This window comes from Drosophila kikkawai, chromosome 2R (assembly GCF_030179895.1).
Source record: "Drosophila kikkawai strain 14028-0561.14 chromosome 2R, DkikHiC1v2, whole genome shotgun sequence".
Classification (NCBI taxonomy): Eukaryota; Metazoa; Arthropoda; class Insecta; order Diptera; family Drosophilidae; genus Drosophila; species Drosophila kikkawai.
This window is the reverse complement of record NC_091729.1, coordinates 6,631,889-6,698,738: the sequence shown is the minus strand read 5'-3', so window position 1 is coordinate 6,698,738 and position 66,850 is coordinate 6,631,889. Positions and strand designations below refer to the sequence as shown.

General features: G+C 36.4%; 4 protein-coding genes and 1 pseudogene across 6 annotated transcripts; 3 read left to right on the top strand and 2 right to left on the bottom strand.

Moving 5' to 3' along the window:
• The first annotated feature begins 25,586 nt into the window (after nt 1-25,586).
• Nucleotides 25,587-26,836, top strand: LOC108081522 (uncharacterized). Its single transcript, XM_017176740.3, has 2 exons — nt 25,587-25,835; nt 26,054-26,836. Exons 1-2 carry the CDS (start codon nt 25,706-25,708, stop codon nt 26,773-26,775), a joined length of 852 nt encoding a protein of 283 aa, XP_017032229.1. The 5' UTR covers nt 25,587-25,705; the 3' UTR covers nt 26,776-26,836.
• Nucleotides 26,837-30,592: 3,756 nt separating this feature from the next.
• LOC138928042 (uncharacterized) lies at nt 30,593-31,980 on the top strand. The gene is made up of 2 exons (XM_070284200.1): nt 30,593-31,808; nt 31,869-31,980. The coding sequence occupies exon 1, from the start codon at nt 30,615-30,617 to the stop codon at nt 31,731-31,733; it is 1,119 nt and encodes a 372-aa protein (XP_070140301.1). The 5' UTR covers nt 30,593-30,614; the 3' UTR covers nt 31,734-31,808; nt 31,869-31,980.
• Nucleotides 31,981-42,344: 10,364 nt separating this feature from the next.
• LOC108081521 (uncharacterized) lies at nt 42,345-47,112 on the top strand (annotated as a pseudogene).
• Nucleotides 47,113-47,447: 335 nt separating this feature from the next.
• Nucleotides 47,448-49,623, bottom strand: LOC108081535 (exosome complex component RRP4-like). Of its 3 annotated transcripts, none has more exons than XM_017176753.2 (3): nt 49,487-49,623; nt 47,838-47,974; nt 47,448-47,775 (listed from the first exon to the last, which is right to left on the bottom strand). In XM_017176753.2, the coding sequence occupies exons 2-3, from the start codon at nt 47,907-47,909 to the stop codon at nt 47,572-47,574; spliced, it is 276 nt and encodes a 91-aa protein (XP_017032242.1). In that variant the 5' UTR covers nt 47,910-47,974; nt 49,487-49,623; the 3' UTR covers nt 47,448-47,571. The 3 variants fall into 3 exon arrangements, with proteins under 3 accessions (XP_017032242.1, XP_017032241.1, XP_070140107.1); XM_017176752.2 differs by having other exon boundaries at nt 49,474-49,614; XM_070284006.1 differs by lacking the exon at nt 49,487-49,623 and adding an exon at nt 49,314-49,445.
• Nucleotides 49,556-54,442, bottom strand: Lamp1 (lysosome-associated membrane glycoprotein 1). The gene is made up of 4 exons (XM_017176751.2): nt 54,301-54,442; nt 50,997-51,302; nt 50,640-50,861; nt 49,556-50,574 (listed from the first exon to the last, which is right to left on the bottom strand). Exons 1-4 carry the CDS (start codon nt 54,353-54,355, stop codon nt 50,234-50,236), a joined length of 924 nt encoding a protein of 307 aa, XP_017032240.1. The 5' UTR covers nt 54,356-54,442; the 3' UTR covers nt 49,556-50,233.
• Nucleotides 54,443-66,850: the final 12,408 nt, after the last annotated feature.

Below are 66,850 nucleotides of genomic sequence, written 5' to 3'. Positions count from 1 at the left end.
ACGTTCTGCGGCAGCTAGTGATTTCAGCTAAACAAAAGAACCAAAATGACCGGAAGTTCACGTAGTGACGATGTGTACCAAGAGTGTACTATTAAACATAATAAACTAAAAAATCGCTTAAAAATAATACAATGTACACCTTAGGAAAACGTTTTCAATAATTATGAAAAATCAGTCTTCGATAGAAGTGGGGTGAACGAACAAAAAAAAAAAAATATTTTGAAAACGGTAGCTGTATGCTCTGTGTCTTTTGTCTCTGAAAAAGATTCTAAAGACACCTAAAGTCTACTTTTTGTTCAGATATTTAACTTAGAATAGTTATATTATTATAGTTGAGTAATTCGCAACTACCTGAAAAAAGCTAAAATTATAAAAAAATGTATACAGCAGCATTATTTGAGATATTTTTGATGCAAATGGCGCAATCGTCACTTTTATTTGACCTCGTTAAGAGGTGTTTTTGTTTGATATAGGGATAAGCTTACATGTGTTTAGGGATGGGGGTCAGACCTTTAAGGAATACCCCTCCGCATTTTTGACATTTTTACGATGCTTCTGCGTAACTATGTAATACAGCCTGAGGTGAATCAAATTATAATACGTTACTCGGGAGATATGAAACACAATTCACAGTCGCAACTTAGCTGTGGGCACTACGAGAAAAAATTCCGTGTCCACATAGTTAATGTTTTAGTTTCTTAACTTTCTCATTTTTTGGCTATTGCTGGCAAAAATGCACCTGGAGCCCAAAAAGGAAAAGGTAACAGCTTGCTCCAGCTCCGAGCGACTTGTAATCTGATTGACAGCACCACAAAGTGAATGAGGTGACTTACAAAGGTAGTCGTAGAGGATGAGGATAAGATGTTCCGTTGTCTGCCAACAGCGAGCCTCCTAATCAAACGCCGCTCCTTGTGTCAGCGCCATTGTCACGCGGCCGGTTTTCTAGTGACTATTCCTTTGCTCACGCCAGGTGGCACTCATTCAGTCAGCAAGTCATTTCGCCAGGCAATTGTGGAGATTTATCATGCCTGTTTCTGCCCGATGTGAATCCGAACTGTGTAGTACAAAGTTTGTACTCTTGCCGTTAAGTATCTTTTAAAGTACACTCAATTAATTCAGACAGTTTTTTTATATATTTTTTTAATAAGATAATCTAAAAGTGAATATAAAGATCCGATCAAATATAGATGCATTTGGTGCTTGAAATTTAGCTTTGTGAATTATGATAGATCAGACTTATTTGAAGTGCACGAGGTAAAACACGCAGACACGGCAATATTCACTACGCTCTCTTTAATAAGCAGCAGTCCAGCTTTTCGAAATTATAAAATAATTAAACATGACCATATTATAGTGTTAATTAACGAAGTTCCATTAATTTGAGGACAGTTCCTATGGCAGCTGTATATTACAGTCACTTCATCTGACTCTTTCAAGCCTATCTCCAAATTCTCATACAGATAGCTTCAAAATTGAGATAATTATTCGCATAAATGTCTATATCGACTCGACTCTTAATTAAATAAAAGTAGTGTATAAAATAAATTTTAAAATGTTGGTCTGATCACAATTAATTCTGTTTAAATATAATATTATTTTTTGGTACTATAAAATTAAACTTCTTTAATGATATTTACACAACAACAATTGAGAAATTTATAGCTTCGTTTACTTTCTCGGTTATCTTACTGTGTTCAAATGTTATTAATGAAAAATAATAATAAACAGTGTGCAAAATGACACACTAATATTTTTAAACTTTTTTCTTTAAGAATTTTAAAGTAGTTAAGGGCAATTAATTAATAAGGCATACTATCTGACAGATAGTCAGGTACTTGGTATTTAGTTGTTATTACTTGTTTTTTTATTTGGGGTATATATAAATTCATTCGCACATTTTTCGTGCATTATCGTAATAAGACTGACCGTCTAGCTAACGAAATGACTTGGAATCGTTGGCTGAAACTTACTTAAGAGCAAGTTGAAGTTTTCTTGCTCGACGGGGACCACCACTGAAACTTTTCTCAGATGCTTCCCAATATTGCTTGCTCTCATGTGGGCGTGGGCGTGATTGCACTCAATATTGTACTTTGCCTTGTACTTTACGCGTCACCGTACAATCATTAAAGTTGGAATGAAATCGGCACTACTCTCCGGTCACCAGTCGCTCGTGTTGGCTGTGTTCAGCTCGGAAACTTTTCGATGGCTTGTCATTGTTCCCTTCCAACGGGGCCAATGAAGGGGCGGTATATGGGGGTCGTCGGAGAAGTAAATTACCAAGGCAGCCGCCTTATGCGAGATCATTCTAAATAAATATTCTGTGCTGAAAAAAAAGTATTGAGAATTTCAATATTGAACGTCCGTTTGGGTAAAGAACAATTATAAGAGCTGTTTAAGTTGTTGTACAATTTTCAAAATTCGTTGTAACAGAAGCAGCAGCCTAGATTAGCATAAAACTTCTGCGGACTAAACTGCAAAGGTCACATGTCCCAGAGTTGTCCTTTGGTTGCGCTGATTTCATCTTTGTAATCATAAATGATAAATTGTAAAGTTCCCCTGGCAATATTTTTTTGATATCCCTTTTTTATACTTTATACTTTAACCAGAAGGAAAAAGGCTACGAAATAAACGAAAGCAAAAGAAAGTTTTCTTTCGAGCAACGGGGAACCGAATGAAGGGGGAAACACACAACAATCATATTTTAATGACGAATGCAAAGTGCCAGACAGCAGGCTCTCCCATCGCCCAAGAGGAGATTCGCCAATCCCAATGTAATTTTAACCCATTCCCATCGACCAACGGACGCCCAAGGAAAGGGGAAAAAGCCAAACCAAGGTTATAGCAGTTCAGCAAACAGTTGAACACCCTTTATTTATATGTGTTCATTTTCATAGAAACCCCCCCCCCCCATTCCTCTCAAGTCCGGCTTTTCGACTAGAAGGCCCTCTGTTTTACAAAACATACATTTTCGAAAGTAATTCATGCTACGCCGTCGGATAGAGTATACAGGAAATCAGAGTATACAGCAATCGAGTTTCTGAAGGTGCCAACAATGCGAGGTCCTCGGCTCCTGTGTGACCGATAAAATGATTTGCGTGCAAATTGGTTCGGAGGAAATTCGATTGAGCTGTGGGAATATTCAGTGCTCTTTTGTTAACCCGGTTGACGCGCCAGGGGGAACAAAAGAGTGTTGGGAAAAGGGAGAAAAGAGCAGCAGCATCAGGAATAAAGGATTGGGCGGCAACCAGACAAGTAAGTTGGCAAAGAGCTAAAACCGATTTGGTTAGTGGGAGCAAAGAAAAAACTTTGGCCGAAAGAAGTGTAAGGAGCACAAAACTCCAAAAAGATTCTGTGGCTGTTGCATTTTCTCAACCACTTCTTTCGTTTACTTTTATTTCACTCCCTTTGTGCCTTGGATCACTGATGCTGCCAAATATGCTGGAAATTTTTAATGATTTCCGCTTGCAATAGCAGTCCGTCCAGACCTGGCCTCAGTCAGCAAAAGTCGCAATAACAGGCATTCATTACGTTTTCTTCCGTATCTCTCCAAAAATTTTACGCACACCATAAAGCAGATTTGCGGATAAAGCAATCGATAGGTCATCATTGGTTCTATAGCTCCTGCCATCCGCCGCCTGCCCATTCCAATGCGCCGAGTCCTTTCGGTGATGGCAAATTTAGGCAGGCTCAGAGGATATTTTTATTAGGAAATCCCAATGTAATTTAATATGACTCTCAAATGTGCATAGTGAATGACGTATTCTATGTTTAATATCCTTGTACACAGGTAAACATTAAACCAATATTTTGTACCGAAAAATTTGAATAAACCTTGAATTTCAAACGTTTATCCAACATTTATTAATTTTTTGATTATTTATTTTAATGCTTGTAATATTAAATTACTACGAAATACTGATTGTAAAAATAGGTTTGGGTTAACCAAGACTAACAAATAATGAAAATAGTACCCATATGTACAAACAGATTACAAAAATAATTTAGTCCTTTATATTACTTTAAAGAAAGTATTGCATAGTTAATATTGTTCAAATCACAGAATAGAAACCGGCAGAATATTAGGAAAATCACCACCTCCGCTTGAAAAGTACGGAAGCTGACACTTAAGTTTTTAAATCCAATAAAAGTCACATTAGCCCGGAGGCGGATGTTCGTAAGCGAATTGCCACTGGAAACGAAAACGAGGAAAGGCCACAGCGGGAAAACCGCTCAACACATTTAGCTAATCCACTTGAGGCAACATCTTCGCAACTTATTTTGCCCCGCTAAGAAATGCTAATGATCGCCCGGCTCTGCTGTGGCCAAAGTCCGGAAGTCGAAAACGACGGGCAGGTCAACGGGAACGCCAGAAGAGATGTGACCAAAAAATGCTTTCAGAGAAGTAAGTTGCTGAGGGCTCTCAATAGCCTCAACCCTGGAGCACCGTGAAGAGGATAAGCTTCAAGTTCTGGTTATAATCAATAGCACTGTGCACTTGAAAAAGTTTCCAAGTAAGAGAGTGGATTTTAAAATGAGGTAAGTAATTTGGCCAAGGTAATTTTGTAAATATGGCAAATACAATGAACATATATTTTAGTATGAAAGGTCAATGTAAGCCACTATACAAAATTAAATTCTTACAAGCATCAGGCTTGGTTACCACACAATAAGCATTAGCTTAAAACTTAATGTACCCTACAAATCAGAAAATCTTTAAAAATACAATTTATACGTTGGCAAGTGGGTTGGTCTCTGGGTAGTCGTGAAAAGATATATAAAGCCGATAGCTGCCAGTAAGTGCTTTTGTGTGTCAGAGTGATTGGAGCCCCAGACCAATTATGCGCACATTTCATGCATAAGAAAATTCAATTCCACGTCCATTTGCACATGCAAATCAAATTATTTGCGGCAGACACACTCTCTGGCACTTATGCAATCGGAAAGACCTTAGGACCAGACGCCATCGAACTGCAGTCTCTCTGAACTCAAAAATCCAAAAATCCTGAAATTTGTAATATTTAAAATAACTTAATTCATTGTCCTTTCAACGTCTATAGTTCAGCCTGTTTCCCCTGGACTTAATAAGTAGTTGTAAAAATATTGTTTTGAATAGTGCCCCTGCGATTTCACCCTCTTTAAAGCATGATGGGACTTTATGGAGATGTCATAAAAAGACTATGATAAAATTATCCTTTATCTATTGAAGAGCTTGTTTCAGTTCAGTCGCATCCTGTGTATGACATTTAATATCAACCACTCAAAAGTTGACCAGCTTAAGGACCCTACATTAAACGTATTTTATTGTCTATTTGGATGGAACTTAATGCCAAGAGAAGCAAGCCACTTCATAACTTAACCAGCAAAGGTAGACACAATCTGTTTTTAAGTGCTTATATATTTTTGTAAGGAATTAGAAAAACTAACTACGGGAAGACAAAGCTTGTATCAAGTCGATAAGACGCCGGAGCTGAGTTCAATCATAACAAACCAAATTCAAAACTACATTTTTCTTTTAATATTTTAATGTATATAGAACTATATATATACTAATATTGTAGCTAGTTAGTTTTACACAGTGACGAGGACTCCCGACTATAAAAAGCACATACATACATTCTTTACCATTATCAACAGCCGAATTGATTTCGCCCTTTACGTTTGCCGTCTGCCCGTAGGTACGCAAATTTTTCTCTCAGTTTTCAATAATATGAATTAAACTTTGCAGATGACCTTTCAAACGCTAAATCAAATATGTATTGTGAATGCAATAGAAAGGGTGGGGAAATTGAGAGAAAGATTATAGTTTATAAATATAAATTATAAAAATTTTAGTATATATATATTAGTGGAAAACATCACCAGACGAGTCGATTTAGCAATGTCCGCCTGTAGTAACGGAAAGATAGACGGACGGACATGCTTCTTTCTTGACATCGTCCTTTAAAATCGTATAAATCCATAAGATATAATCTAATAAATTTCGGTTTAATGTACACTTTTATCCAATTTTGACACCTGTGTTGAACTTCGTTACATTTGGGAGTTATTATTTATTATTTTATTTTCACGTTACGGAACATTATTTTAAGCTTCCGAATCTTGGGAAGATGTGAAAAAATGTGGCATAAAAAAATAAAATCTTGTTTTTGCTTTTATTTTATTATGGTTTTATCTGATTTGATCCTAAAAAAAAAACTTGTGGATTGGAGAGATACTCCAATAAAACGATAAAAATCGGATCATTTTGAAAAAGAACTGAATAGTTGGGGAGCTAAGTTCTCCATAAATTATGCCATAATAATGACTCAATGCTAAGGAGCTACGGATCTTATAATTCCATGATATATAATATGTTATTTAAGCTTTACTATTGCATATATAATCAATCGTATGTACATATGTATGTAGGGTAAGGTTGGATAAAGCCGACCTAGTAAATGGTTTTGGCTATAAAATGCTTATTTTACATCGGATCAAGTCTTTATATATACCAAATTAAAGGTTAGACCTTTGCGCAACTTTCTATGCATAGCATTTTATTCATACCTTTGAAAAGATTTGAGATACAAGCGTTTTACGAAAAAGTTCATTTTTGCTATGTTCAAAAATGATGGGGTAAACCCGACCGCCTATGTTTTTGGTTGATTTAGTACAGATATAACCTAAATATAGGTTTTGCAATGATATATCAATCAAAGTTATGTTATACTAGCGGACCCGGCGAACTTTATCTCGCCCCAACTTCGACTGATTAAAACGAATGAAATTGAGACGTTCCGTTTTTACATTGACGTACATGTCGACACAGTACTGTTGAAACAAACGGTGGTATCTTAACAGATGATTGTCAACATCTAGTCGAATCATCAATCGATACGCATCAAAATTCATAGAGTTGACCTTCTTATTCGTTTCTTCTCCTAGAATTTGAATTCAAACTTAGTTGTAGAATCAAAGAGAAGTAATGACTTGTAAACAAACCTGATGTTGGATTGACCATCTTTATGTTGAAGTGATACCCATCTTTTCCACGACAGAACATCAACGGGTATTGAAGAGCATTATATGACCGATGAGTCTCATAAACTCGCTGCAATTGGCCATTATCCCGACGCTTCAAAACAATATCGCGTCATTCCACATTCTCGCCAAAAATCACTACTGCGACTTTATTGATGGTGGGAGCATTAAATTGTCTTGCATGGCTACCAGTGGGTCTTTTGTCAGCGCTGATAATGATTTTATGTTCGTCATAATGCATTATATCCAATGAAGTTTTGAACAATCTGACCAATTCATTATGCACATAGAGAAGATTTTGCAATTGTTCGATAATTTCACGTTAAGTTTCAGTAAAAATTGCACAGCGGTGATTTAGTTCAACTGCCGAATCACCAATGAAATAGATCTGAAGGAATTTATGATCTTTGTTTTGTGGTGATAACAAAGCGCCCGCTCGGTGGTGAATTTGCCCTTGAATCTGAATGTTGGGATGCAATTTCGAAAAAATGTGAGTTGTTCATTTTGATAATAAAGAGACGCCATTAGCTTATAACTTGGATTGTAGCCTGATTGATGAAAAACCTCGACTCCAAATGACGTAATTGGAAAGCATCCGTTATATTTTTGTGCAAGCTTCAGGAAACTGTTTGATTGGGCTGAATTTCTATATAGTAGCGAATACAATGGCCCTGGTGGATGAAACAAAACGGGCAATTTAATTTTGCCACCTGCACAGCATAAGCCGGGGGTTTCCAACCGAAACTTCAATGCATTACAATGCTGACATACAACAGATAATGAACCAATAACAACGCACGTAAGATCCTTGTAGGATGTTTCAGGATTGTATGCGAATGCAGCGCGATTCAAGTTTTCATTTGCGGCTCGTCTTTCTCTATTATTATGTCGGGCTTGAGGTGATCTTTGTGGAGCGAGAAGCTGTGCCATTTGGGCACGTATCGATGCATTTATTTCTGTACGTTCCTCTTGCGTCCGACTATTACGGGAATTCTGAATACTTATTGCATTGCGTGAACGCCGTCCAAGTCTTGATCGTCTAACAGCAGGCATTACTTCCAATTGGTAATGCTTCGTTAGCTCGATTTTTTTGTTTAAATATTTTTTTATCGAGTTCATTGATACACAATTTCAACGCAGCTATGATCTTTGTAGGGTGTTTCAGAATTTTACATACAACAGTGTGTCCATCTGTTGAGCCGCTAGCGACTTTTCCGGAAGGACTTCCCAAAATTTTCTTACCTTCTTACCTTCTTCTGACAATTACAAACAACTGAAAAAAATTTGAGCCAAATCGGCCCAGCCGTTCTCTTGTGATGCCATTAGTAACATTTTTTGTCTCCATTTTTATATATATAGATAATGGTAATAAAAGATAATAGAATTAAAAAAATGAAAATAGCAAAATAATTAATCAGTATCATCTGATTCGCTGCTCAAATAGCTTGCTGGCGTTTTTTGGTTCGAGTTAAACGTCTGGTTGGCTGCGATGTTGATGGTTTTTGGTGTGATAGTTGTTTTTTTGGCTTTTTTTGCGGCAGGATTTACCCCACTATTTAGAGGTCGGATTTGCCCCACCACGTAATTTTTCATAAAAACGCAATTAAAAAAGAAATTATGAAAAAAAATGAACCAAACTTATATGCACTTTGTAGGACTTTATTCAAAGAATCTAAATCCACTTATTTTTTCATGCGATAACTTTGACAAAAAGAAATATCCTGCAGGTAATTATGCACAAAAATGAAAGTCAAAATTGTGAAAACAAACTTGTTGTCGTTTGACCATCTCAATGTTGACTAATAAAATGGTGTCATACCACCATTTTCATTGTTTTCGATGCTCTACACGACAACACTAATATTAGTTTGCGTAGTGCTTCCGATTTTCGAAAACAGAGGGAGGTCGGGTTTACCCACACTGTCGGCTTTACCCCACCTTACCCTATAGATATACACTTCATATGTCGTTTTATTGGACGGGTATATCGAATGTTTTCCAGTTGTTAAAGGCTTAATACGTTTGTGAAATTTGTACTTAATTATTTATGTTGTTTTCGTTTATCATGTAAGCTTCTAGTATCGAAATGCTAATCTTTAAACATAATTTTTTCTTCCAGGGAAATCCCAGCCTAACGCAGAGCCGAGCCAGAAGGAGCACCCCCATCCATTGAATTACATGGACCTGAGGCATTGGCTCTAGACTCCACCGTCGAACTGGAGACCTCCGATATAAAGACGCCCCTACTAAAGATCAAAGCCCATAAGCGGTCAGCGGAGACTGAAGGAATTGTTGCTCAGGAGCCAGAGATCTTGAGAAATGGAAACGCTGGGCAAATGGGTGGCGAATCGCAGTCTTTGCTTTAATAGTTTGCCAAGTTTAATTTTTATTTTATCCCCTTGAGTCTGTTTAACTGTGTTATTCTGTGTTTTGTGGTTTTTGTTTCAGCATTAGTATTCGCGTGACACTCAATTCCAAGTTCAGCAACATTAATTATAATTATTTAGTTTCAAAAAGTTTAAAAACGTCCTACCTAAGGAAAATAAATGTATTTTACTTTTAAGTCGGTACATTGGACATACACAAAGAATGTTGATGATGGCCAAGAATATATATACTTTATAGGGTTCTTCAAACTAATACCAGATTGAGATTTGATTTTACGCTCTAGAATACATTTTTCTAATAAGCATTTCTTCACTTTTTTTTGCCAAATCTGAAAAGTATTATGAAAATTAAAACTAGATGAGCCCCATAACTTGCACTAAGCATAGAGGAAACGGAATGCTATTTAAAAATATAAATTTTCTTTTAAAGTGTTTTAACGCTTTTCTCCTATATCAAATCAAACAATACCTCTAATATGCTAATTTTAAATCGAATATAATTATCGTATCGACGCGAATGGGACCATTTCACCTCTGTGGCGAGTCTAGAATATTTACCGTGTCTTCCATCCATGTATATATCAGTATATTTTGAGTAATTATCATTTATCCTTAAAGACCATGTATGTATTTGTGCTACATAAATTTGTCATGTCAATAGGCTTGTGTGTGCGAGTCTGTACCGCAAAAGTATCTGTGATTTTTGGCAATGGGAACTCCTGTAAACGTCTTTTTCCTCACTTTTTCTTGTGCTGCCCACCCAGTTACTGCTTTATTTATTGTTTGTGCCTATTTGAGTCAATTACAAATGGATATTGTTAATTGTTTTGCTTCTACTGTCTTTCCTGCCGCTCGCGCCTCAGCAGCAGTCCTAATGCACCATGGGGAGGATGACTAATAAATGTATAATATAAATTAAGTTAATATTTTATTTTTATTTTTAAAGTATTATAAATCAATTATTTTTATTATTCTACGTACCACAAATGTTAACTAGTACTAGATTACACCTTTAAAAAATATTCTTTTCAGATTTTGTGCATTCTTAAAATAAAATCTTAATATAAGACCAAAAATTCTATATAGATTTGTAGAGATTTTTCAGGATTTATTTAATAACAAAAACCCTATGTAGATTAAAAAACTTAAATGAATACCAAATATTATAAAGAGAATACGAATAATCATAAAGCAATACCAAAAACTATTAATATAAAGAATTAAAAATCTTAAATAAAGGTTTTTGTTATTCTTATTTATATTACTCTTGTCTCTTTTTTTCCTACACAACAATGGAAATTATAATGCTGTCTCGTTTGTGAAAAAAAACTATTTTTAGCTCAGAAAGAGAAAATTTGGACTCTTTTGAATATTTAATAAGGGATACCAAAATTCTTCAATAAATAACAAAAATAGTCACGATTTTATGACAAAAATTCGTTTTTTTTTATCAGGTTACCAATTCTAAAGTAACCTATTGCAAGGTCACACCTTATGTTTTTATTTAGCTTTATTTTATCGCTCATATTCAAATCAATAACTTTTAATTCACTTAGAATATCCTGTTGGTCCTTGTTGAAGTATCTATCAATTTGCTGCATGATTTTTATATTTCAGATTTTTATGATCATTAATAATGATTAAAATTGAGTATTTAAATGATAATCATTATTTTTGAGCAAAAAATTAAAATTAAGGTTATATATTTCAAGTTTCACCCAATCTTTCTATAATATTTGTGGTCTGACCCGTATAATTTTGATTCAAAGTATGCCAAGAAATATAAAATTTCGATGGGTAAGGTTTCTGTTCACATCTATTAAACTAAGTTACTAATTTATACCAAAAAAAGGACACCGTCACCATAGTGTAATGGCAGCTCAAGTCCAAGACAAACAAGCCGCAGCCTCAGTGTTCATCTCCAGTTTGGTTCATATTGTTTATTCGCTCTGTGTTGGCTCTTTGTTTTTTCTGTCTGTCCCTTTTTCTGTTTTTCCCTGTCGCATTTGGCATTTGCGCTCCGTTGTTGACCTCTGTTTGCTTTTGGCCAATAAACGGGCCGTTACAGTGCCGTCTCCTAGCCCTCTTGGGTTGCGTTTAATGGCCCGTTTAACATTTCATTCTGCCGTCAGTGTCCCCCCGGCCCATGCAATCTTCTGTGCGGAGCACTCTCATCCAAGTTCTCTTCTGCCCCTTTAGATGTTGACTTGTTGTCGTGCCTCTTGCGTAAACTTTAATTGTGTGTCAGTTCATTGAGGTAAGTTTTAATTAATTTTTCGCCAATGCTCGGTAAGAGTGCCTTTGTTTGGCATCTTTGTCTACGACAAGAGCAGTAACTGTCTTGGAGGGCGCATTGTCATACAAAATGGTTAGGAAGGTGGACTTACGTCCTGCTACTTTGTCTAACAATCTGATGTTCGCTGGCAGAAATTCTAACTTTCCTTCACGATGTATTTTCTTGATTTATATTCGTTCTTACTTATTAAATGGTTTATCAATAATATTTACAGTTATTTAATAATTTTAGACCACGTTACTGTTAGTCACGCAGTTACTGTGCCTTTCAATTACTTTGGGTCGGTTTCTACTGTGACTGGTAAAGGAAAAGATAGTCACTAGATAACCATAAACATAATCATAATGCTTTATTTTAGTAATTTGAAGTATTTTCACCTTGTCAACTGCAACTGCTTTAAAACCGCATCCTAATCAAAAACATCCTATTTGATCTCTGGATACGCTTCATTAACAGGGGTTAATTAGGTACTTTTCAAAACGTTTGGACCATCGAAACCTTTTCTGTAATACTTCAAACTGGTCTTAAACATTCATTCCATCGTCGAAGAGACTGAGTTCTGGACGTGCTCTCTCTCTCGGGTCCTTGTTATTTTCCGTTTAGAAAAATTGGTCACGCATTCGTTTGTCCTTTAAGAGAGACGCGGGGGCTGAGGCTGGTAGATCTTAAGTGCTGGACCTGGACCGTCGATGTGGTTTGCTTTGGTTTTGATTTTGTTTACCGTGTGGCATTTACCATTCAGCGTTCGTGTATCCTTCGTCGCCTAAGCGCATTAAAAGTTTTTTCTGTCTTACTTCCAGCCTTATTTTGTGTTTTTTTTAATGTATACTTTATCGAAAGCACATCACGTTTTGCACCTGATTTACTGACAATTCTTGGACAACCTTAACAGAACCCATACAAACGGAGCTTAAATGTACAATATAAAAAAAAAAAATACGGAAAGGAAAGATAGGAATATATAAAGGGAAAGGAAATTTCTCACCAGAGTGGAATACAAAATGATGTCATAATAATTGAGATTAATTATTTTGGGTGCCTGACGATTTTATTAGGAAATTTTTAAAAGTTTATTCTCACTCGACTGAGCAAAGTTGCTCAACATGTCCATACCAACATTTGCTTTATTAGGTTGTTGCCCAGCATCCTTTAGCAACATTTCTCTTCAGTCAGCTTTTCTTTTTAATATTACCTACATTGCTTTGGATACCGGGTATCTCATAGTCGGTCTCACTCGACGGTAGCTTTCCTTCTTGTTTTTAACTCTCTTGCAGTAAAGACTTAAGCAAAAACATACATATCAAATATATTTATGCCTCATTCTGCTAGGGTGCCCTTCGAATTGTTTGGAAATTTGTTTGCTATTTGCAGTTGTAGTTTCTATACTTTTTGGTATATTCTGGTATATTTTACCCAGAGTTTGCTTTGCATTTACAGAGACGCAGCTGAAGGGAGCCGATGAAAACTTATTCTGGTTCAGGAAAGATACATGCATTGCGTAGTCATAGGGAAGTAGCCGGCTCTGTCCAGCTTCTAATTTTATAAACTACTTAATCCAGAAAAATGTAAAATAATGGACACCAATTTACCTGAACAAGCCCAAACAAAACTACCTTTTATTAATTTTGATTAGAGTTTGTAAATGTCACCTGTCATTTAAAGCAAAAAATCATGACCAATGTATTGGTTATATTGTTATTGTGTAATATTACGTGAATATTACCTTAACATTACTAAATTATCAATATTGTACAAAAATAATTTAATAATCAAATAAGTCGAATCAGACCACTTTGGATTTCCGAAGTTGGCTTTCTGTTTTAAAAAGAATCGAACTATTTTCTATAGATTTTTTTTTCCAGCGTCCACCTGACGCAGTGTTGCCGTTTTAGGGTTTTTCCCCCCAGATTTGGAGTTTTTTGAACTGCGTTTGCGGGAAAAAATGTAGAACAGCGGGAAGACGCTAATTTAGCTTTATTTCAGATCGAGTTAGGGTTTTTTAGCGTTTTTTATGCATCAAATTATATTTTCATACATTTGCGTTTTTTCAAGCTTTTACAGCACTTAATATATCGACATGATATCGATATGAATTCTTACAACTCTTGTCTCGTGGTGTGTGAACTATAAAGCGAGAAATAGTGGTTTAAAGTGCTTTACAAGTATTGTCGTAGCCGTGGTCTAGTGCCGAGGTTGAGCGAGTGTTTAGCCAGGTCAATTTGGTTAAATGCAAACAGAGAGATCGGTTGAATATTGACACATTAAACTCAATTTTAAGCATCAGGTAAAATGACTTAAATATCTTAAAAATATAAACTACATTTAGTCACCATTCCAGATCAGGTTTGCAGCGTCATGGCAAGTGTTGCCACAACTATACCATAAATTACCACAAAATGTTCTAAAGATGATCGGAACATCTAAAAATAAGTATGTTGACGAAGAGGTAGTCGATATAGACGAAATTATTAAAAACTTTGAATAAAATGACTTTAAACAAGAAAGGAAGCTAACTTCGGCACGCCGAAGTTTGTATACCCTTGCAGTTTGGTTTTATTATAGATTTAAATGCAGAAAACACTCACAAAATAGAGTTTCATTACATTCTACCTATACTTATAATGTTTACAGTTTGACACTTACAGTTTTACATTCCCAGCTTTACATATTTTATACATTTACCGATCGCTTCTATGACAGCTATATGATATAGTTGTCCGATTTTTATGAAATTTATACCAAAATTCTAGAATAATAAAAAAAGATGAAAATATGTTGTAAAACAACGAAGTTATAATTTTTTTCCTATTCATTTTCCGATCGTTCCTATGGCAGCTATAAGATATAGTCGTCCGATTTTCATAAAATTTTTACCAAAATTCTGGAATAATATAAAATGGCTATATCTTAAAAATTATGGAATAATATTGAAAAACAGCCAAGTTATAATTTTTTTTCTAAAAATTTTCCGACATATAAAGCAGTGAGAGGACGGACGGACAGACGGACATGGCTAGATCGACTCGGCTGTTGATGCTGATCAAGAATATATATACTTTATAGGGTCGGAAACGTCTCCTTCACTGCGTTGCAAACTTCTGACTGAAATTATAATACCCTGCAAGGGTATAAAAATGTAGGGTTTTTTTTTAACTTTTTTAAAAGGATTTTTGGGGTTTTTGAGTTTTTTTGTTTGCTAATCTAGCGTTTTTTTCGGGAAAAATTATGGCAACACTGACCTGACGCCTCTCGGCTTGGCTGTTTCGTTTGGCGTTATCTGAATTTTTAAAATGCGTACTAAAAGGACCAGACTGTCAGGCTGCCAAGCAGCAAATGAGGGATATCCCAAACATACATTGAAATCTCAACTCAATGCAATGTCAAATTCAAGAACAACGTTTGTTGCAAACGGAATGTCTTTTCATTTTTACACCCAAAGCTGCTCTATGCGGCAGAAGTAAATTGGAAAAGAAAGCACAAACATACAATCCATGCTCATCTTCGCTTTTCTCTTAATTCACTCAGCACACATCTCTTTCAAGTCACTTTAGTAATGGAATTATTTTCATTTTGGCACCAACCACTCAGCTCATACAACATTTTTAGGTATTTCATTATTATCATTAAATTTTCCCGTGGCACAGTCATCCGCGGACAACAACCCCAAACACCAAAAAAAGAATTACACGAAATATTTGAATATTGTATGAATAAAACTCTCATCATATTTTTATAACCACGTAGACATAAAGATTCCTATCGCCACACATTTGCGGACGAGGTCCGAAACGAATTTTTGGCTTTGCGCTTCCCATTTCGTTCACTTTTCGTGGCCTGTAATCTTTTGTTATGTGACCAATAAAGTAGGAGGCAGTTGGCCCTCAAGCGATGGCTGGCCGAATAAAATCGCAGCCACATCGGATCTCATTGCTCCTGATAGGGGAGTGGCTAAGAGAGGGATAGAGTGGGGCGTACAAAATTGGTCCATCCTCGTAAACTCCTGGCATAAGCCGAGTGTGCAATAAAAGGATTTGTGTGAGAAATTGCATGAGCACGCATTTTAAATCTACATTAAGTATGAATGACCATAGTGGGAACGAGAGCTACCAGAAATACAGGCGGCCGGTAAGAAAAAGCACAACAAAAATAAGCATGTTCAAAAATATGTGATAAAAAGTGAAACCAATTGTGATTGCGCTGTAGAAATGAGGCAATATAAGTAAAGAAGAACGTATCTTTTTGCGTTGTGTACAAATGTAAACCCAAGTAAACGAAAGATACACTGATAAAAAAAAAACAAGAATTTTGGTCATCAAATCGTGACCATTCTTTATTGAAGAATCTTTGTATCCTAATTCGATATTCAAAAGACTCATAATTCAATCCGTAACATTCATGATTTTATCTCCAGTTTGTTAAAAAAAAAAGATTTTTTCAAAATTTAAATTAAATGTATTAATATTTGGTATTAAAAATGTTTAGTATTAACAAAGGACAGATTTCTTTTTATCAGTGTATCTATGTAAATAATTTCAGAATTACTTGCGTTGTTTTCTTTATAAATTCCCTTCTTTAAGTACAAAAAAAAAAAAAAATAAATAAATAATAATAATAATAAAATAAAAAAATAAAATAAATAAATAAAAACAGCTTATAGTTAATAACATTCCGAACCGAACCGATTAAATGATATTTAAAATTATAATGCAAATTTTCCAAACAGGTTAGTTGTCAGCTTGTAAGACGACTTGATTTTATGCTCTTTTTCTGTCTCTTAAAGACAAAGATTAATTGGTCACAAATTATTTACATTTATTTATTTAATAAATAAATACAAATTGAATATAATAATGGACAAAAAATATAGTCGCATCGGGTGGCATGCAATCAACCTCGGGCAATATCAATTATGAAATCAAACTATCTTTATAGCAAATTTTCGTTTGTTGGGCGACTTTGTGGCTCAGACAGGTCCGCTGTTACAAGTTCTGCTCCGCCCACCAATTTACTTAACTGCAAGTAAAAGCCATTCATGTCTTATAGGCCGATAAATCATAATTGAGCTCTTACTATTTATTCTTTCCTGCGTTGAGGCCCTTTCCCTTGAATGCCCAAATCCGCCGTCTAGTTCCAGGGTGTGTCAGAAAAACATATAATTTTAATACAAAACAAGAAAGGAAGCTAACTTCCGAAGTTTGTATACCCTTGCAGTTTGCAATGGGATCATTAAGAATTAATTCGATTTGGTCATACAAAATATTTATATTTATAAACAGCAACAACTTGTTATGGATAAAATTAAAAAAAAGTTAAGTTTGAAATATCTAATATAATATAAATTGTAAATATATTTTGCTCAGAAAAAAAACAAAGTAATACCAAGTTTCATTAAACTTACCTTTATATATTATATTTACAGTTGGACAGTTACAGTTTTATATTCACAGCTTTAGATTTTCCCTATTATGATATAGTCGAAAATATGTTGAAAACTGCGAAGTTATAATTTTTGTATATTCATTTCCGATCGTTTGTATGACAGCTATATGATATAGTTGTCCGATATAGTCATCCGGCCCGTTCCGACTTATGTATGTACATATATACGAGTGAGAGTAGTCAAAAGCCTATTGGCAAATTTAATTCAGATAGCTCCAAAACTGGGAGACTAGTTTGAGTAGAAAACGGACGGACGGAGTTCACTCCAAAAGTGCGTTTATTTTCAAGAGATTAATATTAATCGAGTGCTTAAAACCGCCCCCTCCATACAGACGGTTGTGTTAATTCGCTGCAAAACATCCTAGCTGTCCCCAAGATCTTCCTATACCAAAATAATATGATGCATTCGTTAATAATCTTTGTTGTTTAAATAGTTAAAATGTTAGTTTGGCCGGGACATTATTATTGTATCCGCTAAATTTTACGTGAAGGTAAAAACTAAACGTTGAGACGATACGAGACAAGGAATACTCCTTCTAACATATGTAGCTTAATCAAGTCCACTTAAAAATTAGAAGATCCATTCACAAATTTTCAAAACAAAATAGGTCAGTCGGTTCTCCTCCGAGTTTAAAGAGATGGAAAATGGTTTCTATGGACCATTTTTACCTTGAAAGTCGGCGGGAGAAGCATTAGCAGCGGAATAAAACGAATTGCCTGGTCGTAGAGCCAACTTTGTCTTCGATTTATTTTCAGAGGGTGACAAACCAAAACTTGCAGGAACATAAATCCAAGAGCGGCGCACACTTCCTGCAACTTGCTCGAATCTCGAGCTGCAAGATTCGCTTGCTCGCAATCATTCATTGCGTCAATCAAGGTGGCAGGCAGCACTAACCGCTACGCTTCAACTGCACTCGCATTTCAATTTAAATTAAAACTTTGCTCGAACTTTAAACACAGCTAACACAGATCTCCCCGCCCTTTCTCCCTACCTTGTCAGTGAGCCGAGCAGCACTTTGCGCCGCTCTGAAACTCTGCTAAAAATCCAACGCTTGGTTGGCATTCGAAGGAGGCGCAAGCAAGTGAGCAATGTGTGAGGAAAGTAAATTGCTTCTCAAAAAACTTTAGGAACTGCAGTTAATGCCCGATAAACATTATACATCTCCCCATACACGAGTAAATTTAAAACAATTAAGCTCCAGGGGCTTGGGTCCACCAATCTCAGCACGCCACTAAATCCCTTCGTCTATAAGGTCGCTTTTATTTCATTAACGAGAAATGCATTCACTCAGGCACAACAGGAATGGAAAAAGATTCAAACTCCGCGCACGTTCTGGTTCTGCAGGTGAAAAGCTCACAAAAAAAAAAAAAAAATTCAATTGACAACTGGACGAGTTAACTGCTTGACTCACGCCAGCAGACATAAGATTTTGTGTAGCAGGTTTTCACAAAACCATTTCTAATATAAAAGTATTTATAGTAGTGTAATTTTAATAGAATTGTAAATGAAATAGAATACAAATATTAAATTAATTGTACTTAAATCAAATAAAAAAATATATGTATATTGGTCTCCGATTTGTTTATATGAATTATTATTATGTGCTGCTTTTATATTCCGTTTGGTACTCATTTTACTTATACAAAATATTACTCGTCCTGACAGTTTTAAGTCAGAGCCAACGCAAATTACAAGCAGAAAGTCAAAAACAGTGGAAACATTTTCCCTGTTGTGTTAAGCCGGGTTTGTAAATCCCAGACAATATGATTGATTGTTGATTAGTCGCCTCCCAGCTCGTTTCTGCATTTCGAACACAAAGCCTTGGCAACGACATCGGGAGGAGTGAGAACCAAAAACTCAAATAGAAAACTCATAAGAAGGCAGCATTTTGTCTTTGTTTTGCCAGACATTATGGCAAATCAATCATTTCCGTCTTCAACTTCCCATTGTGTTTGACGTTCCAACACTCACGATGATGCTCTTGTTATTTTGCAGCTGGCTCTGCATTTGCAAATATATTTCACTAGGGCCGCTACAAATGATACTTATCATTTATCGGCAAAATTCAAACTCTTCTGTTCGCAGATTTTACAGTGTTGTTGCGGACCCATGTCGTACCAACTTAAACTATTAAACTTAAGGAAAATTAATTGCTGTAAAACTGATGGAGATATTGTTGTTACAAACCAGATTACAAAACTCTCGGAAGATTTAAATATTTCAACAGCGATTAAAACAATAGACATACATAAGCATCATTAGTGATTAGATTTGTGTGTAAGTCGGCAACCTGACACTAAAAAAACAGAAACTTTGTTTCCGGACGTCGAAGTTTATATGCCATTTCAGCTATGTTTCATTTCATATATGTTTATTGAAAATTTATGTGTGAAAAGATTTGCTGATTTTTTTAATGCTCATTAAATATATTGAATGACCAATTGGTCCTTTGGAAACTATATTAGAAAGTAATTCGAATTTATTCATATTAAAATATATATTTTTAATTGCATAAACTGCCTCCATCTTAGGGATATCTTATGAGAACAACTCACCAATGTAAACTTTTATTACTGCTTTTGTTTGTCTATACATTTAGAGATAGTTTCTACAGTTTGATATGAAACAGAAATTCTGTAATTAATAATGATAGCTATACTATACTATACTATACTATACTATGCTATACTAAAAAAAAGCCAATAAAATGCTATACATACACTGCGCGTCACCAGATTAGCGCCCCCCTTGGTGTTCGCGTTTGAAGTGAAATATTATCAAAACTATTAAAGATTGAACTGTACAATTATTATCCAATATAATTCGATTAATTCTCTAAATAAAAACATATATTAGAAGGCAGTTGGTATTTGCATAGAATTTTATTAAATTAAAAACTAAAGAAACAGGTTTATTTGGAAGAAAAAACTGCGTCATCAGATTAGCGCCAGCTACATTAACTTAACTTTTTTTGATGAAGTTCTTACAAAATACTATCTTTAACAATTTTATGATTAAGTTTAAGCATTTTTAAGGAAATTTAATAATGGGTTGTCCCTCCCTTGTTTACAAGGACATCACAAACTCGATTGGGGAGAGAGTCATACAAGTTTTTGAGATATTCCAACGTTATTGTTGTCCAGGCCTGTTTTATACTGTGAATTAAATCCTCCTTGGTAGCATATTGCTTGCCAGCCTCGTACACCTTCCTAGCTAACCATCCCAAGACGTTTTCTATTATGTTCAGGTCTGGGGAGTATGGGGGCCACTCCAGGACACTGACATTTTCCTTTTGAATCCATGCTTTTACGGTCGTGGCTGTGTGGATTGGGGCATTGTCGTGCTGAAAATGCCATTTGAGATTTCCAAATAAGTTTTTAAAAACGGGAAATGCAGTTTTTAGAACGCAATTGTAATTTTCCGCGTTCATCTTTGGGGTTAAAACTGCAGTTCGCAGTTGCCATAATAGGATATGGCTCCCCATACCATTACTCCTCCAACCCGGCTATGTAAGCGATCCAGATGATGCTCTTCCTTGCGTAAATCCTGGAAATAGTAATTATATCCGTCAGGACCCTCAGGTTAAATTTTTTTTCGTCTGAAAATACGACGTTATGCCACTCATTGGACCATGTCATATGCGTTCGAGCAAACTTTAGGCGGATTTCTTTTCGCACTTGGTTAAGAGGTGGCTTTTTTTTCAGTTTTAGCCTCTTTAAATGGTCGGCATTCTTGATCACCCTTAAAACAGTCGATTTGCTTGCCTTAACACCAGTTTTTTCTATTATTTTGGCGGTCGAGTCGTGGGAGTTGGACGCCTCTCGGAGTATAGCTCTGCGATCTGCTGAACTAACAACACTGTTATTACCTCCTTTGTAATTTTTTCCATAGCTTTCCTTATTTTAAAGAAAATGTGCAATGGTTTTGCGATGTCTTCCCGTTTTTCGGCGATTTTGTGAAGAGAAAGTCCACATTCATTGAACGCTTCGATTTTCGATTTTTCCTCCGAAGATAAGATTGTTCCTCTGCACATATTGTATGTCAAATTGAAGAAAAATGTTTAATTTAACAGCAAAAAAAAATGGTTGCTGTGCTCAGCAAGTTAAGAAAGATATTTAAATTTATATTTTGAGGGCGCTAATCTGATGACGCAGTTTTTTCTTCCAAATAAACCTGTTTCTTTAGTTTTTAATTTAAGGGGGTCTTCTCATTCAAAAGCTGTTTTTTGGACCCTTTTTAAAAAAATTCTTATTTGAAAACGCAAAGAATAATTGAAAACTTTTTTTATTTATTGTATTCAAAAATGTTCAAAGTAACTAAAAAAGTTGTTCTTGCCTCGATATGAGGGTTGTTCAAAGAGTAATGAGACTGCAAACTTGGTGGTCGAAAAAAAAGGTGTCGTCCTGGCGGCCACGATTCAGGGTCTCCAGAGCGTCCGAAATGAAAAATAACAAGAAAGGAAGCTAACTTCGGCACGCCGAAGTTTGTATACCCTTGCAGATTGGTTTTCATATTTATATTATAAATTATAATGCCGAAAACAGACACTAAACAGAGTTTCATAACATTTTACCTATTCTTATTATGTTTACAGTTTGACAGTTACAGTTTTACATTCCCAGCTTTATATATTTTATATATTTACCGATCGCTTCTATGGCATCTATAAGATATAGTTGTCCGATTTTTATGAAATTTATACCAAAATTCTATAATAATAAGTAAAGCTTATATCTCAGAGTAGATAAAAATACGTTAAAAAACAACGAAGTTATAATTTTTTCTATTACTTTCCCTATCGTTCCTATGGTAGCTATAAGATATAGTCGTCCGATTTTCATAAAATTTATACCAAAATTTTGAAATAATACCAGAAGCTCATGTGCCAAAGTAGATTAAAATACGTTGAAAATCAACGAAGTTATAATTTTTTTCGATTAATTTCCCGATCGTTCCTATGGCAGCTATAAGATATAGTGGTCCGATTTTCATAAAATTTTTACCAAAATTCTGGAATAATAAAAAAGGCTATATCCCAAAAATGGTGGAATAATATTGAAAAACAGCCAAGTTATAATTTTTTTCCAAAAATTTATCGAACATTTGTATGGCAGCTATATGATATAGTCGTCCGATCCGGCCCGTTCCGACATATATAGCAGTGAGAGCATATAGAAGACTATATGCAAAGTTTCATTCAGATAGCTTCAAAACTGAGGGACTAGTTTGCGTAGAAACGGACAGACGGACGGACAGACGGACAGACGGACATGGCTAGATCGACTCGGCTATTGATGCTGATCAAGAATATATATACTTTATAGGGTCGGAAACGTCTCCTTCACTGCGTTGCAAACTTCTGACTGAAATTATAATACCCTGCAAGGGTATAAAAACGGGGTTATAATCAGAATTGATGTCATTTTCGGGTGACGGAACAGATTTTTTTTTAAATTTTTTGAAACAAAATGGCGGCCATTCAAAAAAAAAATTTCGATTTCGGGCTTTTTTTTTGTAGTTTAGTGTACAAAAAAAATAGAAAAAAAATTTAAAAAAAAATCTATTCCGTCACCCGAGAATGGTGACAATTCTGCGTCGACTCCACTTTGTTTCATGAAAATCGGTTCAGTTAAACTGGAGATATCATGGCCGCCAGTTCGAAAAACGTGGTTTCGAGATAAACGCGTTTGAAGTTTGAAAAAAGCTCATTTTGCGAAGAACTTGCTTCACAAAAAAGGCTGTATCTTCTAAAGTATTTCGAATTTCTAAAAATCCTTTTGGGGACATATACACACCATCCCAGGCTATAAATAAATGCAAAAAAAAAAAAAATCGAAAAAAAAAAATTGCCCAATGAGAAGACCCCCTTAATACAATTCTATGCAAATACCAACTGCCTTCTAATATATGTTTTTATTTAGAGAATTAATCGAATTATATTGGATAATAATTGTACAGTTCAATCTTTAATAGTTTGGATAATATTTCATTTCAAACGCGAACACCAAGGGGGGCGCTAATCTGGTGACGCGCAGTGTATATGCTAAGTTTCATTCAGATATCTTTAAAACTGAGGGACTAGTTTGCGTAGAAACGGACAGACGGACATGGCTAGATCGACTCGGCTGTTGCAAACTTCTGACTGAAATTGTAATACCCTGCAAGGGTATAAAAACTTGAAGAGTAGCCAATACTTTTAAATGACTTAATTTGGTTCCACCTATATTAATTTTAAAAGGTACATTTCCAAAACCCCTAGAATCTAATTTATACATTATATGTCACTACTCACTTCATGGCGAACTAAGGTGTGGATGGGATCCATATGGAGATGCGAGCATAGCCGCGACAAAGGCTACACAAAATATTGGCTAATATAATTCAATTATTCAGGTTTCTCTGGCACGGAAAAAGTGTAAATTGATGCGAACACATTAATTTCCGCTCTTAGCTTTTGAGGCCTTGTGGGTTTTATGGTTTTCATACCCACGCAGAAAGTATTACACATTTGAGTAAAATTTAAGTGTAAACTACACAGGCCTGCATAATTCAGTTAGCAGAACAATCTGCGGTGATAGATATTGTTGCGCTGAACACGAATATGTGCTCCAAAATCTAGATTTTTTTTTTCGTGACGAATAATGGTTACCAAACATAAATTACAAATGATTTGTTACTAGGTTCTTATTCGATAATAATAATATAATCTTCTGACTATTCTCAATGCTATATATGGCTAGCTATCATGGGAACAATCGGAAAATATGTAGGACAAAAATTAGAACTTCGTTGTTTTTCAACATATTTTCATCTATTTTGAGATATTTAAGGATTTTGGTTTTAATATTTTGAAAATCGGACGACTATATATTATAGCTGCCATATAATCAAGTCGTCCGATTTTCATAAAATTAAAACCAAAAATCTGAAATAATATAGAATGGCCATATCTCAAAAGATGCAAAAATGTTGAAAAACAGTCAAGTTATAATTTATCTTCTAAAAATTTATGTAGAAGGGCGCAACAAATTTGGTTGGCATGTCCCTCCAGTTACATAATTATACTTTAATTTAAGTCTTCAAGACATCAAATACGCAAAGTTATCATTGTTTAAAGTTTTCTTAAAGGCATAATGAAAATGCTAATGTCGTCGAAGGGGAAGTTATGGCTGTAAACAGCCATAACTTTGCGAAAAAGATAATCGTAGTTGATCTCTTGAACTCATAATGAATCATTTAATGGCAATATAAGAGAATATAATATAATATTATGATTAGTAGGCGCTGGGTCTATACTCCTCTTACATATGCCACTATTATTATCCATATCAGTTGTAATCCAATATTCAAAGCGTTCGGTCTGTTGAACCTGAATTTCATTTTCTTTTCCTATTTTTGTGTCAAGCGAGTGAGGTAGAAATTATGAGTTCATCCAGTACGGTAAATCTATAATCTTTTATTTACATTTGTTTAGGATCTAGCCAGATGTTCTGCGGATATCCTTTCTGTCCTTGCGCTGCATTGTGCCCTTGGGGCGGTTGTGGACCCAGTGGATTCTATGACCAATGTTGGGTCATTGAAACCATTTGGCCCTTAAATGGGCCATTCAACTCCTGGTGTTGTCCAAGTGGTTCCGGATTCTGGGGAGGATGTTGTTGTTAAGCCCGCAGAACCCTGAAGAACTCTCTGGCCATTTGGATCTTGCCGCTTACAGAAGAAAATTAGGAAAACACTAACAGCTCTTACAGTTCGTTCAACAGACCTGAATTATGGTTAACCTCCCAAGTATGACGCAATGCAGTACATCGTCTCAATAAAAATTTTTAGTTAAATAATTACATTTTTGTCGCCTTCGAAGTGAAACAGTTCTTCTATAGGTTTCGAGAATTAGTAAGGTATTGGGCATTATAGATTGTTCGGTATTGAAAACATTGAGTATAAAGAATTGACATCCGTAGAAAAACTTAACTTTCTCAATCCCTAACCCATATTCCATATTTGTGCTTTTCAGAGACAAAAGCATTAGGTCTTTTGTTGAAATTGGTAACAATATTCAAATACTTTCGCTCCTAAAATAATTAAAATAGACGAAATAGATAAAGATAAAAGAGCAATAGCTATTAACATTTTTTATCGCCTTCAACTTGGCGAAATATATCAAAGGATGTCATCTTAATTATTCTCCTTTAATAACTAATTTTTAATCTCCTTTATTGTGTCTTAAATTATGTTCAATCGAGTATCAAATCGTGGCTTCAAATTTGGGTTTATGGGAAGATAATTAAATTTTATGCACAAAGCTTTGCTTGCCCGGTACCTTATAGTCGCGTAGCTTTGTTAATTAGTTTTTTAAAACTTATTATTTATATAATTTATTCTTCGAATAATCTTATTAAGCCGAGTCTGAAAGCTAAACAATCAAAGCAGGTTAGCTATTTAACTTCAACTATTACATGTCTTCGTTATTTATTTCCACATTTTCCACACGAATCCGCCTCAATTAGTTGTTGTTTTTATAGGCGCACAAGATCTTGTGCAGACCAATAAAAAATTCTGGAAAACATGTTTGAAAACATAAGTTTTCTGTTCCTGTTTGCAATGGCTTTTTTCTCCTGGGCTGTACTCTGCCTTCAGCACGCGGTCGAGATCCAGAGACGCGCTGCCTCCGATTATCGCGTGGAAATGTCCACAGGTGAGTTGGATGATTCAAGCAATGGAAATTGTTTAACTTCCTAATTACATTTTGCTAAGGGACCGCCCTTGGCTGAATACGATTTTTTCCGAAGTTAGCTTCCTTTCTTGTTTTTCTTTTTTGTATTCTAAAACGAAGGGATCTTTAAGGTCCTTCTTACAAAGTATTATTATTATTCAAGTATTATTGCAAAGAAATTGAAGAATTATTCTTTTCAGAGCGGCCCGGTATTACGTTTGAGCCGCACGTGCTCCACAAAACATCAGAAACAAGTCCTCTAAGCGGCGCCTTCGACATCGCTATGAGCTTCTGGATGATACTCGCCCTAACCTTTGCCCTGTCCAAGCTCCTTCAACTGGTTGAGCGGCAGGTCAAAATGTACCTCAAGAGCCACGAGACGCGTAAACCGGGAAAAGCCTTGACGGGGGATCCTGCCGTGGAGCAGATGGAAGAAGAAGAAACTATGGATCCGGTGATGGTGGAAGAGAATACAGCTCTGAGAGAGCAACTGGGAGTTCTTCACACCCACTGCTTGGAGATGCGCGAGTTGCTGCACGAGCTGCGGCTGAGCAAAAGCTCCACTAGCCAGGAAAGTGCTCAACCCGGAGATCAGGTCGTAGTGACGGTGAAGCAGGGAACGAGCTCCATACCAGAATCGGTGTCCGCTTCAACCCAGCCGCTTCACAGGATACCGGATTTTTGTCCCCTTTCGACCGACTCCTCCCAGCACAGCCAGAACATCTATATCACAAATAGACACATCCACATCAGGGGGCCTGTTTTCTGCTTGGACAACATCTTTAGCGTGGAGCTCTGCCGGCAGGCATCGTTGTACGCGCGAAAGCAGAGCGAGTTCCTCCAAGTGTGGGGAAAATACATCACTGAACGCAAGGAGCGCCCCATGATACCGGGCATGCGTTGCAACAACATCCTTCTGTAATGAATGCCAAAAAATTGATCGAAGTACGCTTAATAAACAATGGTTTAATTCATTAAGCTTATTTTCGAACGTTTTCTCTGTTATTTCTCAGTCATTATTCTGCTCTTGAAAAACCTATTTTAACTCTAGAATCTCGAGTCTAGATAGATAATTATAGGTAAACATTATGGCGGGACAAATTTACCAAGCTTGGCAGATTTTGACATGTACCGCTTTAGAGGCATCATTCTCCTTAAGTTGCGCAACTGTGTATGGTTCACAAATTGCTTTAAGGCCTGTTCCGGTGTTCACTTTCAAAATATCTACACGGAGTCGAATTTCCGAAAACTTTTCACCGAGCTCGGCAGTCCTCTTCTCCAGTATTTGGCAAAACTATTTCAAAACACTGCTACCAGTACAGCTTCTCCAATTAGTTAATACTCCATTACTTCCAATAGACAGCATACTACAGTGGTGCAAAATTTATACGGCTCCTTGCTAAAAAAAATGTAGACAAAGCAAACTTATTTGTTAAATCCTGAAATCAACAAGGAATATTCGTGTATCTTAAGGGGAAATCGGAAAAGGTTATTAACTTCACTTTCAAGTGAAAACTGGAAAATGCCTCTGGTCCCCCTTGGGCCCCTTTTTAACCCATATATGTAAATGTTCTTTTATTTCAATATTCAAAAGATGTTGGTACTGCTGCCACAATAATTATTTGGCCAATTTAAAGTGTTGGATAAATTATAAGAAGTAGTTATTTTAATAGATAAAAAAAAATGAAAAATTGAAGTTCTCTTTTTGAACTTTGAATATTTAAATAGTGGTTTTCCCTGCAAAGCTCTGCTGGTATATATTGGAAACGAAAACAGACGAGGACCCAAGCCGAGATGAAAGCGAAAAAATGTTAAACGACAAACGCCAATAAGAGAGAAGTGCGATGGTCAATAGATGGCCTAAGAAGAAAACATTTTCCGGACAATCCGAACGGTCTTTCAATTTTATTTCACAGAATTCATTAGACGTAATTACGAACTTACAAAGGATGCAGAGTGCAGCGCATCTAAGGATGGTCCGCTCAAATTCGCTTCCTTTCATTCGTTCAGGCCTGGGCCATTAAAATAGGAATATTTAATTGATTAGGAAATGAGTTAAGCCGTGGTCAGATGCGCTTTACGTAGCTTATTGGTTTGAGTGCGTGCCACTCTGATTGCGGATTCAAGATTTTGAAGAGCTATCGTAATAAGAATGGTAATTAAAGACTGACTAGCTCTCCCAGCTTTAACGAAATTCAACTGCCTAACTAAAACCTTTTCCCGACGAGGGCAAGTGCCAATTTTTTCTTTTTGTTCCCAAAGGCAAGAGGCAATGTCGCCAATAAGTTTTCGCCGCCCATTATATGTTCACATATTTATGATCACTCAATCGGTGTAGGCGGTGCCGGAGCAAAGGGGGAATTTTGATTTTGCCTCTGGTTGATTATTTGCTAGTTTCCTTCTCTTTTTCTCTTTGGCATTAATACACATTGTCGTGTGGCCCTCCTTCCTCCCACTAAGGTTTTTGCATTATTCCTGGCCCGTGTTGAGCATTAATGTTAATAATTTATATGGTAAATGTGCGGCAATGTACTCGTAAATAGTTAAAAATTATATTTGATTATTGCCTTTGGTCGTAAAACTCTGGACGGGCCCAAATAGCACATAAGCTTCGTGGGCTTTTTATACCCTTGCAGGGTATTGTAATTTTAGTCAGAAGTGTGCAACGCAGTGAAGCAGACATTTCCTACCATATTCAGTATATATATTCTTGATCAGCATCAACAGCCGAGATGATCTAGCCATGTCCTTTTCTTTATTTATGTGTTGTTGGATATATCTCCTGTTACTTTTCGTTTTCATTTTACCAACAAGGAATCGATTCTCAATGGTCCAATTGCAAAATGCAAGGGTATACAAATTTCGAGGAGCCGAAGTTACCTTTATTTCTTGTTGTCCCCTGAATTGGGTTTGATTTTCTCAGTTGCCCAAATGTTTTTTCAAAAGATGTAGATAAATTGTTTAGTAGCACTTTGGGTAAGTGTTGCCATACAAATTGCATTCAATCATACATAGCGACTAGTTAACAATGTGAGTAAGCCCGAAAAAGAGTTCGTCTGATAGCATTAATCTTGGAAGCATATTCATCCAGCTTGGTGTTATGTTTAGAATATTTTTGTTGATTAAGTTAATTAAATTTGTTGAATATCCCATATACAAAAATAACATCTAGGATCTTTTAATTTATAAGATCTGGTATCTGTAAACAGTATTTTTGACTTTGTAATAGTCTGGTCTCATTTGAATATCCTCCTTATCCTGCGGTATTACTAGTGAGTGGTTGTGGAGTTGCGCTTGAAAAGAATCTATATATATAAAAATGGAGACAAAAAATATTAGCGATCAAATCACAAGAGAACGGCTGGGCCGATTTGGCTCAATTTTTTTCAGTTTTTTGTAATTGCCAGAAGAAGGTTATAGCATAAGAAAATTTTGGAAAGTCCTTCCGGAAAGGTCGCTAGCGGCTCAACAGATGGACACACTGTTGTATGTAAAATTCTGAAACACCCTACAAAGATCATAGCTGCGTTGAAATTGTGTATCAATGAACTCGGTAAAAAAATATTTAAACAAAAAAATCGAGCTAACGAAGCATTACCAAAGTGAGCTTAAACAATTGGAAGTAATGCCTGATGTTAGACGATCAAATCTTGGGCGGCGTTCACGCAGTGCAATAAATAATCAGAATTTCCGTAATAGTCGGACGCAAGAGGAACGTACAGAAATAAATGCATCGATACGTGCCCAAATGGCACAGCTTCGCACTGCACAAAGACCACCTCAAGCCCGACAAAATAATAGAGGAAGACGAGCCGCAAATGAAAACTTGAATCGCGCTGCATTCGCATACAATCCTGAAACATTCTACAAGGATCTTACGTGCGTTGTTATTGGTTCATTATCTGTTGTATGTCAGCATTGTAATGCATTGAAGTTTCGGTTGGAAACCCCCGGCTTATGCTGTGCAGGTGGCAAAATTAAATTGCCCGTTTTGGCTCATCCACCAGAGCCTTTGTACTCGCTACTATATGGAAACTCAGCCCAATCAAACAGTTTCCTGAAGCTTGCACAAAAATATAACGGATGCTTTCAAATGACGTCTTTTGGAGCCGAGGTTGTTCAACAATCAGGCTACAATCCAAGTTATAAGGTAATGGCGTCTCTTTATTATCACATTTTTTCAAAATTGCATCCCAACATTCAGATTCAAGGGCAAATTCACCACCGAGCGGGCGCTTTGTTACCACCACAAAACAAAGATCATAAATTCCTTCAGATCTATTTCATTGGTGATTCAGAAGTTGAACTAAATCACCGCTGTGCAATTTTTACTGCAACTAAACGTGAAATTATTCAAAAATTGCAAAACCTTCTCCATGAGCATAATGAATTGGTCAGATTGTTTAAAACCGCATTGGATATAATGCATTATGACGAACATAAAATCATTATCAGCGCTGACAAAAGACCCACTGGTAGCCATGCAAGACAATTTAATGCTCCCACTATCAATGAAGTCGCAGTGGTGATTGTTGGCGAGAATGTAGAATCACGCGATATTGTTCTTAAGCGTCGGGATAATGGCCAATTGCAGCGAGTTTATGAGACTCATCGGTCTTATGATGCTCTTCAATACCCGTTGATGTTCTGTCGTGGAGAAGATGGGTATCACTTTAATTCTACAACTGAGTTTGAATTCAAATTTTAGGAGAAGAAACGAATAAGATGGTTAGCTGTATGAATTTTTATGCGTATCGATTAATGATTCGACTGGATGTTGACAATCATCTGTTAAGATACCGCCGTTTGTTTCAACAGTACTGTGTCGACATGTACGTCAAAGTAGAAACGGAACGTCTCAATTTCATTCGTTTTAATCAGTCGAAGTTGCGCTCAGACGAGTACATCCACTTGCGTGACGCAATCGCTACTGAAGGACACGCGGCCAACATCGGTTTTTTGACCATTCTCCCAGCTACTTATGTTGGAAGCCCGCGCCATATGCATGAGTATGCTCAAGATGCGATGACGTATGTCCGGAATTACGGACGCCCGGATTTATTCATCACCTTCACATGCAATCCGAAATGGCCCGAAATTACCAATTTGTTGCTTCCAGGACAAACATCCAGCGATCGACCTGACATCACTGCACGAGTATTCAAGCAAAAGATCACAGTACTTATGGATTACATTGTTAAGCAGAAGGTTTTTGGCGCAGTTCGTTGTTGGATGTACTCGGTTGAGTGGCAAAAGCGTGGCTTACCACATGCGCACATTCTGCTCTGGATGTTCGACAAGATCCGACCAGATCATATTGATTCGATTATTTCAGCCGAAATACCAGATAAGCAAACTGATCCCGAGCTGCATTCCATTGTGACAACGAGCATGATCCATGGCCCTTGCGGAGTCCACAACCCAGAGTCAGTATGCATGAAAAACGGAAACTGCACAAAACGATTTCCCCGTCCGTTGACGGCTGAAACAATCAGTGGAAACGATGGATATCCATTGTATAGGCGTCGTTCTCCAGATGATAACGGCAAATGGATCGAATTAATGGTGAAACGTAACGAAACAAACGTAACAGTAATCGTGGATAACCGCTGGATCGTTCCATATTGCCCGCTTTTGTCGAAAACGTTCTCAACGCATTGCAATGTTGAGTACTGCAACTCTATCAAATCCATCAAATACGTTTGCAAATATGTGAACAAAGGGAGCGACATGGCGGTGTTTGGCATTGCTGATCCGAATGCAAACGACGAGGTGACGAAATTTCAACTTGGAATATCCATGTTTTTCACATGGCCAGCTATACGTAGCCTGTTCGCGTGTGGGAAAGCCGTCATCATTATTTATTTTTGCACAGGATAACAAAACAAAAAATATTGTTTATCAAATCGCTCTCCACTAATTTCAAGTCAAAAAAATTTGTCAATCCAACGAAAGGTTTGTTTAAAAGTCATCACTTCTTTTTGATAATCAACTAATTTTGAATTCAAATTTTAGGAGAAGATAGGAATAAGGTAAGGTAATAATGTACGTCAAAGTAGAAACGGAACGTCTCAATTTAATTTGTTTTAATCAGTCGAAGTTGGGGCGAGATAAAGTTCGCCGGGTCCGCTAGAATAACTATAAATCTAAATATATTCTATCAATCCTTTTCCTTTCGTGAGTTTTTATTCAAGTTATCAATAAAATTATTAATGCTATTCACGTTGACTTTGTTCTTTGTATATTAAGTGGAAACACGAAAAGAAGCTAACTTCGGCACGCCGAAAATTTGATACCTTTGCAGTTTGAAATTGGATCATTAAAAATCTATCCATTTTGGTTAAATTAATAGAAGAACGAACAGGAAATATATAAAATTTGTATATTTGTACAAAGTATAAAATAATTTGGTTTTGATACAATAAAAAAACGTTTAATCCTATAAAATAACTGTATTTAATAAATATTATAAATATAAATGTTGAAAAAAATACAAAGTAATATAAAAAGTTTCATTAGATTTACTTATACTTATTATATTTACGTTTTTACAGTTGCAGTTTTACACTAGCCGTTTTACATTTATATGTACATCTACCGACCGTTTTTGCCATTTTCATAAAATTAAAATCGAAATTTTAATATCTAAGAGTAGATGAAAATACGTTGAACAACAACGAAGATATAAGTTTTTCTATTAATTTTCCGATCATTCCCATGGCAGCTATATGTATGATATGGTCTTCTGATTTTCGTAAAATTAAAACCAAAATTTGTAAATAATAAAACAATTTACGCACCTTAATTTTTTTATTCAAAAATGTTTCCTATCTTTTCTATGGCATCTATATGATATTGGCGTTTAATCCGGCTCTTTCCGGCATATGTACGTACATATGTATATATAGTAAATGAATGGTCAGAAGACTATAAAAAGTTTTGTTCAAATAGCTTCATAACTGAGAGTAAAGTTTGCATAGAAAAGGAGAGACTGATGGACAGATGGACGAACAGATGGACATGGCTAGTTCGACTCGGCTGTTGATGGATATATGTTATGTACTTTATAGGGTAGGAAATGTCTCCATCACTGCGTTGTAACCTTGCAAGGGTATAAATATATATTACCATATATTAACCTAATCTACTTAAATCACTTAAACCTGGTTTATTTGGGCACTACTTATTTTATTTATACTTTCTGTTCAACTTAATAAGATATTGTGTAGTCAAGTTAAAATTTTCCTGTGAATCAATAAGTTTTTTAAAATACCCAACGACTGTATTGGTTATTTTTTAAGTTACTTCCCACGACCATAGCTTACATCTGCATAGGTAAAATAAATACCATTCAACAAGAACTTGTGTTTGTAGATGATTCCTAATGCAGTTTTCATGTTAGCTGCCTGCATGTGAACTGAATAATATTTCTGTGATGTCGGACTGTTTTTGGTGACGTGAGACAAGTGAAAACAACAAATTCTCGGGGCAATTAGTCAAATTTAATTCGACCTTTCCTTGGTGTGTTCACCGAAATAAAACAAAACATTCTCGGTCATATTTATGGCCGGTCAAAACGAGCTCGCCGGCTTACCTTTTTGATGAGGGCTCCAGCTTCTCCCTCTCCATTAATAGTACTGAAAACGATTGATATCAGATATACATATTTTCATTAAACAGGTTTCGGTGTGTGCTTGTTTTTTGACCAGAAGCCGCAAGTGAAAAATCACAACATAATGGCAATGGTTATGCGAATAAGAAGTTACATATATCTAAAATACAATGTCCATAGTAACTCTATATCGGTGTGACTAAAAAGATTCAACAACCAAATTTCTTTACTTTAATGCGATTAAAATGTCAGGTAAAAAAAGTAATGCGTTGTTGGGGGTCGAAAGCCAATCAAAGAAGTTGACTTTCCCAAAGCTTTCTTTTAGGATTTCCCGATACCTCAAATACATATTTAAGGCTTAATATTTTTCCCCTTGTTAAGCCTATTACAGTCGCTCCGTCTCTTTTTTAATTCCAAATTTATTAGTTTTGAATAAACACAATCTTTGAAAATATTGAAAGAATCTTATAAGTTCTTATTTGATGAATTTCCAGTCCTAAACTCCTCAATTATAGCAAAAGATAGAGAAATAAAACATTTGTATTAACATTTTGTTTTAAAAATTATTGTGGGTTCATGCACTTCACAGAAGGCCTATTTCAGTTTCCACTCGGAAGTGACTGATATCATTTTTGGAATTTCGAAATATTTTCAGACCACCAGGGTGACGTAATCCCTTAAGTAGGCGCCTAATTATCAGTACAGACATAAATTTATTTTTGATTCCATCATTATGTCAATGATAACAGTCTTTGCTAGCAGTCTTTTTTTTATAAAATTTGATTTACAATTTTTCCAAAAATTATTTTGACGCCTCGCCTACCCACCTTTATATCAATTTTAAGATGGGAACATTTGTTGTAACTTTAAAAGGAATTCTGACACATTTGTTAAGTGTATGTTTCCTGCTCCGAACCATACAAACCATATGTATGCTTTGCATTGGGGCTGCAACAATAAGGACAGTTAACCGTCACTGGTGGGCGAGTAAAATGCATTCGATCGAAAAGTTTTCATTATGTCCCGGAGAACTATGTATATGTTGGCTACGGATTCGCAGACCCGGCGCTTCAAACGGAGGCAATCAACGCTCCAGTTCATTTATTTGCTGCTATGGCCTATACATTTATACATACATACATCAACTGCGGTGGATGTTTCGATCTGAATGTGGGTGGTGTATACAGCTCAGTCAACAATTTAGCACTTGCACAGTGGGCAAATTGTCCTACTCACAGAGCCATGAAATTGAATTGCGTTCGCGGAGGGGCGCACAGAGCGGAGAGGGGCTGGCGAAGGGTAAAAAGTTGAGGAGAAAACATAGTTATGCTTGCATGTACATATTATATGTGCTTATACATATTTGTATGAACGTTTAAAAATTGGAGTTACTACTCTATAAATGAGAAGAACTCGTAAACACAATAGGAATGTTAACGAACTATTTTGGCAGATACTAGTGAGTTAAAGAATGTTTTCAGTTGGTTATACCCTTGCAGAGTATTGTAATACTAAGGTCCTCAAAAGGAACACAGAATGGAATACTGACAAATATTTCTCAACATCGATGCCAGCAATCCTACTAGTTTTTTTTTCAACTCCAATAACATTTGCAGAATGTTTTTAAATAAAGATCGGAAAACAGTCAGGGTATATGTATACCCATGACGACTGACTGAATTACTGAAAATATCTTTGATGTATCGCGAAAGTTAGCCTATATTTTCAGCAGTTTGTATGGGACCAGCTAAAAACAGTTGCACAGATCAAAAATATCGGCGAACAATCGTGATAATTTCAGTAATTCAGATCTTATAAGTAGCTGTCAAAAAAGCGATTGGGGAAAAACCCGTAACTCTGTTGAAAATATGTGTTATTTTCTGACAGATTAAAGTTTAAGTAAGGGTTTAAATACAACAACAACAACAAAAATAGGAGAAAAATAATATCACATTTTATTGAAATGTAGTATTCTTTTTGAAATTAAAACAAGGCTGTTTTCAGCTTTTATTACCTGTACATATAGAAAATAAACATAAATATTCTTAACTTATTTGGGCTTACTGAAAAATCAATCGTTTTAAAAGTATTTATACTGATATAATACAAGAACTTTGATTGTTGTAATTTACCTGCACTCTATCTTACACGTTAAACGCAACTTACATTTGTTGGACGCGATTTCCGTTCGATGTAAACTCTTAGCAACATCGGGAAGAATCCAGTAGTAGGCTTAAGAACGACTTGTTCGATGTTGTTTCTCAAAATGTTAGCAACATTGAGGGGAGGCCAACTTTATCAGACATTCAGCCACCCTGCAAGTTGTCACTCGTACGAGGTGCAAAGCAACTCAAACCAAAGATATAATCATACATTGTGTCGTTGGTTAGTTGTAGCAACATGTGTGACTCGAAAATGTTTCCGATACGAAAATAAAAGAAATACCTGTATAGTGGTCTTTAAAATCTATTAAAAGGTGTAAGTTCCGTAGAATTTTGGGCTTAGCATGTTAAGAGAACATAACACAAACGCTTTTACTTATGTAAAAATAAATATTTTTAAATTGGAATCCATTTTTCTTAAATATTTTATGTTTTTTTTTTAATAAATTATTCAATACATTAGAGTTGTTTAGACAACAGACATGGGTTTGCATCGCTTCAAATTCGTCAAGTTTTATTTTTCACACCATTCAATAGGCTTAAGATTTGCAGATAATTTTGATATTAGACGATAGTCTAGGGATTTTAAAATTTAAATTAAGTAAACACTACATACTTTTTTATTAACATTAGCAACCAACAAAGACAAAATAACTTGTAATGCTTATTTGTCACAACTTATGTTGTAACAACTTGTTTGATGTTGTTTCTTAAAACGTTAGCAACATCAGGGGAAGTCATATATATCAAATATTCACCATACCTGCAACCTGCGTTTGGTTGAAGGCCTACGTGGGGCTCAAACCGAAGCTAAAATAGAGTATATAAACATGTATATATACATTTGTAAAGTTGCATTAGTTAGTTTCAGCAACATGTGGGATAGCAATGTTGCCAATTTGATTCACTTAACCGTTACACGACACTCGGATCGAAAAAATTTAATAAACAAAATTTGATGGCCTCTCCCAATATAATTTTTTTTCTGTCTACACCTAGTCGATTATTTTAATTTCTGAAACCACATTTATTATAAGTATCAAAGTGCTCAAGCTGAAACACTTTTGTCCTAAAAATGTTCGATACCGTTACGCCCACTTAAGCTATAGAAACGTAAGAAAATAACAAGTTTTAAAAATACATAAAAAAATTGTCCCATTTTCATAAAACTAAAACCGAAATTCTGAAATAATAAAAAATGCTCATATCTCAGAGTAGGCTGGCAAAAATAAGCCTCCTTGGTTTACCAAAGTGTTGACCCGCCTTAAGGGGGTCTTCTCATTAAAAACCCGTTTTATTTACGCAAAGAATAATTCAAAACTTTTTTTATTTATTGTATTACAAAAAGCTTAAAGTAAATAAAAAATTTTTTTTTGCCTCGATACGAGGGCTGTTCAAAAAGTAATGAGACTTCAAAGTTGGTGGAGGAAAAATAAGGTGTCGTCATGGCGCACAGTAGCGCCTTTTCTCATTTTACGTTGCAAAAATCATAACTATTGAACAAAACAAGATAACTAAATAATTTAAACGCCATTTGATAGATAATTGTTGTAAAACTTACATATGTATTGGAAAATCTGCCACCCCCACTTATTCGCCTTTTTAAAGGGTATCAAAATGAAGAAATATTGTTTTCTCAATGAAGACAATTTTTAAAAAAAATTGTTTATTTAATTTTTCATCTATATTTTAATGTATTTGCTTAAATAAAAATAATTTGAAAACTGAAAAAAAAAAACAAGAAAGGAAGCTAACTTCACCACGCCGAAGTTTGTATACCCTTGCAGATTGGTTATATACACAGAAAAAATGGTAGAACGAAAAAATCAAGAATATTTTTCTTGATTTTTTCGATGTGGTGGATTAAAATTTTTTAGTACGATTCGGGGTTAGACAGTCGAGTTAATCCCGTTTCGGGATTAAATGACAAATTAAGCCTAAAAATTCTGGAATCAATCCCGTTTCGGGATTAAATGGCAAATTAAGCCTAAAAATTCTTGAATCAATCCCGTTTCGGGATTAAAATTACCAATTAAGCCTAAAAATTCTTGAATCAATCGCGTTTCGGGATTAAAATGACAAAATGAGCGTAAGAATTCTTGAATTAATCTCATTTTGGGATTATAGAGGCATAATAAGCCCAAACATTCTTGAATTAAGCCTAAATATTCTTAAAAATTTGGTGAGAGCAGCAAATCTATTTTTAGCTCAGAGAGAGAGATAACATTTTTGCTCTTTCCTTGAAACTGTATGTATTCGGGTTCCCGACATTAGCTTTTGATTTGACTCAGTGGCCCAGTTGGTAAGCGGACGGTCTGTGGTTTCTGAGACATGGGTTCGAATCCCGACCGGGAACTAGGAAAAGTAAGTTTAAGTGGCTTTTAATAAGATTTATACATTAATATAATTAATTTAATAACCATTTGTAGCTTTATAATTACAGATTTAAATAAAAACTTCTTTCACTTCTCACTAAGAACTTTAGAGGGATTAAATCAAGGATTTTTGGGATTAAAATAATTAAGAATTTCGGGGACTAAGCCGAGAAAAAAAAATTTTTTTTTTTTTAATTAAATTTAAATTTAAATTTTTAAATTAAAATTTAAGAATGTTTGAGATTAAATTAAGAAAAATTGGGATTGAAATTTTTAAGGTTAGCGGGATTGAATCAAGAATTTTCGAGATTGAAAAAATTAACTACAGCTGTGTTCACTGAAATAGCAGTGCGACAGAGGAACAACTTCAAAACGTTTTTTTGTACATATTCCTTTTTGCAAGCTGATCTATTGCACATTGTTTTTGTAAAATGGAACATAAAGATAAGAATCGAGAAAAAATTCCGTTAGATTTGCTCTATTTTTATGTTTTATTGATATTTTTTCACATATGCAGCTCGTTTTGGCCGATCACTGAAATAGCAGTATTTAATTTTCTTTCGCAAAAAGTGCCGAAATTTCTTTTAATTTTGTAAAAAATGAGTTTAATTACGGTCGTTATTATAGTTTATACTATAATACACCTTTACAACGCAAAAAAAATTATTTTAGTGGGCGCAGGACCTCACTGCTCCATGAGAGAAAGGTATCAGATTACTTAGCCTAGAAAGAAGGGCAAAACATGTAAAGAGACTCCAAATCTTTCAAATTGTTCTTTTAAAATAGTTTATAAGTCATAAAATATGAACCGAACCCAAAAAAACCGAGGTACGATTCGCAAAACCACAATTGTACTGGCTCGACGCGTACTTCGCTTTAGCAAAGCTCGTCCTTTTGCATCCTCTAGGGATATATGAGCGGGAATTGGCATGGGAATCAGTCATGGGACCATTCGCCGGGGACTTATTGAATAAATTTTAGATTCGCGAAGTCCATGGAAAATGTCACTGCTTGGTTAAAGGCATATCAAGGCAAGATCCGAGTTCGCCAATAGCCACTTGAACTGCCACTATTCAAATGGCGTAATATCCTTTGGACAAATGACTCCAAACTGGTTTTATTTGGTGGAATAGGACAAGACAATATGTCCGTCGACCTCCAAATACAAAGTACCACCCAAACCATACGCTGAAGACAGTAAAACATGGTGGCCTAAAAATCATGGTTTGGGTATACTTTTCATACAACGTTGTAGGTCCCGTATATATGATCGGTGGGATCAAAAACCATTATGTTTATGTCTAAATATTAAAAACTGTCTTGCAGCCGTATACTGAGGAAAATATGCCATTAATTTGGACGTTTTAGCAGTACAGTGACCCTAATCATACCATCAAGGTGGCCAAGGAGTGGGTTCTTAATGAAAAAGTGGATGCAATGCCATTGCCTGCACAGTCCCCGGATATAAATCCGATCGAAAACTTATGGGGGACATCAAGGGCTACGTCTTAAAGAAGTTTCCGACTTCTAGGCCACAGCTTTGGCAATTTGTGCAGGAGGAATGAGGCCATATTCCCCTCAAGCGTTGCTAAGACTTGGTGGACTCCTTGCCACCCAGGTATGAGGCTATGATAGCTTCTAAAGGCTATTTAACAAAATATTAGATCATAGTCAATTCGAATTTAAGAAGAAATAGGTTTCTTATACGATATTTTTAAATTTATGAAGAATTTTAGTTTTTCACTGCTATTTCAATGATCGGCATAATATAGACCTTTTTTGTTGTTATTAGCTATATCTTCTAAAGGGTTTATGTTACCTAAATTAAATGATTGTGGTATTGTTAATAATTAAATATACTAAGCTTTTATGAAAAAAAAATTTATGAAAATAGTGTTTGTAACAGGATTTTCCGATCTTAAACGTGCAGGTCGTTGGGCACTGCTATTTCCGTGAACACAGCTGTATGTTCGTTCTTATATTAAGAAAATCCGACCTTAGCTCGAAATCATGCCCACTTGGGATTGATTTTGGCGACTTTATCCCGGATTTTTTTTTCTGTGTATATATATATAATTTATATATCCGAAAACAGACACTAAACAGAGTTTCAAAACATTTAAACTATAATTATTATGATTACAGTTTGACAGTTACAGTTATACATTCCCAGCATTACATTTTCTCTACATCTACGGATCGCTTCTATGGCAGCTATATGATATAGTTGCCCGATTTTCATAAAATGTATACCAAAATTTTATAATAATAAGTAAAGCTCATATCTCAGAGTAGATGAAAATACGTTGAAAAACAACGAAGTTATAATTTTTATACCCTTGCAGGGTATTTTAACCCTCTAGTGCCCAAATTTTTTTTTTCAAAAAAAAAAATTATTTTTGGATTCAGTATGTATCAAAAGTGAATGTTTGTTTTGGAAAAAATTTTACTTCTGTTCGGATCGAGTTTTATATGACTAAAACCTAAGACCGCATGAAGGCAGTTCTGGGAAGATAGGCCAACAAAAAATTATGTAAAAAATTTTTTTTGTTTAAATGTTTATTATAAATGTCATTGAGACTGTCAGCATCACGGTACAATTTTTTTTTCTAATTTTTTTCCAATTTTAAAAAAAAATATTTATATGTTGCATTTTCTACAAAATAATTATTTTGTCCGATTTGCACAAATTTTCAACTTCAAATGAATACAGCAGCTTGCGCTAGCTCTAGTATGTATTCCAAACGCAACGAACCTAATTTTTTGACTTTCCTGAATTAGAAACAAGAAAGGAAGCTAACTTCGGCACGCCGAAGTTTGTATACCCTTGCAGATTGGTTTCGATGTTTATGTTATAGATTTAAATGCTGAAAACACTCACAAAACAGAGTTTCATTTCATTTTACCTATACTTGTTATGTTTACAGTTTGACAGTTACAGTTTTACAGCTTTATATATTTTATACATTTACCGATCGCTTCTATGGCAGCTATATGATATAGTTGTCCGATTTTTATAAAATTTATACCAAAATTCTAGAATAATAAAAAAAGCTTAAATCTCAGAGAAGATAAACATACGTTGAAAAACAACGAAGCAATAATTTTTTTCCTATTTATTTCTCGATCGTTCCTATGGCAGCTATAAGATATAGTCGTCCGATTTTCATAAAATTTTTACCAAAATTCTGAAATAATATAAAATTGCCATATATAAATATTATGCAAAAATGTTGAAAAACAGTAAAGTTATAATTTTTTTTCTAAAAATAAATGGAACATTTGTATGGGAGCTATATGATATAGTCGTCCGATCCGGCCTGTTCCGACATATATAGCAGTGAGAGTATATAGAAGACTATATGCAAAGTTTCATTCAGATAGCTTTAAAACTGAGGGACTAGTTTGCGTAGAAACGGACAGACGGACGGACGGACAGACGGATGGACAGACGGACAGACGGACATGGCTAGATCGACGGCTGTTGATGCTGATCAAGAATATATATACTTTATAGGGTCGGAAACGTCTCCTTCACTGCGTTGCAAACTTCTGACTGAAATTATAATACCCTGCAAGGGTATAAATATGAATTATTTAGAAATTCTCAAAGAGCTTCCTATAATTGAACATTATAGCTGGCCCCCAGAAGACATCATTAAAGGCGTAAAATCATTAATTGATAATTACCATTCAAATACAAAATGCATAGAGATTTTGGACACTGGATTTATAAAAATGTTTTCAAGCTTTCAAAAGGAAGAACTAAATGAGCCATTTTTATTTGTTTTGATCAGCTTTTCCTACCGAAAGTTGATGGAAAACAATATAAAGCTGCTTGCTTTTCAGCCATTTCCCATGATGGGAAATTTTTCCAATTTTTAGCTTTCGACTTTCAGCTCAACCAGTCTGGGGAAAGATTATGTGAAATCTTGGATGTTGTTCTCAAATATCTCGAACATAGTCAAAAAAAAATTTGTTACTAGGAATTATAACTAATCATAATTCTATAAATTTTGGATTAAAAAAAGCGAACCTCATTTCTGTATGGGATCTGAATCATTTGCTTAAAGTTCAAACTTTGAATATTAATGACGACATACAAGATTTGTACCACGAAAAATGTTGTCGAAATTCGTATAATACGATCTTCGATAACGCATCAGCAAAAAATCTTAGCAACAGATGTCCTAAATACAGAAATATTAATGAGGTAGAAATCCAGTCATTAAAAAAAATAGTAAACAAATTTTTTGAGATTATGCCTTGTGCCCAAACGTTTGAGTTAAGTTATTGTAATAATGAAAAATTAGAATTAATAGGGCATCGGTGGAAAACAACCATGCAGCTTTGGAAGGAGAAAAAGATTCTAAATGGTACATGGAATGAGTTATAGTTTTCTAACGTAGCGAAAACAGTTTACCCCCGACTGTTGGCAATTTTTGCATATTTTGAATCAAAACTTCCAGATGATTAAAAAGACAATTTCTTAAGAATTTTTAGTTCAAAATAGAAATGAGTTCTTTGAAATAGTGGATTATGCCTAAAGCAAAATAATGTTGCGAAACATTGAACATGCTAGAAGGAAGCTTACGACCAAAACGAGAGAACAGAATAAGACTGAATATTTATTAAAAAATTATGTATGAGCGTACAAGGATGTGTGTATTCGTCACAGTTGCATGTTGCCGATGTTTTTCTTGTTGCAATAGGCATTTTAACTAGCGCAGGTATTGAGTTGGCCACATGGCCAGGAGTTTCCGAACTGCAAGGACGACGAGGGCAAGGACGACGAGGGCAAGGACGACGATTGGATGAGAGGAAGCGACGCGAGTGGAGATAGAAAACCGACTTGATGCGGAGTGGCAGTACGACGTCATCAGCAGAACATTTTCAAATCACACAATTTTTCGTGAGGGGTAAATTAAAATAAAACAAAAAATAAATTATCAAAATAATAACAAAGTAAAAGAAAAAAAAAAATTGAAAACTTACATACATATAAAATTTGCTCCCATCCCCCTTTTAACACGCTAAAAACCTCGTTCTTAAACGATTGCAAAATATCGAAACAATCAAAAATTATTGATTTTTACAAAATGGGTTTAACTATAAATGCCACCAAATGCATTTCATATTATGAATTATGAACTTTTAGTTATCAACTATGAATTAAAATTATGAATTATGAAATAAAATTATGAATTATGGATTAAAATTATAAATTATGAATTTAGATTATGAATTATGATATGAATAAAACAAATGATCTCCTTACTTTTTAACATTTTTTAGTTTCTATAAAGTTTAACCTATTAATTAATTATAAGAAGCAACTTTTTTAATTAAATACCAACTTTTAAGTTTGAAAATATGAATGGTATGCTTTTATTAAAGGCATATACATAATAACTTTTGGTTAATTTTGAACAAATGTATGAAACTTTAATAAAAACATACCAAATTTGAACAATAAAAAATTTTTTTGCTGCCAATTTTGAATTTTTAGAACGTAACCCCTTATTTTGTACTGAATCCATGTTTCGCTTAACACGAGGTTTTCTAGGAACCCCCGTGTTAAGCGAGGTCCAGGTGTATATAAATAATATATGTATTATATATAAATAGTGAAACCAATACAAGTCAAACTAATTGAATTTATTTTTTTATTTATAGAAAACACTTTCATAGCTGACATTTAGGTATTTGCTCGCTCCGTTGTTTGTTGTTCCACAATTTTCCAGTGAATCTGACCAATCTTCAGCCAGACATCACGCTAAACACCTTTATCCTCGAGCATGCCCAGCTCACGGCCACCAAGTTCATGTGCCAGGAGGGAGGCTGTGGAGCCAGCATCTGTGTGATGCGGGATGGAAAGCTCAGCTGGGCTGTGAACTCGGTTCGACGGCGGTAATAAGCCCACTTGACCACTAATGTTTCATTCCTCCTTAGTGCTTAACTCTGCTGAATACCTGTGCCCAGCTGGAGATCATCATCGCTTTTGCTCGCCGGTATTCGTGATGAACATGTACGGGCTGCTGGAGCAGAACGACAGCAAGGTCAGCATGACAGAGGTGGAGAACTCCTTTGTAGGTAACATCTGTCGCTGCACCGGCTATCGTCCCATCCTGGATGCCAAGAAATGCTTTGCCGTGGACAGCAACATCAAGGTGCCGGCAGAGTGTGCCGATATCGAGGACCTAAAGCCCCGCAACTGCCCGAAGACGGGACAAGCCTACAGTGGAGGCTGCCATCGCCCCAACTTGGTCTACGAGGATGGAAGTCAGTGGCATTGGCCCAGGAATCTGAGCGAGCTATTGGAGGCTGTGGACAAGGTTGAGAATTCGGATGAGTTTATGCTGGTTTCAGGCAACACGGCTCATGGAGTCTACCGTAGATCGCCCGATATCAAGCACTTCATCGACGTCAACGGAGCGGAGGAACTGAATCAGCACACCGCGGATGGACAGCAACTGAAGCTGGGAGCTAACCTTAGTCTGACCCAGACCATGGAAATCATTCGCACTGCCTACGAGCAACCGGGCTTTGACTATCTAGAGACCCTCTGGAACCACATCGATCTTATTGCCAATGTACCAGTGCGAAACGTAAGAAGGCGAGAATTATTTCAGAATAACTTTTAAATAACCTTGGCGGGCAACATTTCGATTAAGAAGCAGCATCCCGAGTTCCCATCGGATTTATTCATATCCTTCGAGGCTCACGGTGGTGACCGTTAAAAATGCCACTGAGGAAAAGGAAATGACGCTGTCGGACTATTTAGGATCAAATGATAGGAAACTATAGTTTCAGCAGTATACTGCTGAAGGCATTCATTCTGCCGGCTTACCCGAGGGATAAGTACATCTGACTCCTACAAGGTACGTAGTCTGTTCCCCACTTGGATTGTATTCCTAATCAGTATCCCCTGTCGCAGATCATGCCTTGAGCCCAAAACGCCCATGCCTATGTGAACGCAGCTTTTCTTCTGGAAGTGAAATCCGACTCCAAGGTTAAGTCCGCCCGCATTTTCTTCGGCGGAATCCGACCTGACTTTGTCCACGCCACAGCCATTGAAATATTACTGGTCGGCCAAAATCCCTTCGAAGGCCCACTGGTGGAACAGACATTTAGCAAGCTGGAGAATCTTATGAAGTCAAATAAGCACCACCTACATGAACGATGTGCTGACCACTGCCGTGCATTGAGCCCGTATCCAAGGCGGATGGAAGGAAGATAAAGTTGACGGATCAGCCTGATATGGAGGTAAGGGGCATCTTCACGATGGGCCTTCAGTATCACTTCACCATGGAGCCCCAGAAAACGGTGGCCATTCCCTTTGAGGACGGTCTGAAAGTCTTCTCGGCCACCCAATGTATGGATCACACTCAGTCCGTTATTGCCCACATGCTACAGGTGAGACTTTTTGAGATGTGTTAATTTGACTTAATATAAACCACCGCATACAGGTTCGCAGGCTGGGCGGTGGCTATGGATCCAATATTTCCCGAGGAAACCAGGTGGGCTGCACCGCTTCTCTGGTAGCCAACAGGCTGACTCGACCCGTTCGCTTCGTGCAAAGCCTATAGTCTATAATGGACTGTAATGGCAAGCGGTAAGCCTGCCGCTCCGACTATAAGTGCCACGAGCAAGATTGTGGGCTTAACCAACGATTTCTTCGAGGACGCCTGAAGAGGAAGGACGACAGATGGCTAAAGACCGTAGAGGCGGCCTACGCTCAGTACGACCATGAAACAGGTTGCCTGCTGACCAACGTGTTCCGGGAGCAGCAGCAGCAACAACCGCGACAACTTTGAGCTACGTCTGTTTATGAAGATGCAGAGCAAGGAGCACATGATGCGCATGAGGATACTGGAGGTGCAGTTGCAGGCGGCCAAGCCCAGTCGCGACCTGGTGGAGATCAACAAGACGCTGGCGCTGCAGAAGCTGCAGGAGCTGGCCAGCAAGCGGTTGTCCAGTTAAGACAGACAAAGGAGGAGCAGCAGCAACCACAGCAGCCCATTGCCGTTTCATGTTGCATTAGTTTATAGGATTTGAGAGAGAGAAAACAGGATCCATCACTATACACACAAAGGTCTAGGGACATGGACTTACACGGCGGTGCCGTGCGCAGTAGCCTGCAGGCACAAATACATACGGATTTCATTTTATTCACATAGAAATAGCGCGCACAGGTAAAGAGCTTTAGATGTTTAACATTCATTCAAGTTCCCATTAAAACTTGCCGCCTTCTGCCTCCTCCCTGAACCTCTCGTTGTTGTGGCTCCTTCTCTCGTTAAATTATTTATTCTTATTATTAATGTAAATTAACTTTACAGCAGCCTTGAAGCGCCAGACGTGACGGACAGGGCAGCAGCCTGACACTGGGCACAGCTCACGACGCACCGTTTATCTAATCGACGGGCATCAGAAGTTACCTGATGGAAGCTCCCACCAGCAGCAGCAGCAATCTTCAGGCGGCAGCAATCACCCAGCAACGACTGCTTCCGCGCCAGAGCCACCTCAAAACACAAGCGACACTTCCGCCAGCAGTGGCCCAGCCACATTTCTCATGTACAATCGTATAAACACAACGATTGGTGGAAATTCAACCAGCGGTGATCAAAGTCCTTTGCTGCCAGCAGCTAGCACTAGTACTCACCTGCAGGATGACAAGTCAACGCGGAAGCTGACCAAAGACAAGAGCAATAGCATCTGGTATGAATACGGATGCGTCTATGGCTTAGAACCAGTATACGAACTTGAAATTGAACTATAGCATTAATGCATTTTGCCTTGACGGAAGTATTATTTCGTTTTAGAAATTAAGAATTTATTTTTAGAATGCATTTAGAACATCGATGTTGCCTTAAGCCCAAGTAACACAGTGTAATAAGCTGAAAAGTGCTACTTAAAACGCTATGATTTGCCTTAAGACCAAATTTTTTCGTATTTATGCAATATAAACAAAAAACAAGAAAACTCCAGAAGGTAGACTATGGGCCAGCCAGGCCAACGAACGTTTCTATGTATTCTACCCATTTATTCCTATGTATATCTGTTAGCAGCTAATAGCTAATCAACCCAAATCTCAAATATATACATTTATAAACAGACGAAGATTTTGAGTCTTTTTTACCTCATTCCGTTTTATTATTACTATATAAATAATTATTTGTAATATATTATATATAAAGAATGTAAATGAATATTTTTGCATACTACCTACACACAGGATTACAAATTCAATGCCGATGATCATGACATGGATAAGTAAATTAATCTTTAAACTCCTCAAAGAACTTTATTTAAAAAAAGTTTTCCTTAACAAAAGCAGCAGTCGCAGCAGTCGATTGGAACATCAAGGAGGAGGCTTCCTTTGTGTAAAGCGTGTAAATGAATGAAACAAAATATTTTAAATAAAAGAAAAAACAAAGAAAATAAATGCCTTTTTAAAATTTGTATTTTCAATTATTTTTTTTAAGGAATTTTAGTTATCAAAAATTTTAAATTTATTGCGTGCTTCTGGTGTGTTGGCTTTCTCCAAGGCTTGTATCTTTGTATCCACTTTAATCATCATCAGCCTTGGTGGGCGCTATCCAGATGTAGCCATTGTTGCCAAGGATCACGGAGGCGCCGCAGGGCAGGTTGTGGAAGTGCATCTTGCGGCGCTTGACGAGGGCCGCGAAAACCTTGATCAGGATGCCTTGCGACAGTTTTCCGTACTTTAAGCTGCGCGTGTAGAGGGACAGGGTGCCCTCCTCGAAGATGTTCTGGTGGGGAATCACATTATTAATCAGGAATCAACCGGAGAAGGAAGAAGTTTGAAAATCACCTGCACTTCGTCCTCGGCCGACCTCCGTCTCAGCTCGCCACCTGGCAGATTCACCGACAACCGCAGGAGCATGGAATCAAGCCGGGAATTTGTGTCCACGCGCCAACGCTTCTGTTGGACTTCGATGACGTCGGTCACTGGCAGCAGCGTGAGCAGGGTGAGTAAAAAAATATAATTAAACCCTTGCAGGGTATTATGATTTCAGTCAGAAGTTTGCAAAGCAGTGAAGGAGACGTTTCCGACCCTATAAAGTATATATATTCTTGATCAGCATCAACAGCCGAGTCAATCTAGCCATGTCCGTCTGTCCGTCTGTCCGTCTGTCCGTTTCTACGCAAACTAGTCCCTCAGTTTTAAAGCTATCTGAATGAAACTTTGCATATAGTCTTCTATATACTCTCACTGCTATATATGTCGGAACGGGCCGGATCGGACGACTATATCATATAGCTGCCATACAAATGTTCGATATATTTTTAGAAAAAAAATTATAACTTTGCTGTTTTTCAACATTTTTGCACCATTTTTTAGATATTACCATTTTATATTATTTCTGAATTTTGGTAAAAATTTTATGAAAATCAGACGACTATATCATATAGCTGCCATAGGAACGATCGGGAAATTAATAGACAAAAAATTATAGATTCGTTGTTTTTCAACGTATTTTCATCTACTCCGGGATATAAGCTTATTTTATTATTCTAGAATTTTGGTATAAATTGAAAAAAATCGGACGACTATATCTTATAGCTGCTATAGGAACGATAGGGAAAGTAATAGAAATAATTATAACTTCGTTGTTTTTCAACGTATTTTCATCTACTTTGAGACATGAGCTTTTAGTATTATTTCAGAATTTTGGTAACAATAATTTGAAAATCGGACAACTATATCATATAGCTGCCATAGAAGCGATCCGTAGATGTAGAGAAAATGTAAGGCTGGGAATGTAAAACTGTAACTGTCAAACTGTAAACACAATAAATATAGAAAAAATGTTATGAAACTCTGTTTAGTGTCTGTTTTCGGCATTATAATTTATAATATAAATATCAAAACCAATCTGCAAGGGTATACAAACTTCGGCGTGCCGAAGTTAGCTTCCTCTCTTGTTTTTCTTTAGTTTTGTTATTTCTGTTTTGGCAGATGTTATGACATCGCCAGTCAAAAGTTAACGACGCTTTATATTGAGTGAGCTAACAGTGGTAGCTGATAAGACGTTCGCACCGAAATTTCGTATGGTATAGAATAAACGCTTGCCGAGCTCGTTCATACGACAAGAGCTAGTCGAAGACTGGCCTGTAAAATTAGTTCAAGATGTTATATGCCCAATTGTAAACCGATTGGTCCAGTATCGTGTACACCGACTTTTTGATACTCATACTTCGTCAATTTTGTTATTATCGATGTAAAACTTGGTCTCAATATTCTTATGATAAAAATAAAATTAAATCCCGCAGTTTTTTGTATTACTTTTGTAATCTTTGAACGCGAAAACACAATTTTTAACTTTTGAAGCGTCTTATCTTCCAGAGAACCCAAGGTGCTGCTTTTGGTGAAAATGGTGACGGCGCGAATGGTCCTTTCCGCAATATGCACATTAATTTATGAATTTATTATCATGAGATTTTACCAGTACGACATACATTCGGAGGACGTCTTTTAAAATATGTCTGTCTCTTAATATGGGCCGAACATTTAAAAATAAATTTGGCTTGGTTTGAAATATATTATCTTTATTACGTTTTAAGGGCAATAATACATTGTTGGATTTATGTTATTACGTTTTAAGAAATTTAAATGACAGCTCAATCGTAAAACTGTTGATATACAATTTACGCATAGTAAATAAACGTCTTTATTACCCAAACCAAAGCGTTCACGCCCGTTTTCACCTATATTTCTGAATGACACGCTAATTACATTTAATTTAATTTACGTGATCGATTTATTTGGTTAAAATGTGTGCTCCAATGGCTTCTTTAAAATTTAGGGTTCACTCCATTCCTTATAAGGAAATGGTTTATGTAATAAATGAGTTTTCGGTCGGGATCTTTTAAATTGATTTTACAATACAAACTTTTTACGCTTACGTGCACAACAAAAACAGGTTTGCAGTTCCTTTTTTTATAATTTTGTATACTCTCCTTACTTTTCCCTTTTTATATTCCACTCCAGCTCGTAATATGAAAACCTATCCAAAAACAATCCGCTTTAAGTCCTACAAATCAGAATCAAAACAAAATGGGATGTGGTTCATATTCACAGACAGCTTCCAATTATCAAAATCAATCTTAAATTTCTCTCTAACGCTCTCCCTCTAACATGCTTCTCCTTCAATTCCTTTCCATTTCTAATTTTCCCCAAACATAAACTTATTCCCTTCTCTCCCCTTAGAAGCTCATATAGCCGCGAGAGGTGGAGCGACGTCTAGCGCACAGATACGAGATAAGAACAACCAGAATCAGGGCAGCCAAAGCAATTCCAACGGCGATGGGCACCACATCTGATGTTTCGGAGCTATCGCAATCGTGCACGGCGGAGAATCCTGTAGCGTTAGTCGTCCGGAAGGCCTCCACTTGAACTTGACTAACGCTGATCGAACCAGTCAACGACTTTGAATCCACAGTCTCTGTTAAGTTCAGCGTCTGTACGCGTGTGCAATGGTAAGACATCTTTTCGGGAGCTTTGAATTCCTCAGTGCCACGATGAATTAGCTGAATAGTTTGGTTTTCTGAAAGAATTATACAAAATTTCATATACACACAATACAAACATTTTAACAAATAATTTGCCTACCCTTGGCATCAGGGAAGTCCTCAGTAAGCACAGTCAGATGGATTTGAATCAAGGATAGCACAACGCTCTCGTTTTTGTTGTCGAAGAACATAAGGAAAGATTGCTTGGACGTGTTGGGCCCCCAGGTAAGTTGAATTACCTGAACGGTCTTGCTATCACAAACATTATCTCCGATTGAGGCATTACTCGGAATATTGTAAAGGCCGTGAGTAAGGTTTCCATCTGAGAAAAAAATAAATCATTAAAATAGAAAAACTATAAGTTATTTCCCAAAATACAACAAACATGACCAAACCCTACTGAATCTTTATATAATATGTTTAAAAAATTGCATAATACGGAAGGTTTGTTTCCTACCCTTGGCCTCATAGGTGAAGTTAAGCTGGGCCGCCATTCGGAGCAAAATACAGGACGCATTCCAAGTGCCCACGGAGGGCGACGGATATGGTTGGGGAGCATGGGTCGTGGAAGGCACTGGAGCCGGTGTGGTTGTCGTCTTTGGTGGCTCAGTGCTCGGTGTGGTCGTCGTCGAAGTTGAACTAGAGCTAGTTGGCTTCACTGTTGAGGTTGATGTAGAGGTGATTGGCGTTGTCAAATCTTCTATAGGCAAATTAGTAGTACCAAACTGGGCGTCCTTTAAACTAATAACATTTTGGGACAGGACTGAAAAAAACAATAAAATTTTATATTTATATATTTCTCTAAAAAAAAACAATTTTAATTTTATTTTGAGGTTTCTAACGAAAAACCTTCATTAGTTATGTATGTATATTAATTTGTTTTCATATTGGATTAAAAAAAAACATAAAAGGAAGCTAGTTTTGGCACGCCGAAGTTTGTATGTATACCCTTGCAGTTTGCAATTGGATCATTAAGAATCAGACCATTCTGTGAAAATTAATAGAACAAAATAAAAGGAAGTATATAAAAGTTGTATATTTATACAAAGCATTTAAGGATTTTGTTCATTACATTTTACATGTGACAGTTACAGTTTAACATTCCATGCTTTACATTTTCTCTACATATATCGATCGTTTCCATGGCAGCTATATGATATAGTTGTCCGATTTTCATAAAATGTATACAAAAATTCTAAAATAATACAACAATCTGAAATCTCAGAGTAGATGTAAAAAATGTATTATTCTTATAAAAATATGTTGATATGCTATATGGTATAGTCGTCCGATCCGGCCCGTTTCGACATTTATACCAGTGAGAGTAGAATGCAAAGATTCATTCAGATAGCTTCAAAACTGAGGGACTAGTTTGCGTAGAAACGGACAGACGGACATGTCTATATCGACTCGGTTGTTGATGCTGATCTGTCACCTTCACTGCCTTGCAAACTTCGGACTAAAATTGAAATTAAAAACTCACAGCGATTGTTTTCTTAACATAATTTTGCCGACTAGTGTATTACTTGAATTTGATTCGCTTCTGTAATAGATACATAGGAGTCCAATCGCTATTTGTTAAATAAAAGGGTTATAAATATAATTTGACTGGTGCCCGCGTCTAGTATACCATTTTCTTCCGACAGCAGTATTATTAATGATTAGAAAACGGTTGCATTTATAATACTGATCTCGCCCCTTTCTGACTATAAGAGAATACATGAAACTTTTCATTCAGATAGCTCCTGAGAGCCAGCCTAGTTTGACTAGTCAGAAATGACTCATTCACTGCCTTAAGGGGTTATCCGCGTTTTAAGGCACAAAGAAAGGCCTATTTTCGCGAATTTTTTCAAAAGACCCTACGACAATTTTGCAAATTTCATTTATTGTACATTAATGTACAAGGTTTGAACTAAATTGTGTAAAAATTTGAACAAAAAATATTAAAAAATGAGCCGTTAAGGCAGGCTTGAAATTAACCCCACCAAAAATTGTGTCCTTGCGGTAGGCAGGATATCTCCGTCAATTTCTATCGGAAATCAAAAAACCAAAATTTTTCTGTTAGTGTATGTGTCTGGCTGGTCTTTGAACGAAGGATTTTTTTTTAATTAAAAATTGAATTTTCGGTAGCGTTTTTCATAAGAACTGTCATTTTTTACGTACATTTTGGCCATATTTTGGCTTATAAAATGAGTTGTAATTGAAGACAAAAAAAATCCTTCGTTCAACGACAACAAAACCATGTCTAGAAGAAGTGTGCCAAAGCAGAAGTCGATCGATGCAATAGTTTTCGAGAAAACGTGACTACCGACTTCAAAAAAGTGGTTTTGAGATAAACGACGCCAAAGTTCGAATTGCCAGTTGTGACTCATACGATGCGCTGGGCGTTAAATATTTCCCTTTTCTAAAGTTTTGCTTCGGACAACATTCCTGACACTTTGTACTATTATATAAAAAAGTTTGAAAAAAAAATTAATTTTTTTGCGTTTCAAAACCCGGATAACCCCTTAAAAGCTATGCAAGGGTATACAAATAAGAAATGTCCCCAAACTATGGGGTATTCTATTTTGATTTCCACTTATTGTGTTCGAGTCCCCCACCATTCCCGTCCAAGTTCAATGCCGTCTTTTTGCAGTGCAGTACGGAGAGATGCCCTTTAAATGCAAGTTAAGCTCTAAACAGACAGAGAAAACAAAATGACGAGCTGCGCTGTCTTGCTTACCATGTAATTAAATTTAAACAAAATATATACAAACAAATCGTTAAGTAAATAAATAAGTAAATTGCCACGACCATTAAAAATCGAAAATTATTCCGACTATTTTTAATCTTGCAATTTTACTTTAATTTTTAAGTTTATATTTAATGTGCAATCAACAATGTAATAGTATTGCTCCAATAATACTTATCTAAAAAAGTTAACATATTCAATTTTGCGCTGCAAGTTAATATAATTTATGTTTAATTACTTATTTTACTCCTCTATTTCCCTCTAGCCAACTGTTTTACCATTACACATGTCTTATCAGAATAATATGTACATGCGTACATACAAGTTTGCATACATATGTATGCCCTATTGTGCGTCACATACGGGAATCTTTGTTGTTGTGAAATCAATTGCAAATAGGGGCGGTATGTGGAGATTAGAAGTGGAAAACTAGACTGACAAATAACCGCAAGAAATCTGAGACTGCAAGTGACAAACACCGCAGTTACACGCCATGGCAGACGTTCCCGATCGGAGCTAGAACAATATGCGGACTAACGAACCCCGGTTGGGCACATAGAAAATAGTGACGGCTGCGAATCAAATAAAATTACTGAGCTATGATGAATATTATATACATATGAATGTAAATAGATGGAGCTGAACTTCTTTAAATGCAGGTAGCGGGGGTCGAAGCAATGGGAACCACCATTTTATTGGAGGCGACAAGCAAATGGACAAAGCCGGATAAAACTGTATAATTGCATTGCAAGCGAAATACTGCTCTCTTTGTTTGCTGTTGGCAAAACTTCGTTGTTTTTTCCGACCATTTTTGCGCAGATAAAAACTACAATCAGTTGCCCGAGAGGGTTACGTGCTGAGAGCGAGTGAGACGGCGAATGGCGAGCGACGATAAAACGAAAAACACAAATATGTAAATAATTTGCGATGAATAAGCATGTTGAACAAAGAGAAGGAGGTCCAGCACGACGCAGTTTTTAGGAGGTTTGTTAAGGGGATAGGATCTTATAGATTACCACTGTGTACATACCTGCGCCACATAACAAGAGCCAAATTATCATTTTACTGGCGAACATATTGAACATTTACTCTACTTTTGCTATTTTCTGCTCCGTCCACTTCAAAAAAACAATTACAATTCAGTGATGTCCGTTTCTCGGCAAAAAAGCTAGATTACCCGAACAAAACACCTAAAAAATGCCAAACTCCAAGGGGAAATAGCTGAGAAAAAAAGCTGAGTTTTAGAAAATAATTTGTTTTTTTATTTTAATTTTAGGTATAAAATATTAAATCGACGCAGTTTTGCTGCTTTTGCAATAACAGCACGGCACTCTGGCCAATTCCAGGGATCGCAAATAGTGTGAGTAGAATAGAAACTAAACTTAAATATTTTTAGATGTGTTTATTTTACATATTTACGTATATTATAAATATTTCATGTTTATTTTTCATATATGTTGCATATTTCAAGCATATGCACTTTATGCAAATGCAAGTCATAGGGATACAAATACATAATAATACAAAAAAGCGGAAATGACATCACTGGCCGTAAATTCATTATTTAATTTATATTCGAACCACACCTGATACTCAACCCACTTCTGATATTCGAACCACATCTGATACTACAACCTCTGGGCCCAGGACGATCTGGTACTTTTGGTCGCTCGTTCACTGACAGTCTGGCAACGCTGGCACGGGCGACCAACGTTGCCAGACTTCACGTCGATTGTATTCGATTATTATTCGATTATAAAAATCGAGTGCGTGACGTCAAAATCGTCACTCGAATCGATTTTCGATTTTTCGCCGAAATCGATTTTTCTCGCTCTAATTTTGGCTATTTTCTCGCCATTTTTTCATTCTCATTCAAATTCATTTAAAATTTGAATTTGAATTTGAATTTTCCGTTTTGATCTTATTTTAAGCAAATTGAATTGAATGAATTTGAATAAAAATTGATAATTGATTTATTTATTATAAAACATATTGTCTTAATTCAACGAATTTGCATAAAATATACATTAAATATATTTTACAAAATTGATTTTACATAAATTGAATTAGTCAGTAAAAATATTTATATTTATAACACTCTGGAACTCGCTGTGCTGCCGCGATAATTTATTAAAATGGACCATTCTTCCTCTGTCCCGACAAACGCTTAATTAAATTGGAATCTAATAACACTTAAATTCAAACTCGCATTTTAATGGAAGTGATAGCACAACGAAAGCTTGTTCAAGGAAATAATAGGGTCTTCCCACACACCGTCAAAGCGCATCTGGCATCCGTTGAACAAACGGTCCATAAGGTTTTGCCGTTCCGAATATTCTCAATTGGCCCTGCATCAAAGCGCATCTAAATGTAACGACCGTTTGTTTGGCGATAGTTAGGCGATAGTTTTTCGGTGCAACTCTGAAAATTTGACCAACACTACGAAAGTGTATACACACTTGGCGAGAAACAAATGAGATTTGGAATTTAAAATGTGGCGCCAAAGCTACAAGCATGCCCAAAATAGTTGTTGGCGTTTTTTCTGTATATTCTTGCCCCAATATGTCCCCAATTGTTACTATTTAATATAAACCACCTGCCTCTACCTTATTTTGAAGATTTTGGATGCCTATACCACCTATAGACACACTTCGGAGAATTTGCTCTTTGTTAGAGAAAAATCATTAGAAAAACTAAAATTCCTTGTCATTTAATTCATTTAAATTTAGTGCGGATAAATTCTGACGCAATCTGTGCCTTTTCCTGTTGTACAACAGCCAAAATAGTTGGTAAATGCTCCATTTCAAATTTGCAACTGCCAATTCGACAGTCTTTGTTTACGTTTTCATGAGCCCACAGCTGATCGATCAGCTGTTCGGATGCCAGATGCACTTTGACGCTCTGTGGGAACACGAGTTTCGCATCTGCGAAAAATCCCAAACGTTCCTCACAGATGCGCTGTGTGGGAAGACAGTATAAGCCTCGTATGTTGGTACTACCAAAATCCTTCAATAAAATTGAAGACATCGAAAAATTTGAAGCAAAATTGTGCGAACAACTGGTAAGAATAACTAAATATGCTCTGTAATTTTCAATAGAATGCAGTCGTTTCTTTTTTTTATATTTCCATTTTTTTATAGGAATCAGAAATCAAAAAAGACATTTCCGATCCTGCCGAATTTTTGCGCACAGTGAAGAAGCCGTGAGAAGTAATAATGGTTGTACTTAAGTCCATTTTTCCATCCTTAATCGAAATGTTTTTTCTATGTTTTTAAAATAACGTTTTTTTTAATTCTTTTAAGGTGCTTTTAATAAAAAAATTTGGCGTGGATGAAAAACAAATTTCTTCAATTTCTAGCAAATGGTTTCAAACAGCGAAAGAGAGAATTCAATTGACAGCTCGAGCTCCACCACGGCCACCTTCACGACTCTGTCCACCATCTCCTCGGCGACGCTTTCGCTGACCTCGTCCTACGTGAGCAGCATCAGTTCGAATGTGTCGGCGGGCGCCAATACCTGGGAGTATGGATTCCTGGACATGGAGTTTGGACTGGGATCCGAGTTCACGGAACTGGAGCTCAGCTCAGAGGATCTGTTCAAGAGCGGACTCGGTGGCCAGGTGGTGGCCGCCTCTCGCCTCCATGACAACGAGCTGGAGCAGCCTGCCCACATCATGGTCGGCAGTTAGTATCAGCTGTGGACAACAACGAGGACGAGGAAGGCAGGCTCCCCGGCGGATAGCGGCGGCGTGCTGGTCGCGTCGCCAGCTGGCGCCCACTAGCAATTCCAAGCAGTATTGAATGGAAAAGGGAGGAGAGTGCCTGGAGAGAGGGGATTCTCGATCGTAATTGCTAATTATGCTCAGGTTGTGAACGTGCATGTAACCCTTATCCTTGGTCTTACGGCATCCCCTCCTCCACAGCTCCGCTCCTCCGAAAAGCAATCCGATGGCACTCAAATTAATTGCAATTTATTAAAAAGAAACTTTGTAACTAAGTGAGAAACAGAAAACGACAAAGAACAAAAATTATAAAATAAAAAAAGGAAGAACACAATGATTATGACAAATGAGCAAGCAAAAACTATTAGCAAATTTTTGATAAGTGTAAATATTGTTAGCTAAGTAAGTTTAAAGGCAGAGCAGCGAACTCCTGGGCTTAAGTGAGCTCGATGAAACGGGAAAATCTATATATTAGCGTAACTTTAGCTTTGTTAGTTGCAATTGTTGCAGTTTTTCGATTCCACAACACCAATACACCAACAACAACAACAACTACAATGTCAAGACGAACAACAAACAGCTGTTTGGCGAGTTTTTCAACAACAAGAACAACCAGATCAATTAACAAAATTATGTTTTTGGCCACAAAGGATTATGAAGAAGCCGATGAAAAATCTAAAAACGTTTACTATATATTACTAGCCATAAGTATTATTACTTATATACAAGAGCCGCAAGAAAACAACAAACAACCAACAAAAGAACAACTTAAAACAAAGTTTTATAAAAGAAAAACAAAGAAAAAAAAAACAACAAAAAATTCAAAAACGCAAGCAAATATAAAGAATTTCTTAAAAAAAATTGAAATCAAACTTTTGATTTTTGGTGGGCAAAGGAATATTTTTTTTTCAGATGGAACGCTAAAGGAAATGCTAATAATTATCTAATCCCACGATAAGTTTCTTTACATTTATTTATTTAAATTCGCAATCGGTAATGCTGATATGACACAGGCGCATTAATTAGAGACTTCATTAAAGATTTGACAGCGCTATAGCGTTTTACACAAGTGCGAGCAAGACGACTATATGGCGCTCTAATGCATTAGAATAATGCATTAGCTACTTCATTGCCGCGATAATCGATAGATCTACATAAAAATACTAGATAATTGAAAAATGTATTAGCCAGCTCATTGACAGTATGGTCTCACAATGAGAAGTTTATTTTTATATCATTTCGCTGGTTTTTGAACTCAAAATATATTAGAAAATTAGCAAAAATAATATGTTTTGTGGTGGCAAGGTTCTTGCGCTGTAAAATTAATTACATTTTTTTTTGGTAATAATTAAAAAAATTTTAAGCATTATAGGTAAAAAACATAAATTTAAAGGATTCTGCATTTATTCATGCAATAATACTTCGACGAGGAATTCAGAAATTCATAATAATACACCGCGAATGGCAGCCGTTTTTTTTTTTTTTTTGTTTAAGCCTAGTACTCTGACGAGAAAAACCCGCTGTCTAAATTAGACAGCGGAATCGCTGTTTATTTCGCTACCGAGCTAGTGTAACCAAAAAAAATTAAGGAAAATCCTGAAATTCCATGAAAATGTACTTTTTATGGCGTTTAAGGATTTTCTTTGGTCACACTGGACAGCTGTTTGTAAATAAATATTCAAAAAAAATATTAAAAATATTAATAAATATGGCATTAAAATGTCCTTTGTGGGTTAAATTCCATATTATGGGCTTCCCCTTGACAGCCCCTATCAATGCCACCTTTTTCCTTCAACTTTCCCTCCATTAGGGGTGTCTAAATAAATCAAATGAATTATTTAGACAGCGCGAAATCAGCTGTTTACTATCTTGATCTGGCAACGCCATTCAATTTTCGCAGGCTTCATTTTCGTCGTCAGAGTACCGAAAAAAACGACGTGTCTAAAAGTTCTTCTTCTTTTTTTTTCGACACCGTTTTTTTTATATGGAGTTTGGCCGCTGTCTAAATTTATACAGCGGTTTTTTCTCGTCAGAGTACTAGGCTTAAATTTATACAGCGGATTTTTCTCGTCAGAGTACTAGGCTTTACCTTTTACGGGCGGTGTGACCGTAGTCGTGTTACCAAAATAATCCAAGAAAATGACACATATAGTGGCCTCTTTCAAGGTTCTAATGAAGTAGCTAATTAATGAAAACTGCATTAGAGTATCATATGGGCATAATCTTTTAACTCGTTAAGAGTCTGAAAAATTGCAGTCGCAAATGTATTTACTCACTTTATAAAAACCAATGGTTTTACTTGTTAATCACTAGCGAATTAATACGTCACACTTTAAAAAGTTTTCCAGTATTGCCAGATGAAAATTTAGCTCTCCCCCTAAAAAAATCTCAAAAAATTCAATTTTCCCCCTAAAATTAAAAAAATCTGGTATATTTTAAAATATAAAGAAGAATCATCTTTTTGTTACTTTATTTAAGGGGTTATATACAGTTGTGATAGTCGAAAAAATTGATATTGCATATTCTTAAAGTATATACTGTTGAGAATACTCTCACAAAAATTCACAACGATCGGAGCATTAGAACCGAAGTTGTAGCTATTTATAGCGCACTACCTCCACGTCGGCCGGAACAAACTTGAAACTTTAAACGCGATTATCTCAGAATCTTGTTTTTTCGAAATTACCTTTGCGGTGGACACGATTACTAAAAAACTATTAATCCGATCAACACCAAATTTTTACCACTTATTTATTATAATAACGAAGGATTTTCAATTTTTTTAAAAACTTCCTTTTTTAGACCATAAAAACGGAAAATTTTACCCCTTATTTTTTTGTTAAAATCGTCGTCATTTTTTTTTAAATCAAAATTTTTACAAATCCTTCGTTCACGGACTAGACAATTCAATATACTAACGAAATGTTTTTGAATTTTTGATTTCTGATGAACCGTTCTCGGGATATGATGTCCACCGCAAGTCAACATCGAAAAAAAGACGATCTTGGAATTCGGCCATAACATTTTTAATATGTAATATTTTTTTATGAAAAAATTTTATAAAGTACCCAGAAACATGTACTAAACTACGTCGGCAAAACATTTTTAATAAATATTAAAAAAAAAAATCGACAAAAATGCATTTTTTTGAGCGGTACAACTGTATATAACCCCTTAAGTGTTTTAATCAGAGCTTGCAAATAACTGTCGACGGGGTTTTTCCTGTGCTCTCGTTGCGAGCAAAACTGAAAAAGATCATACTCTCTCGCTCTCGCTCAGAGCAAGGGAGTTTTGCTGTCTTCATTTCGGTTTTTTGTTGAACGCTTTTCGTTGAGCTCTTTTTACTTCGGCCTTTCAATGAGCCGTGCGTAAAGAGCGGGACGAGAAACGTTCGCACACAGAGAGCCAGCAAAAGACCAAGTGACCGAACAGCTCAGCGCGAACGGTCTTCACCTTTTTTTGTTTTTTTTTTTATTTATTTATTTTTGTGAACAAGTGTCCATATAACAAAATTCTATTAAAAAAAAAATAAAAGCAGCGGCGGGACTGTTCCCGCCCCCAACGGGCTCAACCGAAAGCAACGCTGGGCCTTGGCCCAGTTAGCAAACCAAATGGGCCATCCGGAGCTGAGAGAAAGGATGTTGGGATTGCCAAACAGGGCGCCTGTTCCTGCCGGGCCGGCAGAGGAACGTGACCCTCCCGTTCCTGCCGGGCCGGCAGAGGAACGTGACCCTCCCGTTCCTGCCGGGCCGGCAGAGGAACGTGACCCTCCCGTTCCTGCCGGGCCGGCAGAGGAACGTGACCCTCCTGTTTCTGCCGGGCCGGCAGAGGAACGTGACCCTCCCAAGACCCTCAGGTTCCTGCCGGGCCGGCAGATCCGGTTGTTGTTAACACTGGTGATGAGGAAAAGGCTGGCCCGGCGGATATTGACATGTCTCCCGTTTGATTGATTATGAAATTAAATAAAAAAACATAATGAATAATAACTATTATTGCCAGCTTAAGAACCTTCACGAAAAAGTTGTGTCGGGAACATATATTACTTTGGTTGTGTTAAACGGTTATCCCTGTTTTTTTGTTTCAAATAACCTACTCCTGATGCTATTCAAAATTATAAAATAAATCCTCTTAGTTTCAAAATGACAAATGCTTAATTTTTTGGGTAAATATATTTTGAAAAATTCTTTACAAAAATATGTTGCTGTTTTTGAAGATTCGAGACATCTGTTAGTGTTTACAGAGAAAGCACAAATGAATTTCACAGTACCTACTGCAGCACGTTCTTCAAAATCTCCTGCATTTGCACCGACAGCGTGTCCTATCCCGCCTTTATGAAGCGTTCGATGTAGTATAAAATGTCCAGCCGCCGCTCGTTGCAGCATTGCCTTGCGCCAGATTGTCGGCCGGATCGTCGGAGGATACCAGGCCGGGCTTGTACTTCTTCGAGATCTTATGCTTGACAGCGGCCTCCAGCTTCCGCCGTTGGCGAATACCACCGTCCCGGCAGGCCTCCATAAAGATGCGAATGCAGCGAACTGGAAACTGTGGAGGCGGCGGCAGAGGATGGGGCCAAGCACGTGGTCGCGGCCATGGATGTTGTCACTGCCAAGAACGTGGTCGCGGAAGCAGCGGCGGGAGCAGCAGCGGCCTGAATAGAAAAAAACGCTGGGCCTTGGCCCAGATGGCTATTCAAATGGGCCATCCCGAACTCAGACAAAAGATGCTGGAGTTGCCGAATAGGGCGCCGGTTCCTGCCGGGCCGGCAGAGCAACATGACCCACCGGTTGTTGATAACGCCGATAAGGAAGAAAAGGCCGGCCCGGTAGATTTTGAGATGTCATAAAATTAAATAAAACACAAAAATTAATTGAAATGGTTTTTTATTCACTCCTCTCATAGCTGGCCTTAGAGCAGCTCGGATCGGGGCGGTATGCTGCTGGGGTCCACGGCAGGAAAGCTCTGCTGCTGCGGAGGCTGCTGCTGTTGTTGTTGCTGCCGCTGCTGCTGCACGTATTTCTAGATTCCTAGTAGATATCAGCTTCTGATCCAGCTTCTCCACCTGCTGCTCCTGTCGCTGCTGGTGTCTCGTAGACGGGGGCAAAGCTGTGCACAATGGCTGCCTGCGGCATCTTAGGTAGAGATGAGTAAGCATTTCCAGCCAGCAGATGACTGATTGGCCCATTGATGGCAGGATCGCTGGCTTGCTGTTGCTGCTGCAGAGATTGGACCCTAAAGTCGGCAGAGATTGGACCCTAAAGTCGGCAGAGATTGGACCCGAAAGTCGGCAGAGATTGGACCCTAAAGTCGGCAGAGATTGGACCCGAAAGTCGGCAACGCTTGGACTCGAAAGTCAGCAAGGAGGAGGGAGGGGGGTTAGCGGGGAAGACTACGACTAACTACTATGTATTGGTTGGAACCTGGGTTTACCTGGTTCCAGAAAAAGTGACTTGGCTGCTTGGGTGATTACGATCGCATTCAGCGGCTGAGTACGAGGGTAGGCTGATAAAAAGTCGGCCTTACAAAGAAAATACGTTTTTTTTTTTAATTTTTCTTTTTTATATTTCAACATAATCTCCTTTTAGACATATGCACTTGGACCACCGATCCTCCAGTTTCCCAATACCTTCTATAAAATAGGATTTGTCCAGGTCCTCAAAATAGGGGTTTGTTTCACAGACTACCAGTTCATTTTACTGAAATTTCTTACCCCCAAGCCATTTTTTTAAGTTTGGAAATAAATAATAGTCACAGGGTGCTAAATCTTGAGAATAGGGTGGATGGGATAGAATTTCGTAGTGCAATTCACACAATTTCGACATGGCGACAAAGCTCTTGTGAGCGGGAGCATTGTCCTGGTGAAACAAAACTTTCTTCTTCGCCATGTGCGGCCTTTTATTTCCTCAGCTCCAAATTAAATCGTCCCAAGAGATTGGAATAGTATTCTCCCGTAATTGTTCTGCCTTTTTCCAGATAATCCACATGAATTACACCTCGGGAATCCCAGAAAACCGTTGCCATCACCTTATTGGCCGACAAACCGATTCTTGCCTTTTTCGGTGCCGTTTCTCCAGTTGAAATCCATTGCTTTGACTGTTCCTTACTCTCTGGTGTATGGTAATGAATCTAGGTTTCGTCAACAGTCACAAAACGACGAAAAAATTCGTTTTGGTTTGCGCAATGTGCAAGCGGTTGCGTGACAGCACGATATTCGATTTTATTCATATTGACGAAATGCAAAAGTGAATGCGTTAAAAGTCTCGCCAAAATTACCTGTGTTGATAAAACCGCATGAAACTTTCACAGTAATCAGCTAATAGAAAACACTAATCGAATAAAATATTTATGAATTAAAAAAGAATTTTTTTCTCTGTTAGGCCGACTATTTATCAGCCCACCCTCGTAATTTCTCCATTCCATTCCATTTTTTTTTTCCCCTTTTTATGGGGGCTTTATTGTCAGTTTAATATACGTACATAAGTATACTTATTCTATTTATAAAATTAGGCGGACAGGAACTAATTTTACAGTTTTTTGGGTTATTAGTATTGCCTTGCGCTTTGTTGCGTTTCTAGGCCTTAGATTTTACAGTTTGTTGTTTTCAATTGTTTATTTATTGTTTGGTGGTATTTTAGTTTCTTTAGTTTTAGTTTGTATGTCTGGGAAAAAAGTATCTTTTCTTAAAAACCCAGGTTTCTCTCTTTGAGTTTCTCTTATTACTAGGGGTTAGGGGATATTTACAGTGGGCAAGTGGGGAGGGGGGGAATATTTACATGGGGGCAAGCTTATTTTATAATGTTTCTATCTATTTGTATCTTAAACCATCATTGGGGTTTAGTGATTGATGTCTTCTATTGTAGAAGATTAGTTTATTGTTCTGATTATATATTATGTTTTTTTTTTTTAGATGTGCCAAGTGATTCGGAGTAACTAATTCTACTGGATATCTGTGTGGTATTTGTGTTTGTTCTATTTCGTTGTTGTCTATAAAGATTTCTAATATTTTAAAGGCTAATTCGTCTATTTTTATTGTATTAGTTAGTTTGTAGAGTTTTGCGTTCGATATATAGTGGGTGCCATTCCTATACTGATTGCCTAAGGCTTTTCTAAGTGCATTTCTTTCGAAAACTCTAAGCTTTTCCATCTGATGCGAACTTATGCTCATCCAAGCTAAATGACCATATGTTATTGTTGGTTGTATTATTTTGCGATAAGCTAATGATTTGATCCTTATGAGTTTATTTGTATTGTTGGTGTTGTTTGTGTTATACACATGTTGGAAGGCTTTTATTCTTGCTTTTGCATTATTTACAGTGTGAGTTATATGCGATCTGAAGCTTAGTTTTTCATCATATGTGATTCCAGGTTTTTTATTTCATTTCTTTGGTTTATGGGTATATTATTGAGAATATATAATTTTGGTTTATATTGTCTACAGTTTTTGTAAAGGTCGCTTGCTCTTGGACCTTTGAAAAAGCAGCTGACGCATTTATTACTATTTAGTTTAAGTTGTCATTTTGTAAAATAGTCACAGAGACTATCTATGTAATTATTAGTTCTATTTCTGTGCTAGACATGGATCCTCCTGATCCAAAAAGTAATATGTCATCTGCATAGATTAGTTGTGTTATTTCAACTGTTGTTCTTGGGTTTTGTGTATATATGGGTATATCATGCAAGTATTTGTTATATAGGACGGGTCCTAAAAGTGATTCTTGTGGTACTCCTGCCGTTATTTTTCTTATGATGGAATTTTCATTTTCTGAGTTTGACACGTGAAATGTTCTGTTTGTAAGGTAGTTTAGAGTTATTTTAAGTGCATGGTGGTTGAAATTTAATAGTTTCATTTTATGTATGAGTGCGTGTGTCCACACAGTATCGAAAGCTTTTTCGAAATCGAGAGCACAAGCTATGGTACTTCGTTTTCTATGGATGCTGCTGAATATGAAGTTGTTGGCTTTTAGGAATAATTTTTGCGTGTTTCCATTCTGACGGGTAATGTGATTTGTTTATGCAGTGGTTAATTATTTTACTAAGGTGATTTATAACTGGTATGTTAAATTGTTTTATAAGGAAGTTTCTGGTCTTGTCTGGTCCCATTGTCTTCTTGTTGTTTTTGCATTTTATTAAATTGAAGAGTTCTTGGGGGTTTACGAAGCCGAGTTCATTTACATTTTCCCAGTTACCATCTGCTGTTTGTATATTGTTGAATTCTATTATGGGTTCTATATCAGTCATGCCCAGCCCATAGCTCTTTGTGCTCGCATTGTTTTTGTAATTGCTCTTTAGCATAGGCAGAGCAATCGCCGTATGCATGCACGGCTCACTCCATAGGCAAAGCATATTACACAAACAATTTTGCGTATTCTCTTCATTCTCCACGTCTTCGTTGATCTCGGCAACAACACTTTCATAGGCTTCACCGTTATCTCGCTTGTCCGAATGTAAATTGTTGTTGGATCGCCGAAAAAAGTACATCGCGAAAAATCAGTTGTATTTTGCGTTGCGGGCAAGATATTTGATATTGCAGAATCTAATTTTTTATTTTGTAAAAATTGCTATGGTGAGCCCCAATGCATTGTTAAAATGTATTTTCATGTATTTTTATTACTTTCGATATCTTAATTTGAATTTACTTTCATTTTTTTCAGTGCAGAAATTTGAAGTAAAAAAAAACTTTTGCGTAAATGTATTTGTGCTTTCATTTATGTGTATTGGTGCGTTGCTCTGCCATAAGCAACGTTTGGGCACCCCTGTTCTATATTTTCTTCTAATTGTTCTATTGTTTTTTCTATTTTTGCTTTATGATTTCGTAGTGTTCCATTATTCTGTGTCATATTGTCATTTTGTTTATGTATTTGCTCATATGACCATGCTAATGCATTTATTTTGTCGAATTGTGTTGCTAGGTGAGTGCTATTTGTGTCAAAGTCTATTGCTGATTTTTCTATATTATTTAGGATTATTGTGCTTTGTAGTTGTTGTTTGGGTGATATTCGTGGGATGATGCGTTGGAGAGATTTGTAGCTTAGTTTATGGGGTTTAATTACTTCAAGGCGTTTTTCAATAATTTTGAGTTCAGTTTCTTCTATTATTGCGTTAATTAGGTAGTCTATTTCTTTGGTCTTTTGTTTAATGTATTCCTTTTGATTAGTTGTTAGTGTCATTGTTTTAGAGTGCAGTATTCTTCTTAGTTTGCGCTTTTGTTTTATTAGTTGTATGCATTTTGGCTTCAGCTGAATCATTGAAGTGTTTGGTTTTATTATGTGTTTGGGTATAGCTTCTTCGTTTTCAATTCCCATTTTTATTGCATGCGTTGTATTTTTAATATGCTGTTCTATTTCGTCAATATCTATATTTTGGTTATTTGGTATGGGGGTTAGGTGCTTGAGAACAGTGGTGTTCCAGGCTATAGGGTTTATTGCATTAAAGTTATATATCTTTTTTGTTTCATTTTTTAATAGCCTGTTCTGACCAAGTTTAATTTCTATTTTTATTGCATGATGATCTGAATGATAGTCTTTAATAACTTCACAGCCATGGTACTGTATATTATTGTTGTCATAAGCTGTTTGTACAGTTGTTATAAAGAGGTCTATGGAGGAGTTATATTTTTTGTTTGGTCGTGTCGGCTCTTGCGGTGGGCAAATAGTTAGTTCTGGGTTATTTAAGATCCATTGCTATAGTTTTCCCTGATTTGTTAATGTGATTCATTGAATGTTGTGGTTTGTTACATGAGGGATATATAATTACATGTTTTACATGTGGGATTTTTTTGATTGTTTCGTATACATGGTCTAGATCTTTGGTTTTTAAGTTGTCGTTTGGACGTTTATATAGGGTAGCCACTATTATGTTTTCG

What these genes read in the sequence shown, in the direction of transcription:
- LOC108081522 (XM_017176740.3), top strand. Translation starts at nt 25,706, where the DNA reads ATGTTTGAAAACATAAGTTTTCTGTTCCTGTTTGCAATGGCTTTTTTC. An exon ending in TCGCGTGGAAATGTCCACAG is followed by an intron (nt 25,836 to 26,053) that starts GTGAGTTGGATG and finishes TATTCTTTTCAG; the next exon opens with AGCGGCCCGGTATTACGTTT.
- LOC138928042 (XM_070284200.1), top strand. Translation starts at nt 30,615, where the DNA reads ATGATTCGACTGGATGTTGACAATCATCTGTTAAGATACCGCCGTTTG.
- LOC108081535 (XM_070284006.1), bottom strand. An exon ending in CGGCCGAGGACGAAGTGCAG is followed by an intron (nt 47,776 to 47,837) that starts GTGATTTTCAAA and finishes ATTCCCCACCAG; the next exon opens with AACATCTTCGAGGAGGGCAC.
- Lamp1 (XM_017176751.2), bottom strand. Translation starts at nt 54,355, where the DNA reads ATGTTCAATATGTTCGCCAGTAAAATGATAATTTGGCTCTTGTTATGT. An exon ending in CTTCACCTATGAGGCCAAGG is followed by an intron (nt 50,862 to 50,996) that starts GTAGGAAACAAA and finishes TTTTTTTCTCAG; the next exon opens with ATGGAAACCTTACTCACGGC. An exon ending in GGACTTCCCTGATGCCAAGG is followed by an intron (nt 50,575 to 50,639) that starts GTAGGCAAATTA and finishes TAATTCTTTCAG; the next exon opens with AAAACCAAACTATTCAGCTA.